The 72,089-nt window shown below is 43.0% G+C and overlaps 2 protein-coding genes across 2 annotated transcripts; one reads left to right on the plus strand and one right to left on the minus strand.

Annotated features, from left to right (window-relative positions):
- Nucleotides 1–15,230: 15,230 nt before the first annotated feature.
- Nucleotides 15,231–18,055, minus strand: LOC306903213 (uncharacterized protein). The gene is made up of 2 exons (XM_079472217.1): nt 16,084–18,055; nt 15,231–16,001 (listed from the first exon to the last, which is right to left on the minus strand). The coding sequence occupies exons 1-2, from the start codon at nt 16,373–16,375 to the stop codon at nt 15,832–15,834; spliced, it is 462 nt and encodes a 153-aa protein (XP_079328343.1). The 5' UTR covers nt 16,376–18,055; the 3' UTR covers nt 15,231–15,831.
- A 5,888-nt stretch (nt 18,056–23,943) lies between these two features.
- Nucleotides 23,944–25,359, plus strand: LOC306902451 (general transcription factor II-I repeat domain-containing protein 2A-like; the record flags this gene model as incomplete). The annotated part of the gene is made up of 1 exon (XM_079471014.1): nt 23,944–25,359. One exon carries the CDS (start codon nt 23,944–23,946, stop codon nt 25,357–25,359), a length of 1,416 nt encoding a protein of 471 aa, XP_079327140.1.
- Nucleotides 25,360–72,089: the final 46,730 nt, after the last annotated feature.

Genomic DNA, 72,089 nt, shown 5'->3' on the forward strand with positions numbered 1-72,089 from the left:
TGTGGCTTCTTGAATCTAAATATATTTAGTGTACAATATTTTAATTGTAATAGTTGTGCTCAAAAGTTTGAACACCCTAGATAATCAAATCACTTAAAGTTCTGACAAAGCTTAACATACCTTTTTGACCTTTTCATATAAATCCGAGTCTGCAAGGTCACTCAGTGTGGGTTTTGCCGACTCTGGGCCATCAACTAAACAGGAGAATAGCGTGCGTGACAGAAATCCTGGACCTGGACCGCCATGGACTAAACTTACAGCAATTGCCCGTCCCGCAATAAAATATCGGTTCTCTCTTAAAGCTGAATAAAAAACAAGCCAACAAAGAAATTCATCGATTTTAGAAAAAATTCATAGAAATTCATCCCATTCAAAGTAAATCCAGAAAAACTCCTGTTAAGCAGGTGGCAGAGATCACAGTATATCTGAGAGACAAATATTACACAACACTACATTTTGAAATATTTATTCTATAAATATTTAAAGAAAATAAGAACTATCGAGAGCAAGATTCTGCGATTCGTTTTGGCCTTCAAACATTGAACTCTCTTTTAAGGCTTCCATAAGGAGCCTTAAAAACTCCCTGCGCGGTCCCCCTAAGTCAACTGCTTCTTCATGCTTCCCTGTGTCATCTGAGAACTTGACTGATATTGTGTAGGAAGGGTTGTAGTTGATCCTGGTAAAACCTCGAACAGCTCCGTCAAGAACAGTTGAGCGATTAATGTTAAACCTACATTGGGAATGGTGGTTCATTTTTGAGGCCAGGTCCAAAATAATATTCTTAATAGGAACTTCCACGCTTCTATCAGCACTATTAAAAAGAAGAAAAACAAAACAAATGGTAACAATAAATGTTTAACCCCAACACAAAAATACACTTTAAATTGACCAGGTATAGAAAACTGCAATGAAATGCCTTGAATACACGGTGTTGAATATATTAACATGATGTGTAAGATATCTTGTGGCATGAATTTATAAATACTGTTGTGAAACGATCGTAACTGTGAAATTCTCAGTGCATTATATCAAATGTTTACATCACTACAACCCCATAATATCACAGTCAACTATTTGATACTTTCATATACATACTGATGTGTTTTGATGCTGGCAAGTATTGCCTGGTTAAGCTCTTCATCATCAGATGAAAAGTCTGACAAGGAGGTCATGACTGACAGGTAAGTGCTGTAATTATCATTCCTGGTGGTTCCAGTGGATCTTGTAGTTGCAAATGAAGTGGAAAGCATTGATGAACTTGAAAAGGAAGTAGAAGGTGACTCTGATTGTGCAAAAACAGGTTCGGTAGCAGGCTCAGTGAAAGATGGGGAAGCCAATTCAGTGGTCATTTGGTGTGTTACTGGAGGTGTTATGTCAATAACGGACTCAGCACTGTCATCCTTCTCATCTTCATCACAAGATTCAAACTGTCAAACACAAAGTAGATTAAGCATACCTAAACAGTACTGCATTTACAGTAACTAGAAACATTTTGAAAACTTTTCATACCTCGATTTCTTTTGATGGCCTAAGGTACAAAGTCTTCGATTTGAACACTTTGTGGATGAGTTCTCCATTTAGCTTCTGGCCGTCACAAACCTTTGGGGCAACTAATCTGTTACCGCACGCCATCAAGAAATCTAACCTACAAATAATCATACAAATCTGAATTTAAAAAAATCTGCAATCTAAAACGAAACTGTAATAAACAGTATATGATTTCAGAAGATATTCAGCTGATAAAAAAATTATAGTGGCAAATCACTTGATTCATGTTAAATCATAATCGATTCTTGGAAATTATTTAGGCACTACACAGGCTAACCAAAATGTTTTACAGAAACATCACAGAGTTACACCGTGTCTACACCAGACGTCACGTGACACAACACAAGGCATGTTCTAATGGGTTTTTCATGTTGCATCGCATCCAGTGTCAAGAAAATTTTTAATTATAATGGGTTCTAAAGTTCTATTGTCATGTCACATTGCATCGCGCCGCATCTGGTGTAGACACGGTGTCAATACCCATTGTAACAGTATATCTTATTGTCATATAGATTTTTTTGTAAATTATTGTCAATGTTGTATGTTTTCATTTAAGATAGAAGTGTGTAAGAGCTCTGAAAATACTACAATCATAATACCTCACATCTGATGGCAAGCGATCCTTGAAAACCTCCTGTAATTTTGACATAGTGGTGTTGTAGTCCCAATCCTTTTGAAATTCAAAAGCATTCAGGACATGTCCTTTCTGGTACAACATCCTCTTTGTGGACTGTTTGCAGGTGTTGTTCCATGTTGGTGAGGGCAACAAAATTACATCCTTGTTAAAAGACTGATAAACATGGTTTCTGGGCCTGTAAAAAATAAGCAGCAATGCATTATTCCTAAATCTATTAGCACTGTCACTCAATGGAGACGAGACACAACGCAGCGCTGCGTTTCTCGTCCGGTGTGCCACCCTCTGGGCCCTACCAAAGATATTAATACTAATTAGATGCGCCACTGCCATTTCAATGAATGGGGAGTAAAGCAACGCTCAATATTGCCGCGGTGTCCCATTATTGACTGACTATTTACAGGGGCGGAACTCTCGTGAGGCGCTTGCCAGCCTGCAGCCAGGTGTACTTGCAGTAACTTAGATGAAGCGAAAGAAATTGTTATGTTTAGCGCAATTAAAGCTTAGCAAACACAAAGTACAGTTCATGTCAGGTTTAAACATTAATGAGACACATGCGGTTTAATTGTGATTTTTGCCAGCGATTTAAAAAGATCTGCTTTTCCCCATTCAAGTAACGTGAGATAGGACTGTGGACTTGCTATAACTGCAGTGCCCATTGGCGTTTCAAACATGGCGGCCGTGCAGTCGCCGAATCTAACCGATTGATACAATCCCTTTTGAATTAAATTCAGCGATTCTAAAGGAACTAATCCTTAGGATAATTTTTTTCCTTTTTTGAAATTGTTACCCGCGCGTTTTATTCGCCAAATGTCTGACGGTGATTACAACGGAGCAATTGATCTAACTTAACTCGTCAACGTTAACCAACCAGCTCCAAAAAGGTTACACATATCAGAAGAAATCTGATTTTGATACGTTAAAACTGTTAAATTACAACATTACCAACATCATTACATTTGGTATAGGCTACATTAGAAATTTCTTAAATACAAATCACATTTACTGATTATGCCAGAAGCACCTACCTCTTTTTCATTTTTGTTGTTCGCCAGGCTCCAAAACGGTGGCGTGTTTCATAGCGCGGTCCTTGGGCTGGACGAAAGACACTATGTAGTTCCCCTTCCACGGTGTTGTTTGAGGGCACACTGACGTTAGAAGTTTGTTGTGAATTTAAAGTCGAAGCTAGAGAAGGTAGCGCGGGCGATTGTAAAATATTGCTCAGTAAATTAATTGCTTCTGACAGGTTCCTGTTCGCTGACATATCTGCACATCATCAACGCGTGCCAAACTAAACGGAAGTGCGGATGCAGCTTCCTTTTCCAGTGAAATATGCTCTCATCAACTACACTGAAATCTTTCATCAACTACACTGAAATCTTTCATAAACTATACCTGAAATCTTTCATCAACTACACTGAAATCTTTCATCAACTACACTGAAATCTTTCATCAACTACAATGAAATCTTTCATCAACTATACCTGAAATCTTTCATCAACTACACTGAAATCTTTCATCAACTACACTGAAATCTTTCATCAACTACACTGAAATCTTTCATCAACTATACCTGAAATCTTTCATCAACTACACTGAAATCTTTCATCAACTACACTGAAATCTTTCATCAACTACACTGAAATCTTTCATCAACTACACTGAAATCTTTCATCAACTACACCTGAAATATGTTGCCTCATTAGTGCACCAGTGTTTATAAGAGGCTTTTTAGCATGCATATGCATACATTTCACTAGTGTTTGTAAAAGATTACAGTAATACATATGTATGGTTTCACTAGTGTTTGTAAGAGTCATTTCAGTAACACATATGAATGAATTTCACTAAGTTCGATCGATGTTTTTATTTCATTAGTGTTTGTAAGAGTCATTTCATTAATATGTATGAATGAATTTCACTGAGTTCGATCGATGTTTTTATTTCACTAGTGTTTGTAAGAGTCATTTCATTAATATGTATGAATGAATTTCACTGAGTTCGATCGATGTTTTTATTTCACTAGTGTTTGTAAGAGTCATTTCATTAATATGTATGAATGAATTTCACTGAGTTTGATCGATGTTTTTATTTCACTAGTGTTTGTAAGAGTCATTTCATTAATATGTATGAATGAATTTCACTGAGTTCGATCGATGTTTTTATTTCACTAGTGTTTGTAAGAGTCATTTCATTAATATGTATGAATGAATTTCACTGAGTTCGATCGATGTTTTTATTTCACTAGTGTTTGTAAGAGTCATTTCATTAATATGTATGAATGAATTTCACTGAGTTCGATCGATGTTTTTATTTCACTAGTGTTTGTAAGAGTCATTTCATTAATATGTATGAATGAATTTCACTGAGTTCGATCGATGTTTTTATTTCACTAGTGTTTGTAAGAGTCATTTCATTAATATGTATGAATGAATTTCACTGAGTTCGATCGATGTTTTTATTTCACTAGTGTTTGTAAGAGTCATTTCATTAATATGTATGAATGAATTTCACTGAGTTCGATCGATGTTTTTATTTCACTAGTGTTTGTAAGAGTCATTTCATTAATATGTATGAATGAATTTCACTTAGTTCGATCGATGTTTTTATTTCACTAGTGTTTGTAAGAGTCATTTCATTAATATGTATGAATGAATTTCACTTAGTTCGATCGATGTTTTTATTTCACTAGTGTTTGTAAGAGTCATTTCATTAATATGTATGAATGAATTTCACTAAGTTCGATCGATGTTTTTATTTCACTAGTGTTTGTAAGAGTCATTTCATTAATATGTATGAATGAATTTCACTGAGTTCGATCGATGTTTTTATTTCACTAGTGTTTGTAAGAGTCATTTCATTAATATGTATGAATGAATTTCACTGAGTTCGATCGATGTTTTTATTTCACTAGTGTTTGTAAGAGTCATTTCATTAATATGTATGAATGAATTTCACTGAGTTCGATCGATGTTTTTATTTCACTAGTGTTTGTAAGAGTCATTTCATTAATATGTATGAATGAATTTCACTGAGTTCGATCGATGTTTTTATTTCACTAGTGTTTGTAAGAGTCATTTCATTAATATGTATGAATGAATTTCACTGAGTTCGATCGATGTTTTTATTTCACTAGTGTTTGTAAGAGTCATTTCATTAATATGTATGAATGAATTTCACTGAGTTCGATCGATGTTTTTATTTCACTAGTGTTTGTAAGAGTCATTTCATTAATATGTATGAATGAATTTCACTTAGTTCGATCGATGTTTTTATTTCACTAGTGTTTGTAAGAGTCATTTCATTAATATGTATGAATGAATTTCACTAAGTTCGATCGATGTTTTTATTTCACTAGTGTTTGTAAGAGTCATTTCATTAATATGTATGAATGAATTTCACTTAGTTCGATCGATGTTTTTATTTCACTAGTGTTTGTAAGAGTCATTTCATTAATATGTATGAATGAATTTCACTAAGTTCGATCGATGTTTTTATTTCACTAGTGTTTGTAAGAGTCATTTCATTAATATGTATGAATGAATTTCACTGAGTTCGATCGATGTTTTTATTTCACTAGTGTTTGTAAGAGTCATTTCATTAATATGTATGAATGAATTTCACTGAGTTCGATCGATGTTTTTATTTCACTAGTGTTTGTAAGAGTCATTTCAATAATTATGGCCTAAACGGCCCCTCATAGTGAACCGCCCCGAGCAAACCGTTCCAACCCGAACCGTTCACGTGAGCTGTTCCCAGCGAGCGGTGACTCTGTCCAGTGATATGCCTTGAGTTTTCACTGTTTACTTTTTCTTGTTTATTTCTTCAATTAATTTCTTTATTTCTTTAATTTTCTTGTTTATTCCTTTACTTCATTTCCTTTAATTTCCATGAAGAGTGTTTTTGAATTTGTATTTTTATTTTGAATTTACTTATCGTATTGTTGAATTTGTTTATTTACAATGGTCTGCTCTGTGTGATTTGTGTCCTTGGGACCAAGGAGTTTGTTCCCTCCCAGAGCTGTACCACAATTCCTTTTATATTATTTTTGTTTTGCATAAAACGGCTCTTTAACGTTTGTTTTCTTCTGTTTGCTGGCAGGGCCTGGGCACCCGGGGGCAGACGAGTGACCAATTAGGTGGTAGCATCTTCACTGTTTGTCGTGGTCTTTTCTGACCTGAGTGGTTGAGTGTGTGTGCGGTGCTAGCGTGAGTGTGCACTGGATAGAGTAATTCCCCTAAAGGTGAATTCTTGAGACTGCCCCTTGGGTACGCCCGGGCTTCTGCTGCAGCCACATTGATATCCAGCAAACTGAACCGAGTGATTGCTGGTCAACACTTTTTATATTATAAATGATTGTTTAATTATTAATAAAATATATATTTTCCCATTTCCTATGTCTCTGACTCCAACTGTGATTAGGATCTGTGTGTGCCTTAAGTTTAGAGGTTGTTAAATTCTTGGGGCGAAATTCCCCAAGTGGCGTAGGAAATAATAAAACTGACTTGAGCGGGTGTATGAATTGTTGCCCGTTCAATTCCACATAAAATAGAGCTCACCGGCGCTTCGCTACACATACATATGTTAGCAGCAACTCACATAATGCTTATTTATGCTTAAAAACGAGTTTCCACCAACTCGCTACACGTGGTGCATTCAAATAGACTGCAGGTGGTCACTTCCTGTATGACTTAGTGAAAAACTGGACAAAAGACCACCTGCAGTTTATTTTAATGGGCGACACGTATGAAGTTCGTGGACACACTTTATAGTAATCTATATGCATTAACGACCCTGTTAGTCTGTTGGTACACTTAAATAGACATACATATGTTAGCAGCAACTCACATAATGCTTATTTATGCTTAAAAACGAGTTTCCACCAACTCGCTACACGTGGTGCATTCACATAGACTGCAGGTGGTCACTTCCTGTATGACTTAGTGAAAAACTGGACAAAAGACCACCTGCAGTTTATTTTAATGGGCGACACGTATGAAGTTCGTGGACACACTTTATAGTAATCTATATGCATTAACGACCCTGTTAGTCTGTTGGAACACTTAAATAGACATACATATGTAAGCAGCAACTCACATAATGCTTATGTGACAGTACGGGCAAGTGAAGGTGTGGTGATTGACATTTTGGATAGCCAATCAGCGACCAGTGCTGGCTATTTAGTTGCTGGTTGGTACCAGCCTGGTATACGTCATATCCGGAAGTTTCCCTGTGGGTGTGTGTGCGCGGTAGTTACAGCCTGTCCTTTTCGTCGGGAGTCCTCGTACGTTGATATAGTGGATTTATTGACTGCTTTAAATTCAGTTTAGCAACGGGTCGAGTGAAGACTGTGTGTCCTGGCTTGAACTGGGTATAGTTAAATCACCGAGGTTTGGATCCTCCCTTTTTCGCCTCTCGTTTGTCTCCTGCTCTCGTTGCTGGTTATTGCTACTGCCTGGTCGCAACGCAGCCGCTAAAGCTACGTTAACGCTATTGCTATTGAACACTGTGATTTCTGCTGTTAAAGCTACTACTCCTGCACATTGTGTGTTGCGGTTTCTGCCGCTAAAGCTACGTTAACGCTATTGCTATTGAACACTCCGTGATTTCTGCTGTTAAAGCTACTACTCCTGCACATTGTGTGTTGCGGTTTCTGCCGCTAAAGCTACGTTAACGCTATTGCTATTGAACACTCCGTGATTTCTGCTGTTAAAGCTACTACTCCTGCACATTGTGTGCTGCGGTTTCTGCCGCTAAAGCTACGTTAACGCTATTGCTATTGAACACTCCGTGATTTCTGCTGTTAAAGCTACTACTCCTGCACATTGTGTGTTGCGGTTTCTGCCGCTAAAGCTACGTTAACGCTATTGCTATTGAACACTGTGATTTCTGCTGTTAAAGCTACTACTCCTGCACATTGTGTGCTGCGGTTTCTGCCGCTAAAGCTACGTTAACGCTATTGCTATTGAACACTCCGTGATTTCTGCTGTTAAAGCTACTACTCCTGCACATTGTGTGCTGCGGTTTCTGCCGCTAAAGCTACGTTAACGCTATTGCTATTGAACACTCCGTGATTTCTGCTGTTAAAGCTACTACTCCTGCACATTGTGTGTTGCGGTTTCTGCCGCTAAAGCTACGTTAACGCTATTGCTATTGAACACTCCGTGAATTCTGCTGTTAAAGCTACTACTCCTGCACATTGTGTGTTGCGGTTTCTGCCGCTAAAGCTACGTTAACGCTATTGCTATTGAACACTCCGTGATTTCTGCTGTTAAAGCTACTACTCCTGCACATTGTGTGTTGCGGTTTCTGCCGCTAAAGCTACGTTAACGCTATTGCTATTGAACACTGTGATTTCTGCTGTTAAAGCTACTACTCCTGCACATTGTGTGTTGCGGTTTCTGCCGCTAAAGCTACGTTAACGCTATTGCTATTGAACACTGTGATTTCTGCTGTTAAAGCTACTACTCCTGCACATTGTGTGCTGCGGTTTCTGCCGCTAAAGCTACGTTAACGCTATTGCTATTGAACACTCCGTGATTTCTGCTGTTAAAGCTACTACTCCTGCACATTGTGTGCTGCGGTTTCTGCCGCTAAAGCTACGTTAACGCTATTGCTATTGAACACTCCGTGATTTCTGCTGTTAAAGCTACTACTCCTGCACATTGTGTGTTGCGGTTTCTGCCGCTAAAGCTACGTTAACGCTATTGCTATTGAACACTCCGTGATTTCTGCTGTTAAAGCTACTACTCCTGCACATTGTGTGCTGCGGTTTCTGCCGCTAAAGCTACGTTAACGCTATTGCTATTGAACACTCCGTGATTTCTGCTGTTAAAGCTACTACTCCTGCACATTGTGTGCTGCGGTTTCTGCCGCTAAAGCTACGTTAACGCTATTGCTATTGAACACTCCGTGATTTCTGCTGTTAAAGCTACTACTCCTGCACATTGTGTGTTGCGGTTTCTGCCGCTAAAGCTACGTTAACGCTATTGCTATTGAACACTCCGTGATTTCTGCTGTTAAAGCTACTACTCCTGCACATTGTGTGTTGCGGTTTCTGCCGCTAAAGCTACGTTAACGCTATTGCTATTGAACACTCCGTGATTTCTGCTGTTAAAGCTACTACTCCTGCACATTGTGTGCTGCGGTTTCTGCCGCTAAAGCTACGTTAACGCTATTGCTATTGAACACTCCGTGATTTCTGCTGTTAAAGCTACTACTCCTGCACATTGTGTGTTGCGGTTTCTGCCGCTAAAGCTACGTTAACGCTATTGCTATTGAACACTGTGATTTCTGCTGTTAAAGCTACTACTCCTGCACATTGTGTGTTGCGGTTTCTGCCGCTAAAGCTACGTTAACGCTATTGCTATTGAACACTGTGATTTCTGCTGTTAAAGCTACTACTCCTGCACATTGTGTGCTGCGGTTTCTGCCGCTAAAGCTACGTTAACGCTATTGCTATTGAACACTCCGTGATTTCTGCTGTTAAAGCTACTACTCCTGCACATTGTGTGCTGCGGTTTCTGCCGCTAAAGCTACGTTAACGCTATTGCTATTGAACACTCCGTGATTTCTGCTGTTAAAGCTACTACTCCTGCACATTGTGTGTTGCGGTTTCTGCCGCTAAAGCTACGTTAACGCTATTGCTATTGAACACTCCGTGATTTCTGCTGTTAAAGCTACTACTCCTGCACATTGTGTGCTGCGGTTTCTGCCGCTAAAGCTACGTTAACGCTATTGCTATTGAACACTCCGTGATTTCTGCTGTTAAAGCTACTACTCCTGCACATTGTGTGTTGCGGTTTCTGCCGCTAAAGCTACGTTAACGCTATTGCTATTGAACACTCCGTGATTTCTGCTGTTAAAGCTACTACTCCTGCACATTGTGTGCTGCGGTTTCTGCCGCTAAAGCTACGTTAACGCTATTGCTATTGAACACTCCGTGATTTCTGCTGTTAAAGCTACTACTCCTGCACATTGTGTGTTGCGGTTTCTGCCGCTAAAGCTACGTTAACGCTATTGCTATTGAACACTGTGATTTCTGCTGTTAAAGCTACTACTCCTGCACATTGTGTGCTGCGGTTTCTGCCGCTAAAGCTACGTTAACGCTATTGCTATTGAACACTCCGTGATTTCTGCTGTTAAAGCTACTACTCCTGCACATTGTGTGTTGCGGTTTCTGCCGCTAAAGCTACGTTAACGCTATTGCTATTGAACACTCCGTGATTTCTGCTGTTAAAGCTACTACTCCTGCACATTGTGTGTTGCGGTTTCTGCCGCTAAAGCTACGTTAACGCTATTGCTATTGAACACTCCGTGATTTCTGCTGTTAAAGCTACTACTCCTGCACATTGTGTGTTGCGGTTTCTGCCGCTAAAGCTACGTTAACGCTATTGCTATTGAACACTGTGATTTCTGCTGTTAAAGCTACTACTCCTGCACATTGTGTGCTGCGGTTTCTGCCGCTAAAGCTACGTTAACGCTATTGCTATTGAACACTCCGTGATTTCTGCTGTTAAAGCTACTACTCCTGCACATTGTGTGTTGCGGTTTCTGCCGCTAAAGCTACGTTAACGCTATTGCTATTGAACACTCCGTGATTTCTGCTGTTAAAGCTACTACTCCTGCACATTGTGTGTTGCGGTTTCTGCCGCTAAAGCTACGTTAACGCTATTGCTATTGAACACTGTGATTTCTGCTGTTAAAGCTACTACTCCTGCACATTGTGTGCTGCGGTTTCTGCCGCTAAAGCTACGTTAACGCTATTGCTATTGAACACTCCGTGATTTCTGCTGTTAAAGCTACTACTCCTGCACATTGTGTGCTGCGGTTTCTGCCGCTAAAGCTACGTTAACGCTATTGCTATTGAACACTCCGTGATTTCTGCTGTTAAAGCTACTACTCCTGCACATTGTGTGTTGCGGTTTCTGCCGCTAAAGCTACGTTAACGCTATTGCTATTGAACACTGTGATTTCTGCTGTTAAAGCTACTACTCCTGCACATTGTGTGCTGCGGTTTCTGCCGCTAAAGCTACGTTAACGCTATTGCTATTGAACACTCCGTGATTTCTGCTGTTAAAGCTACTACTCCTGCACATTGTGTGTTGCGGTTTCTGCCGCTAAAGCTACGTTAACGCTATTGCTATTGAACACTCCGTGATTTCTGCTGTTAAAGCTACTACTCCTGCACATTGTGTGTTGCGGTTTCTGCCGCTAAAGCTACGTTAACGCTATTGCTATTGAACACTCCGTGATTTCTGCTGTTAAAGCTACTACTCCTGCACATTGTGTGCTGCGGTTTCTGCCGCTAAAGCTACGTTAACGCTATTGCTATTGAACACTCCGTGATTTCTGCTGTTAAAGCTACTACTCCTGCACATTGTGTGTTGCGGTTTCTGCCGCTAAAGCTACGTTAACGCTATTGCTATTGAACACTCCGTGATTTCTGCTGTTAAAGCTACTACTCCTGCACATTGTGTGCTGCGGTTTCTGCCGCTAAAGCTACGTTAACCCTATTGCTATTGAACACTCCGTGATTTCTGCTGTTAAAGCTACTACTCCTGCACATTGTGTGCTGCGGTTTCTGCCGCTAAAGCTACGTTAACGCTATTGCTATTGAACACTCCGTGATTTCTGCTGTTAAAGCTACTACTCCTGCACATTGTGTGCTGCGGTTTCTGCCGCTAAAGCTACGTTAACGCTATTGCTATTGAACACTGTGATTTCTGCTGTTAAAGCTACTACTCCTGCACATTGTGTGCTGCGGTTTCTGCCGCTAAAGCTACGTTAACGCTATTGCTATTGAACACTCCGTGATTTCTGCTGTTAAAGCTACTACTCCTGCACATTGTGTGTTGCGGTTTCTGCCGCTAAAGCTACGTTAACGCTATTGCTATTGAACACTCCGTGATTTCTGCTGTTAAAGCTACTACTCCTGCACATTGTGTGCTGCGGTTTCTGCCGCTAAAGCTACGTTAACCCTATTGCTATTGAACACTCCGTGATTTCTGCTGTTAAAGCTACTACTCCTGCACATTGTGTGCTGCGGTTTCTGCCGCTAAAGCTACGTTAACGCTATTGCTATTGAACACTCCGTGATTTCTGCTGTTAAAGCTACTACTCCTGCACATTGTGTGCTGCGGTTTCTGCCGCTAAAGCTACGTTAACGCTATTGCTATTGAACACTCCGTGATTTCTGCTGTTAAAGCTACTACTCCTGCACATTGTGTGCTGCGGTTTCTGCCGCTAAAGCTACGTTAACGCTATTGCTATTGAACACTGTGATTTCTGCTGTTAAAGCTACTACTCCTGCACATTGTGTGCTGCGGTTTCTGCCGCTAAAGCTACGTTAACGCTATTGCTATTGAACACTCCGTGATTTCTGCTGTTAAAGCTACTACTCCTGCACATTGTGTGCTGCGGTTTCTGCCGCTAAAGCTACGTTAACGCTATTGCTATTGAACACTGTGATTTCTGCTGTTAAAGCTACTACTCCTGCACATTGTGTGCTGCGGTTTCTGCCGCTAAAGCTACGTTAACGCTATTGCTATTGAACACTCCGTGATTTCTGCTGTTAAAGCTACTACTCCTGCACATTGTGTGTTGCGGTTTCTGCCGCTAAAGCTACGTTAACGCTATTGCTATTGAACACTCCGTGATTTCTGCTGTTAAAGCTACTACTCCTGCACATTGTGTGTTGCGGTTTCTGCCGCTAAAGCTACGTTAACGCTATTGCTATTGAACACTCCGTGATTTCTGCTGTTAAAGCTACTACTCCTGCACATTGTGTGTTGCGGTTTCTGCCGCTAAAGCTACGTTAACGCTATTGCTATTGAACACTCCGTGATTTCTGCTGTTAAAGCTACTACTCCTGCACATTGTGTGCTGCGGTTTCTGCCGCTAAAGCTACGTTAACGCTATTACTATTGAACACTCCGTGATTTCTGCTGTTAAAGCTACTACTCCTGCACATTGCGTGCTGCGGTTTCTGCCGCTAGAGCTACATTTACGCTATTGCTATTGAGCACTCCGTGATTTCTGCTGTTAAAGCTACTACTCCTGCACATTGTGTGTTGCGGTTTCTGCCGCTAGAGCTACATTTACGCTATTGCTATTGAGCACTCCGTGATTTCTGCTGTTAAAGCTACTACTCCTGCACATTGCGTGCTGCGGTTTCTGCCGCTAGAGCTACATTTACGCTATTGCTATTGAGCACTCTGTGCCCTCGGTCGCTTAAGCTATCGCTGTTGGGTATTCTGGGTGTGGAAGGCTGTCGGTGCCCACCTTGTTTGGTTGAGCGGCAAGGGAGGCTTTGAATAGTCGTTTCCTTTAGGAGCCAGGCCGTCTTGGTCTACGTATGTTTGTGTTAGTTTATTTTTTTGATTATTTCTTCTCTTTCTTTTGTGTTATACCATTTCTGATCATCTTTTTCTTATTTAAATTGAGTATTGGTTTGTTTCGTGATTTTGATTTCGTTATATATTTATGGAATGTGTCGTGTTTGTTTTATTTATCTTTTTCTTTCAGGAGCTGGGGTCCCACGGGTGAAAGGTCTCTAGTGGTGGTGGTGCTACTTTAAGTTTGCTGTGTCGTGTGACACTTGACGTGTGTGTGATCCGAGGTCACAGTGGTGTGTGCTGTGCTACAACCAGTACGGACGACCTTCACTGTAGTGGGTAACCCCAGCCCTATGCGTGTGCATTTACTTTCATCCTATGATTTTTCTTGTTTATGGTTATTTAATCATTTGAGTTTAATTTTTCTTTTTGTATGCTATGACGTGCTTGGACCGTCAAATTGAGCCGCTCCAAGATATTTTTATATTTGTCTTTTATGCAATTGTTATTTAATAAATACTATTTTTATACTAGATACCCATGTTCTCGGCTGCCTTAATTTATGAAGAGAACGAATCTGTGTGATCTTAAACTTGTGGGGTTTACTTCTAGTTCCTGGGTTTAACCCGCCCAGGTGGCGTAGTCGGATATTTAAGTAATAAATTAACTGGTTCATTCGTGAACTTTTCTCATCAGCGCCCCGCCACACTTATTTATGCTTAAAAACGAGTTTCCACCAACTCACTACGGGTGGTGCATTCACATAGACTGCAGGTGGACACTTCCTGTATGACTTAGTGAAAAACTGGACAAAAGTCCACCTGCAGTTTATTTTAATGGGCGACACGTATGAAGTTCGTGGACACACTTTATAGTAATCTATATGCATTGACGACCCTGTTAGTCTGTTGATACACTTTAATAGACATACATATGTAAGCAGCAACTCACAGATGACGGAATTATGCCCTTAAAGTGGTTGTCCACAAACATAATACGCGTGTGCCGTTCATATAAGCGTAAGGTGGTCGATTACCAAAAAAACTACAACGGACTACAAATATGGCACACGACCGGAACCAGCTTCCGGTTTTCTGCCATGTTTGTAGTCCTTTGTAGTTCTTTTCTTTATTCGATTCCCCAGGCGTTTATAATCAATTAAATGAATAAACAACGACGCGATTCACATATTCAACTTTATTAGACACACATATGTTAGCAGCAACTCACAAAAGACACGATAATGGCCTTAAAAATGAATTTCCACCAACTCACTACACGTGGTGCATTCATATAAACTGCAGGTGGACACTTGCTGTATGACTTAGTGAAAAACGGGGCTAAAGTCCACCTGCAGTTTATGAGAATAAACTTAGAAAGGCAAAATGGAGCATTTTATGAGTTGTTGATGCCACGTGTAATTCTAATAAAGTGTACTAAATGAATAATGTGCTATTTAAAGCATTGAGTGGTCACTTCCTGTATGACTTTGTGGAAAAACTTGTAAAATGACCCCTGTAGTTTATAGTAATGGGCAACACATATGAAGTTCATGGACACGTTGCTCATTCCTAAATTGTAACTTTATTATTATAAAACATTATTATAAAACACTTAAAATGTTGTTCCCATGTCGTGTGTGTTCTTCTGAGTATAACAATAATTAAACAAGTAAAGAACGTTATGAACAACTAAAGAACAACAAAGAACAACAACACAATGAAACAATAAACTATAAATTTGTCTTTATGGGGCTGGGTGACATTTTTGGGCTAGTCAGCCTCAGTTTTGCCCGGTCCACCAGCTTCTGTGCCACGGTTTTCCTGGGGGACCAGATTTTTTTCCTGGTCATCAGACGTGTGTGCATTCTTAGCCTGGAAGAAGACAGAAAGAAATAAGTTAGGAGGAGACAAATCTGATCCCGAAAGGCCTAGTGTTTATATGAATGTATACTCACGTATGTCGCTATCGACGTCCTGACGTCTGTGAAATTTGGCGTTCCTGGCAACCCCATCTCCACCCACGCCTCCTGAAAATGCGCGTTTACATTTTTACAGGGGTTGGGCTTTGAGGTGAAAAAATACGGGGAGTCCGATCCTCCGACCAGCGTCTCCCTCATGTCGAGGAAGGTCTCCATCCATCCATACTCCTTGTCTGTAAGGGAGAGCTGGGCCGCCCCGAAGGCCTGGTTCGTCTTGTGGGTTGCGATCTGTAGAAGATTGAAGCAAAGATTGAGCGCGTGAGCGAGCGAGTGACTGAGTGAGGTGAGCGAGCGAGGTGCGTGAGAATGAGAAAGCGAGCTACTCACGTTGATTAAAAAGTTCCCGACCGGGTCCCCTTTACGGGCACGGCACCGGTCACCTCTTCCACCAGCATGTTTTGGTAAACACCCCCGCGGTGCCCGTAGATGGTGGCGAGGTAGGCGGTCAGGTGCCCGTAGAACCTCCACTGGTCCTTTGTGGTGGGCGATGTCTTTAACTTCTCTGCAAAGAAAGAAAAGACAGAGTCATTAGAGGATGAAATGCAATAAGTCTGAAGCTTGAAAAAAGTGAAAGTTTAACTCACCCAAAATGGCCGGGATGAACTTTCTTGCCTTTTCGCGGCACTGCAGAAGGTGGGCTTTTGACAGCAGCTTCCCCTCCTTGGCCGTCTTCACTGCGTATTTGTGCGTCACCACCTTTCTCCTCATTCCCTTTATCAGGGTGCGCACCTCTCTCCTGATTGCCACCAGCATGGCCTTCGATAGGCGGCAGGTGGTTGGGGGGGTCTCGGACACGTAGTCAAGGAACTGAGCCACGTTCTTGAAATAGTGGTGTATGGTCGTCTCGGTGATCCTTGACACCCGCAGTTTGTCCATCCACTGGACGCTATTACTCAGTGGCACATTACCGCAGAGCAATCAGGGGTGAGGTGACCACAACGAACACACTATAAGTCTAAATTTGATCTAAAATCCAAACTTGTTATGTTCTTACAAATGTAAAATAAATGAAATAAATGTTCCACACTTACTTACTGGCATCTCTCCTCAGCACACGTCTGGCCTTCCTCCTCCCGGTCGATATACTCTACCTGTTGGTCGTCTGAGAAATTCGGGATCTCATCCACGTCCAAAAAGGTGGCCATCGGGATCGCTGGGCAGGTGGCGCGGAGGGCGGCGAGCTGTTCTATCACCTTATCCCTCTTGAACTTACCAATCGCCTGACGTTGTGCCCTCTTGGACAACTCTGTGTGACCGAGGATGTGGCGGTCTAGGCGAGAACTTGATTTTCCGCATCCCGGGATCCCACAGGTTCCCTGCCTGTACGAAACACGGCCCGATTCCAACGAAAGGATAAGCTTCCTCTTCAAACCCGGCGAGTTATGGCTTCTTCTCTTATTATTGTCACTTGCACCTCATGTCAAATGTTTAGCTTAGCCTTCTCTCAGAAGAGAGAGAGGATCTCAGAATTAGAGTCTTGCATCCAATCTTTATCTGAGGATAGTAAGAATGTAAGGAGCTTAGAAAACACTTTGGATGCGAGCAATATTAGTGCGGTTCCGGTTGAACAACCCCCGCAGCTGGGAAGCTTTGTGACTGTGAGACGGTGTAGTCGCAGGTCAAAACATCACTCAACCGTTCCGACTACAGTCTCGAACAGGTTTGCCCCGCTCAGCGACGCACCGACTGAGAAACCTGCTGAAAGTGCCCTAGTTATCGGTGATTCTATTGTTCGGAACGTTAACATAGAGGCACCAGCCACCATAGTCAAATGTTTACCGGGAGCCAGAGCGCCTGACATCAAGTCAAATTTAAATGTGCTGGCTAAGGCTAATCGTAAATTCAGTAAGATTGTTATTCACATCGGCACAAATGATGTTCGACTCCGTCAATCGGAGATCACAAAAGATAATATTAAAGAGGTGTGTGAGCTCGCAAGCACGATGTCAGACACTGAAATATTCTCTGGCCCCCTCCCCACTTATCGTGGTGATGAGATACATAGCAGAGTATCATCACTAAACGGCTGGTTGTCTGAGTGGTGCCTGCAGAATGATATTGTTTTTATAAATAACTGGAAAAGTTTTGAGGGCAGACCTTACCTGTTGAAAAGAGATGGTCTCCACCCCTCCTGGGCTGGAGCTTCTCTACTCTCTAGAAATATGGCACATAGTCTTAATGCTAAAACTTGACTCACTGGGCCCAGGTCAGGGAGCAGACAGAATGGCTTAACCAACGGTCTGCTTGCCGTCTCACGTTGCAGAACACACTAAATACACAACATGCGATAATCCTTTCTCCCAAACATCATAAAATAGAGACTGTGTCTGTCCCCCGGATTAGTAAACATAAAATAAAGCGTAAACCTCTCAAAGGTAATTTAATTAACGTTAAACTAACTAAACATGAACATAATACAGATAATCAACTGTTATGACTCGGATTGCTAAATATTAGATCTCTCTCTAATAAAGCACTTTTTATTAACAATATGATAACAGATCATAAAATAGACATGCTCTGTCTCACAGAAACATGGCTAAAGCCAGATGATTATATTGCTTTAAATGAGTCTGTCCCCCAAGATTATTATTAAAAACACGAGCCTCGCCTAAAAGGCAGAGGGGGAGGTGTTGCTGCACTTTACCGTAACTCTTTTAGCATTTCCCAGAAGTCTAATCCTAAATACAATTCTTTTGAAGTCATGGTACTTGATGCATCAATACCTAATACTAAGGACAAAACATCTTTAAAATTTATTCTGGCTATTGTATATTGGCCACCAAGGCACCACACAGATTTTATTAAAGAATTTGGTGGGTTCTTATCAGAACTAGTACTGGCTGCAGACAGAGTCCTTGTTGTTGGTGACTTTAACATTCATGTAGATAATGATACAGACGCTTTAGGAATGGCTTTTAAAGACACTCTTAACTCCATGGGCGTTAGTCAACATGTGTCAGGACCTACTCACCTTCGTAATCATACTTTAGATTTAATATTGTCTTACGGTATAAACGTGGTCGATGTTAAAATCCTTCAGCAGAGCGAAGACATCTCAGATCATTATCTGGTATCATGCTTACTTCAATACCCAATGGTGGCAAATCAAACTCCAAGTTACAAATATTGTAGAACATTAACTTCGACTACAAAAGATGCGTTTCTTGATAATTTGCCTGAATTGTCTCAAATCTCTAGCATGAGTAATAACGTTGAAGATCTTGACTTTACCATTGAAAATATTAATGCCACCTTCTCGGAAACGCTAGACATAGTTGCTCCCTTGCGCTTAAAGAAGATTAAAAATGACAGACCAACACCGTGGAATAATGAACACACTCAGGCTCTAAAGAAAGCGGCACGAAAAATGGAGCGCAACTTTAAGAAAACTAAATTAGAGGTATTTCGTACTGCAAGGAAGGATAGTACAAAAAAATACAGGAAAGCCCTAAAAACGTCTCGATCCGCCTACATTTCATCATTAATAGAAGAAAACCAAAATAACCCTAGGTGTTTATTTGATACAGTGGCTAAATTAACCAAAAATAAATCGTCAGCGACTTCTGATTCTGTATTCTGCCTCTAAGGAGAAATTACGTTTATTTTCTACTATAGATCACGATGAACTATCTAAAATCATTAGATCATCTAAATCAACTTCATGCATGTTAGACCTTATACCTACAAATCTACTGAAAGAGATGCTCCCAGAAATTATAGATCCTCTACTTAGCATTATTAACTCATCTCTGACATTGGGACATATGCCTAAAGCATATAAGGTGGCTGTTATAAGGCCCCTTGTCAAAAAACCCCATCTGGACCCTGGAGAACTAGTTAACTACAGACCTATTTTGAATCTACCTTTCTTATCTAAAGTTCTGGAAAAAGTAGTCTCAACTCAAATATGCTCCTTCCTCCCAAGGAATGAGATTAATGAAGATTTCCAGTCTGGATTTAGAGCACATCACAGTACAGAGACTGCTCTGATTAGAGTTACAAATGATCTGCTTATGGCGTCTGACCGAGGTTGTATCTCCTTATTGGTGCTGCTAGATCTTAGTGCAGCATTCGACACCATTGACCACAGCATGCTCCTACATAGACTCGAAAATGATGTCGGTATTAAGGAAATTGCTTTGAAATGGCTTAGATGTTATTTATGCGACCTCTAGGAGATATAATAAAGCGACACGGAGTAAGCTTTCACTGTTATGCTGATGATACGCAACTTTATATTTCCTCGAAGCCTCACGAAACACAGCAATTCCATCGAATAGTGGAATGCATAGTCGATATAAAAAAGTGGATGAGTAGCAATTTTATATCACTGAACTCGGACAAAACTGAAGTGTTACTTATCGGACCGAAAACCGCCCTACGTAACAACCAAGAATACTGCTTAACTATTGATGGATGTTCCATAAAACCCTCATCTTTAGCTAAGAATCTTGGCATTTTATCCGATAGTACTCTGTCATTTGAGAACCAGGTCGCCAACACCTGTAAAATTGCGTTTTTCCATCTTAAAAATAAATCTAAATTACGTCATATGCTGTCACCATCAGATGCAGAGAAGCTTATACATGCCTTTATGACATCAAGACTAGATTACTGTAATGCACTATTAGGTGGTTGCCCTGCAGGCCTATTACAAAAACTCCAACTGGTCCAAAATGCGGCAGCTCGAGTTCTTACACGTACAAAAAAGTATGAGCATATTAGCCCGGTTCTGTCAACCTTGCACTGCTTACCTGTAAAGCATCGCATAAACTTTAAAATCTTGCTTATTACCTATAAAGCCTTGCATGGTTTAGCTCCTCACTACTTGAGAGAACTTCTAACGTATTATAGTCCATCACGTGCACTACGCTCTCAGGCGTCAGGTCAGTTGGTAATACCTAGTTTCAAAATCAAGTGCAGGTGGCAGATCATCTAGCGCCTAAACTTTGGAACAGTCTTCCCTGCACTGTCCGGGAGGCAGACACACTCTGTCAGTTTAAATCTAGACTAAAGACGCATCTTTTTAATCTTGCATACACTACACTATCATCATATATATATTTCAAAGATCTAGGCTGCACTAGTTAGATCAACCGGAACCAGGGACACTTCCAATAACAACTGATGTATTTGTTGCATCAAAGAGTGCAGAACAGTACTCTACTCTCAGCCAGTCTTGTCTCATTGTTCCAAGGTTACCAGAGCGGGCAGGACGCAGTCCAAGGCTACCGGAGCGGGCAGGGCGCAATCCATTCCCAGACCTGACAAATGCTGGACGAAGGACGTGGCCACTCTACAAAACTTCAGTCGCTATTAGATTATTAATGATAATTTTAAATCTAAATTTGTTTTTTATTTTGCCTTGTTGTGCAAGCACTGTCGAGCTTGTGCAGAGGCAGCAGCTTTTGCCAGAGGGGAACTGGAATCCCCTGGTTAGGCCTGGTCTCCCTCTGAGGATTTTTTTCTCCTCCAATGGAGTTTTGGGTTCCTCGCCACCGTTTGCATACTGTTTTACACTGTTTGCCTGGCCGGGGGGGCTGCTAGAATTTGGTAGTCTTATTTAATTAACTCTGCATATAGGAATTTATTGTGTGTCTGATATTTGAACTGTGTTTTGACTTCCATAACCTTTTATGTTTTACTTATAGTCAATGTTTTCTTGTACAGCTGCTTTGTAACAATGAAAATTGTAAAAAGCGCTATATAAATAAAGCTGACTTGTTAGGACTCTGTCCTTCCTGTCTCGAGCTTTCAAGCTCCCTGGGCAGAGTCATGACATTGCCACGTCTTTCGGGTTTCTGTTGTGTTATGTGTGGAGACATGTGGCTTTATGTGGTTACTTGATGCCACGTGTCTTCCTGTTATGTCTCTCAGCCCAACCCTCCTATCTCCTGTAATTTCTTAAGGGTTTCATTCCCATCGTCTGTTTTGTGTTTCACCTTCGTTAGGATTTTATTCCCATCACCTGGTTAGTTGTTTCACTCCCGTTATGGTTTCATTCCAATCACCTGTCACCACTCTGTCACGGGACGGTTAGTGAAGAGAACCCAAATGCAGGCAGTAGTACGGGGTAACACAGATTTTAATAAAAAGGGAACAAAAACACAAAACAAAGACCCACAATGGGGTAAAATACAGAGGACAACTAAGACAGCAAAAACAGGAAGGAAACACTCACGGCGGGTAACAAGCTGTAACAAAAAAGGACACTAGCGCTGGGACACAGCGTAGGGATCGAGCAGAACAGAGCAAACAGTTACCACAATGAACAAGATTTACAAGACAAACGAGCACAGGACAGAGAATACAAGGGATTTAAATAGGGAGACGAACAAAGGATATAACGATGGGCAGGTGTGGTAATGAGACACAGGAGGAAAGCTATACTAGAAACGAGAGGGGCGGGGCCAAATGACGAGACAGGAGAGAACGCATATTATGTCCTGATTGACAATAATATGTTTCTCTCCACATAAAACACGTGGGTCCGTCATGATTCTGCCTCTAGACCAGAAAACCAAGACAAGAGAAGGCAGAATCATGACACACTCTCCCCATGTAATCGCTTCTCGTTAGTGTCTCCCTTTATATAGTCTCAGTTTCTCTCTGTTCAGTGTCGGTGCATTATCGATTGTCTAATGTTCATGCTCAACACGGATGTCTTGTCTTTGGATAACATGTTGTTCCTGTTCCAGTTTGTAGACTTATTATTTCTCTTTTATATAGACCTTGTTTTTTCCCCTCGTGGAAGATGTTTGTTTTGTTAGTGTTTTTTGGTCAGTGAGTTTTTGTGCTTGTTTTTCCCCATTGTGGGTCTTTGATTTAATAAACGTTTTACATTTACCCTTTGTCTGCCTGCATCTGGGTTCTGTCCAAAGCCATTTCGTGACATGACTTAAAAAAATACTGTGAAGTTATTTATGTTGTTACAGCAGTAACATACAATGATACTATAATATTAACATATGTAACATGAACCATATTTATGAACTCCCATCTGTTAAGAAAGGGTTGGAAAAAGATTCTTGCTGACTTTAGTTTAGAAAAGACATGGGCAAACTACGGCCCGCGGGCCACATACGGCCCGTTAGGCTTTTTAATCCGGCCCGCCGAACTTGTCCAAATTATAGTAAAAACCTCCTTTTTTTCCCCTTTCCCTGCAATGCCCACGTTTCCCCAATAGATGGCGCACTCAAAACACATTGACCGTTGTTGGAGTGGCGCGTATTTCTCTTTATTTCACTTTAATTTTCACTTTGTTTCCCGTCACCATTAAGCCCTTCTGTGAAAATGAGCGGACCAAAGAGAAGGAAAGTGGACAGTGAATGCCGAGTGTTTAATAAGGAGTGGACAACAAAATACTTCTTCACTGAAGTCCGATCAACGACTGTATGTCTGATATGCCAAGAAGCTGTTGCGGTTTTCAAAGAGTACTGTAATAAAGATCCATCGAAGGGAAGGAAGGAGGCGGGAACCGGCGAACATTTGAACAATAAAACTTTAATTAAATAAACAATACACACGGAAGTAACTGACCGACAGCCACCTCACGGTCGACTGCCGGCCATAAAACATACACACAAACTAAACATATGTCCGGGCCCGGTCCTCTCTCGTCAACAGTCCTGCCGAACATCCTTTTAAGCTCCCAATCTCCTCCGTGATAAGATGCGGGACCGGTGCGCGCACAGCTGCTTGCACTGATCACTCACGCCACCGGCCCCGCGTCACGGCTCTCGTCCCGCCTTCCTCACTACATACCCCCATCACCCCTTACAGGCCGGGGGGCACCACCGAGACTGTACCTACTCCCCCCCCCGGGGAGCCAGTCTCGGAGTCCGCGGCGCCTGGGTGTATGCACCGGCGAGACGAAAGAACGGAGACAGGGACGAGAGAGGGGAGCGACAGGGACGAGAGAGGGGAGAGAGGAAAAGAAAAAAAATTGTCCGGGTCCCTGACAAGCTGTCGCTCAGTCCTCAGCCAGCCGAGAAACTCTTCCTCGCGGTGCCATGCGATGGTACTAGACGCTCGGTGGACGGCTCGATCCTCCTCCGCCCCCTGGCGGCCGGCGATGGCCCTCCAGCTGAGGGCAGCTGGTCCTCCGTTCCCTGCTCCTCCCCATCATGGCGGCTGGCAGCAGGCTCGGCCCACGGCGAACGGGCCTTGGCTCCCTCCTGGACGGCAGCCACCCCACCTCGACCCAGGAGCACGGCAGCGCGAAGCTTGCCACGAAGCATGCAAACTATGCTAGCAAGCAGTCAACACAAGAACGGGCGGCTACTGCTCAGAGGTTGGCAGCTAATTTACAGAGTCAACAGAACTTTTTTCACCGACAAACTGCAATTCAAGAGTCAAGTACCAAGGCAAGTTATTTGCTGGCATTCAAATTAGCAAAGGCTAGCAAGCCTTTCTCCGAAGGCGAGTTTTTGAAAGAGTGCATGGTAGAGACAGCAGGTCTCTTGTGTCCGGAGAGCAAAGCCAAGTTTGAAAAAATCAGTTTAGCACGCAGGACAGTGACTCGCCGCGTGGAACTGATTGACGAAGATATAGTCAGCGAGTTAAACAAAAAGGCGGAGTCCTTTAAGTTATATTCACTAGCACTGGATGAAATTAACGACATAAAAGTCACTGCTCAGCTCCTAATTTTTATCCGAGGGATTAACGACAGTTTTGAGATAACGGAGGAGCTTTTGAGCATGGAATCACTGAAAGGGAAAACGCAAGGAGAGGACTTATATGAACTGGTGTCTGCTGTCATCGAGAGAATGAAGCTACCTTGGAGTAAACTTGCTAATGTCACCACGGATGGATCGCCAAATTTAACTGGAAAAAACATCAGGCTGCTGAAAAGAATCCAGGATAAAGTGAAAGAAGAAAACCCTGACCAGGATGTTATTTTACTTCACTGCATCATTCATCAGGAGTCTCTGTGTAAGTCTGTATTGCAGCTTAATCACGTCGTGGATCCAGTTGTAAAACTTGTTAACTTCATACGAGCAAGGGGACTTAATCATCGTCAGTTCATTACGTTCCTGGAAGAAACTAATGCGGATCACCAGGACCTACTTTACCACTCTCGCGTCCGCTGGTTAAGTTTGGGGAAAGTGTTTCAACGAGTCTGGGAGCTCAAAGACGAGATTCGCTCATTTTTTAATTTAATGGGGAAATCCGAAGAATTCCCTGAGCTGAGCGACACAAACTGGCTTTGTGACTTTGCGTTTGCTGTGGACATATTTTCACACATGAACGAGCTGAACGTGAAGCTACAGGGGAAAGATCAGTTTGCGCACGACATGTACACAAATGTGAGAGCCTTCAAATCCAAGCTGGTTTTATTCTCCAGGCAAATGTCAAACAAATCTTTCGCACATTTCCCCACACTAGCCGTGCAGAAAGAGGCCGCCCGAAATGCGAAGAAATACTGCAAATCACTGGACGATCTGCACAGAGAATTTTGCTGTCGGTTCTGTGATTTTGAAAAAATTGACAAGTCACTTCAACTAGTGTCCTGTGAATCAGCACCGCAGGAGCTGCAATTGGAACTGATCGATCTTCAGTCTGACTCCATCTCAAAGGAGAAGTTCAAGTCTCTTAAACTGAATGACTTTTACGCTTCACTTAACGAGACCGCGTTTCCAAACCTCCTGAGGACTGCGCAGAAGATGCTGGTGTTGTTTGGCTCGACCTACGTGTGTGAGCAGACGTTTAGCGTCATGAAAATCAACAAAGCCCATCACAGATCCAAGTTAACTGACCAACACCTCAGATCTGTCCTGAGAATTGCCACAACAAAACTAACTCCAGACTTTGATGCACTGGCAAAAAAGGGAGACCAACAACACTGTTCCCACTGAAATGGTGAGTTTTTCTGCTGTGTGATGAAAAAATGCATATGGAAAGTTTGGAAGTGCGTCTTTTAATTAAGAGCAATGCGCATTTACGCACAGCAGCGGTACAGTAGCTTAATTAACACGCCGCACATCGCTCTTAATTTAAATTTTCAGCTGCAGGTAGGATATTTAATACAGCCTATGTCTGTGTGCTTGGCAACGATACACGTGTACTGTTTGCGCGTGAAGGCGAGGGCGTCCGTGGCGAGTTTGTAGAGCGCGCGGTCAGGACAATCCATCCATGATTTTGCGGAGTTTAACACAAGTAGATATTATTGAGCTTGAGTATTTCGTTGTGTAATAATATGTTTTGAATGTTGAAAGTGATTCCATTTTTCAATAAATGTGGATTTCTTTAACTTTGCACCTTCGATTGAAACTTATTAAAAACAGACGCAATCTTGATAAATCACAGTGCGTATGTTATTTTAATCTATTTACATTTCCTCCTCCCAGTATCTGCGAAATAGTATGTAAATGCCATATCTTGCATATTCCTTGAGACAAATTTATTAACTGATAAGGGCTATTTTTCACATTTGAAAGACAGTTAATAAATTGGGTTGTAGTGTTCTTACTGTGCTATGAGGTTTGCACACACTACATTTAATGCTTTAGTATATCCGGCCCAAACACTCCCTCCAAATGCTCCTGGCCCGGCTTTTTAGAACCCATTGTGGCCCGCGAGTCAAAAAGTTTGCCCACCCCTGGTTTAGAACCATGGTGGATTAGTACATTGCACCCTGTAAAAGCCAAATATTTCACTTAAATAAGCATTTGATAAAAACGTATGTTAGCCAGAAAGGAATAACAACAGAAAAGGAAGACTTACTCCAAAGAAATGTTTGACTGTAATGCCATTTCTGCCTGGTACCTGTGAAAGCCCTCAGTCTTGTGGAGATTAATGAGGGTTTTTAGAAAAACATTGTGCAGCTTTAAATTGTGCAAAGTGCATTAAATGCCACTTTCCTATTTATTGTGTAGAAGTGTTAAAAGTATCATTATGTTTACCTCAGGGGTCATAACATCCAGTATGTAGGATGTTTTCTCCATGGAATCTCTAGCCAGTTGTGTGACTTCATAGATTCTTTCTATTATTGCCTCTGTCTGTTAAACAGCAATCATTTCCATAATTATACATATATTAGTCTGCTAACATGTACTCTATATTTGAAGTCTGCCAACATGTAAAACATTATTAATATAGAAAATGCACAAAAATGTCATTGTAGAAAGGGTATCAAAAGGCAAATAATAAAAACAGAAGTGTTACCTGATTTTCTTCATCTTTAGCTTGGGGGCAAATGTCGGATGTAAAAATAAAAACATTCTGTTGGACATTATAGTTTCATTCCTCAAGCCGTCGTGTAATTCCTGGAATGTGAGTGTTGCAAGTTACAGGTGAAAGATTTTAATAGTTAAGAAACAGTATGTGGTATTACTTTAACTTAAGAAGTGTTGTTTTTATTATGTTATTTATGACTAATAACAAGTCCATGAAAAACACAGTAAATATCCTACATTCTTACATTTAGTCATTCAGCAGATGCTTTTATCCAAAGAATCAGGGAGCAATAAGCGATATGTTATAAAAGAGCAACAGTACGATAGATGCTAATACAAAGAACCATGTACATCCTACATACTTACAAATAATGTTTGTAACGATTTGTTGCAGAAAGTCTGCGCCAGTCGGCTTATTTTATTACATATTGTTTTCTGTGCAAAACTTCTAAAAGTCTGCTAGTGTGATGTCTAGTTTTTTTTATCTGTTCAGATTTGACAAGTTGTGTAATGTATTCCAGCCTTAAGATATTGTTATTCAAATTGTGTCCTACGTATTTATAAATATTTACCAAGATCTTATCATCTATTACAAGATGGGACCATTAAGCCGTCCTTCAAGAGTGCCAGTGTCCTGTAGAAATAAAACATTAAAAACAAGTCCTTTACATTCTTCTCCAAGGTATACACATGACTGGTTTCACAGCCACAGCTGAATGCTGTTTCTTCTGTGTGATGCCAGCAATGGTCGCACTGAATCCAGTTCAGTGTGTTGACACGTGGATGCATTTCTCTAAAGACAGTTTAACAATAATAAAAATGAGTGTAACTATTATACAACATATCAAAATAGCATCGTCATCACTTACTTTGAATGAATTGTTTGGTAAAGGCAAACTTCTGCTTCCTGGGCCATACAACTGTTTTGTGCTGCACTCTTTGATTCAACACTGTTTTTCTCTTTTGTTCCATCAACCTCGCGAAGAAAATCTTAAAAAGAAATGTATATTTTTGGCATGGAAACAAAAGCATCTTAAATAAACCCTTACACACTTAATACTAACTTCTTCATCCTCTTATTACCTGAGGTTGCAGTCTTCTCACCATACATGAGGCATGGTAAAGCCTGTTGCTGTGCGGGCTTTCATTATTCATTTGAATATGTTCTGCTTCCATCTATAACAATGTTTTAATAAACATAAAGCTAAATTATAAGTAAATATATATTTACTTAATATTTACGAACAAAAATATAAAACTTACTGTGCATAACAAAAGCCCAGAGTTCCTTCCATCATCTCTCCTCCATCGGTTCAGACTGGACACAGTCCAGCCATCCAATTTGTCAACGTTTCTAAATGCATTTCTAAAAAAGCACATCATTAAGAGCAAAAAACATATTAAAAACGTATTAAATAAATTAATTTTATTGTTTGACCACAATTTACACAAACTAATTAAACTAAAGTCAGAAAATTCAATAATACTTTAAAATGTCCATGTCCTCTGCTGAAATGGTCTTATACCGGCTGGTGCTGTCGTACACTCGAATTTCAACAATAACAAAAACCTGTATAATAAATAACATTAATAGAAACAATAATAATGAGTAATTTTTGTACAAAGTACAAAGATTGAATATAAACAGTGTTCTATTATCACATTGTGTGTTACTAACCCATAGAATGAAGTGACGTCCCAACTCTGGGTTATCTTTTAATCCCATCACCCTCGGTAAAAGGGTTTTCTGTAGATTTGAATCATTCTAAGGAAACAACAATCATTCAGTAATGCTATTGTGACTATTAGTCTTAATGTATATAATACCTGAAGTCGTTTCTCCTTTTACCCCACAGTCCCTGTACCACAATATAAACGTGTCGTGTCCAAAGCCAAAACCTGAAAATACAAGAAATGTAAAACTCCACAATACTTATAAATAGTTTTGTCTTTAAATACCAAACACAAAAGATTACAGATAACTTACACCATTGGCCTGTAGTGCAATTTGTTCAATGCGGCAATTTACAACCTTTAAAGGAAAATAATGTAAAATCTGTATACAGCAACTTCTATGTGAGGTGATACATTTAACTTTAAAGATATAACTTTTATAGATAACAATATTACATAAAAGCTTTAGAACATATAATGCTCACATTGTCGGTTAGCCAGGGCATTGCTGCTTTCAGTCAGGAGATGTGGGGGAAGAATAGTTTTCAGATCCCGGAGAGACAAAATGGCAAAGGGAGAAATTCTGGCAACAGTGTCGTCTTCTCTCCTCTGTACAGCGTAAAGTTTGGAGATTTGTATTAAAACTATGTTAGCATTACACTTCTACTTGATCTCGTTGGAATGGTTGGAATGGTGTGATACACATTACCTTGTTGGATGGATCAACTGGGAACATTCCCCCCCGTCTCTGATGTACTGTTCACTTTTGCATCCATTTGGCCTTGTGGTGTGCCCGGTGTTTCCATCGGTCTTTTGTGTGTCTCTGTAACCATTTATACATATTTATGTTTTAGTCTATGAACAGCTTACTTCAAATTACTCCACTGTTGAAAAAAGAATGAAACCATTCACATTCTTACCTTTTTGACCATAAAACAGTTTGCCATCTATTCCTAAGTGCATGTTTTCTGCTGAATGCATTTTCCTCTCATTGTGTAGATGAAAGTACAGGCGTAGTGAAAACATATAGTGTGTGTCTTTCATTTGGCACAGTGAATACTGACTAGAGAACAGTTCTCCATTAACTTGTTCACTAGGGAAGCCAGTTTCAGACTTCGCAGTCTCTCCTCGGGTCGTTTCTGGTTCTTCTGATGAAACCCATCATAGAATGCGAAGCTAGAAAGTCTGTCCTCTGCAGATTGATAATGGGCGAGTCTTCTCTTCATCTTGATATGTTTGACACGTCCTGCGATGTCAGATATGTACACTGTGGGAGGGGTTTAAAACTCAACAGAGCATCTCCGTGATCCCGAGCCGACTCTTGCCACCATAAAGGTGACGTGTAATACACAACGCCATGAGTGCACCCCATGTGGAGCACTCCACCTATATTAACAGAATATCACTAATTACTTTATGAAACAAGATAAGTGCAAAACACAAATAATATTGATTAAGATTTAACAAATAATATTTTTGTGTTATTTTTCTTTGAAGGTTCTTTAACAGTTATAAAGGCTCAATTCGTTTAGAGGTTATATGTTACTTGGGAATATGCTTTATTTGAAGCATATACATGTATACTGTATACCCCACATAACGTCATATTACTTCATCATGAAAACCGAGCTAAAGTCATATTTTAGTAAATTACATTTCACTACAAGTCTTACTACAAGATGTTTGTCACATTCCTGTCTGTTCGTTGTCTCATGTTTCTCTCTTATTCTTCATATCTCAGGACAAGATTCTTTAGTGGTAAAAAGGTCATATTTAGCCCTAAAAGGGCCGCTCTGCTTCAAATCATTTGCATGCCATGAAATAAAAGGTCCTCTTACCTCCAGCCTTTTTAAGCTTCACAAACAGATCCTTATATAAGCCGGTTTATTATGTCAGCATTTGATCCGGAACTGTACATTCAGAATGTGATGCAATTGTGCGCAGAGCAATGTGGTTCTGAAAGTAAAATAAAGAAAGAATGAGTTCTTGTAATGTTCTTACACTTTAAAAAGGATTATTTCATGAATAACACATTTTTGTGTTATGCTATTTTAACACAATGGCCCGGTTTCACAGACAGGGCTTAATTTAAATCCGGACTAGCCTTAGTTAAATTATGATATTTAGGATACTTTTATAAAAATGTCGTAAAAAACATTATTGGTGTGCGTTTAAAACAATGGCGCTGACATACTTTAAGATGTTTTAAGGTGAGTTATTTTCAGTTATATCTGGGATTAGCCTTAAACCTTGTCTGTGGAACCGGGCAAATATGTTTAGTTTCATGTTGAATGTGTGTTAAATAAATCTAGTAACAAGTAACACAAATGATGTTGTGCTTAACTACACACAGTGTTGACAGAAACACACAACAGTTTTTGAAAGTGTACTTTTGTAAAGCATATTATCCATTTGAATGTACTTACTGAAAGACCAGTTGTCAAAAGTGAACACAAGGGTATGGTCAGAATGATTCTGTTGTTATAATTGTGAAAGCCAGAACTGGAGTGTTGAAAACGAACCACATTTCTGCAAACTGGACAGAAACACATCAAGTAAATAATTGTATTTTAATCAGTAAAAAAGTGACTTCTGTAAACACTGAAAAGTTCTGTGAAAATATCCCATATACTGTTGCTTTTGTTGTTATGACAAATGTTGTAAGTTCAGGTGGACAAGGCCCAGGACAGTAAGGACAACACAGTTCTGCCGGCTCAAATGTCACTGGAATGGGCATCTCCGTTTGACTTCATTCCAGAGGAAGTTCCCACAAGTAGTTTGTTGCAGTGATGACATTGCTTTGGGTATATTCTTGGTGAGGATGAATTTCCACTGCTTCACTGTCATTGCCCTCTATATCCTCTATATCCTCTTCCGCTGCATGTTCTTGGAACAACCACCACATAGATATGTATCTATGGACACAACTGTTCCTGTTTTTGCATCCGAAGCACTGGCAGTGCCATTTACCCAACTTTGAATCATAGGTTGATACTGTCCTTCCAAACTTACACCAATTGTCCTTCTGTCCGCTGAACACTGAGAAGAATTTGTTTCTGTCAGAAGAAATCTGTTCTCCCCAGAATATAGGGAACACACAGTCTACTTCCTCCGACTGAGCACGTTTAAATAGTGCCATACAGTCTTCTTGTCTGGAATTACAAACAAGTCCTTTTTCTACCATCTCGTTTATGGCATTACTGTGTGATTCTGCTGGTGGTGAAATATAGGGAAGTGCATTCCTGGTCCTCTCAAGGTGGTGTCATTCCTTACCAGGGTTTCCACTCTGGGCTGCTATGCCCATAAAATCCCTACACTCATCCATTTCACAATCATAGTGCTGTGCTAGTAAACACTTCTGTACGTGTACGGGAAGTCTAAGACCATGGGCATGTTTGCTTGTAACATAAAGTCCATTCTTTGGGTCAATGCACATCATTGGTTCCTGTCCAGAGTTCTGCTCTCTTTCATGTCATCTTAAGTTTGACATGCTGCTGAAATGAATGCCACAGTTCTGGCACATTCTTTATCCTTGTTGCTCCTGATGTAAATGATCAGTCTGTTCACAGGGTTCTTTCTCATCTGAGAAAAAGATGACAGATTCCACTGTGGTTATTATCATTTTAGGTAAAAGGAACTATTTTCAATCTGTTGATTGGTTGAGTTACATTTGTTAGTGAACTCACCAGAAGGTTTTGCTGTCACTGTCAGTCCTGTTGTGGCAACAATTTGAAATGTGCGGGTTACTTACAAATTTGTCAGCACCAAAATAAATCATTTAAATGGTTTTCAATAATTTACCATGATTTTGTAAGTGGGATTTAAAATCTGGAGCTCTATTAACTATTTTGGCACATTTAGGACAATGCCAATGGCTCCTTTTTCCACATTTCCGCTCTGGGCAATTGCAAGGTATGGTAAACTTGCCTACAATGCCAAAAACATGTTTTTAATTTTGTAATAAGATTACATATTTTGTATTTGTTCTTGGAAATTAAATGAATTTTCAGAGATTACTTACTGATGCCTCCATCCTCCAAGTATACAGCAAATCGAATATGCCGAATAGACAAATGATATTCTGATGCTGTAACTGATGTACAGCAGTAACAACAGTCTTGATCGCCTGCGAAACTCAAAAAACTTCTTCCTGTGAATCAAATATACAAGAGATGCAAAGCAACATTTCCGTTGATCATTACTACAGTCTTTTGTGTCACATAATCTTACTGAAATTGGTTTTATGTGCTTATTTGATGTTCAAAAACATTTGTTGCATTACACATTTAATTGAACTCTTTTTGGTTGGGGGCAAGAACTTAACGTAACTCTAATTACTTACAAAATCCTTAATAGTGAAAAATTAAACAAATGATGAAATAATGAATTATTAAAAATGACTTCATAAGTCGTGGGAAGAGCGGTCGGCTCTGGAAATGAGACTAATAACCGCAATATGGATTCTATCACGGAGAAGCTCACGACTTTGCAAAGGAAAATTGATATTGTTGGAGACCAAAATGGACAAAGAGAGTAGCCGTGGAAATGGAATGCAGTTGCTCGCCCCAAGACTAAACAATCAATCTTATCTTTTTCGACTCCCCCGTATCAGCCTTGGCCAAGGCTGGTGCTGGAATTCAACCCTGAGTGGAGCAGTACGGAGAGATGCTCTTGCGTCCCTCCCCCATTCTACTGAAACACCTGCACAGACTATCACACAGACGCTCACACACAAACACAAACATCGGCGGCACTCGAGGGTGGTCACCCATTCCCAGATCCATCGCCTCCGTCACTTTGACCCGCCAGCCTGACAAGCGGGTCTCTATACGGCGCCACCATGGCAGCAGGATCAGATGGCTGCTTGTCGGAACTGGATTACTTATCCCTGTTGCAAGTCTTGTCTATGGTGTACTGTGTACATGTTTTTCTCCTCACCTCCCCCATGTTATGCTTTATCTTCTTCTAAAAATACATTTCGTTGCACTGTACTTGTATGTGTGTAATGACAATAAATTGAATCAAATCCAATCAATATATCAAACATTTCCCAGTCAGGCATCCTACTAGCAAGAGCATTTAAACTCACCGGACTGAATGATGTTTATATATTAAATTTTTAGCTGCTGCCATGTTCTGTTTATTGCAGAAGGATTGCACCTACATGACAAAAATCGTAGGTATATATGCGTGTATATGTTTATATATATATACAGTGCCTCCTATTCTATTGGCGAGAAATAAACGGAGCGCTTTTTGTCACGTGCCGTTGCCATGGTGAATCGTGTTATCTTCGCTCAATTGATGATGTCTTTTTAAAGCCGCGATGATCACATGTAACCTAGAGTGAACTTACTCAGAGTGGATTGAACTGATTGAAACCAGCTGTTCTGAAACAGAAAACTCAGAGTAGAGATTATCTGAGTAAATCAACTCAGAGTTCATATTTTATTTGAACCTCCTTATTGAAACGGGTCCCAGGTATTAAGATGCGTTTGTTTGTGCAACAAAGCATGAATGTATCACTAATGAAACTATCCTTACCGTTTGTGTAATTCATTATTTATTCTTTAAAAAAATATACATTGATATTTAGGGAACATTTTACGTTTAGTTTTCTAATTTGTTAAACATGAAATACATAAAGTTTTGATGTATAGAATCTTAAACTGTTTCTCTACACATTTTTTAATAAGGTAATGATCAGATGTACAAAGCAATATATATAATATGTGTTCAGTGCAAACTTTCTGAGTGTAAGACAACTTGAGTTTCTTAGTTCTTTATTGACAGAAGAAATATTTTACAGTTCACAAAGCCATAGCATTTAGAGCATTAATTTGTACTATTAAATACTACAAATCAATCCAACATAAGTAATGTAATGAGAGGAAGCAGTTAAGCAGAGTATAAAATAAAGGCCTGTTTTAACAGATCAGATAACAAGCAGAATCTAAATGTATCTCACCCCAGAAAATTCACATCAATCAGCCCCCAAACCCCCCACTGAGAGACAAACACCCCTCCTCATGATGACATTGAATTATAGAGGTCTGTGAAGTTAACACAATAATCGATGAGAGACATTTTCACTCACCAAGGACAGTTAAACATTAAGGTGTAATAGATCCAACTAGGGGTGTGCGATATGACGATATTTAATCGTGAACGATTCAAATGTCTCCACGATTCACTTTTTTGGAAATATCGTAGAATCGCGCTCCAGTGCACATTCTATTAGATGCAGATCTATGGCTTTTCTTTCAGCTACGTAACAACATGTGATGCGCGGCGCGCTAGATGTCAGCGTGTTAACAGGATCATAAACTACTTGCTCGTGAGATTTAACAACAAAGGGACGATGGATGAAAACACAGAGGAGTTGATCCCTAAAAGAAATTCAACATCGGTAATATGGAAATGGTTTGGATTTTCCAAAACTGACACGGCGCAAACAAGTTATTTGCAAATGTTGCAATGATAAGATTCGCACGTCCGACGGCAACACAACTAATCTTTTTAACCACCTCAAGAGAAAACACCCTAAAGAATATGCTGACAGTCAAATTGTTAAGAGACCCCACGCGAGTCCATCAGGAACATCCACGCAGCAGCCAGAGGCTAGTGCTAACGTTACACGGCTTAAACAGACAACTCTAACGGAGGAGGTATTCGAGAAGGGAACTCCGTATGACAGGACAAGTAAGCGCTGGAAAGATGTAACTGATGCGGTGACATTTTACCTGGCCAAGGATACGATCCCCATAAAATCTGTTGAAAATGAGGACTTCAAAAGACTGCTCAAAGTCGTAGATCCGCGTTACGAGATTCCCAGCCGCAAATATTTTTCTGCCACGGCCATTCCACGGCTGTATTCCGGATGCCGCGACAAGATGGAACACAAAGTTCAAAATTTACATTGCCAATGTTTGATTTTGTTTTTTCAAATAATGTTCATTTTGTGATGAGAAGTCTGATTGGAATACAAGTCCTGTTGAGTGTTCTTACTTTGCACAATTGCACTTCCATTAAATATACACTTGATTAAAATATGCTACTTAAATGTTTTTCCCTTTTATGTTTTGTTACCTTGTATGGCTATATTTTTTAAATGGAGATATAAGTTGCTTGTATTGCGGCTCAGTAATTTGCAAAATAGTCTTAAAACGCAACACGAAAAAGAATCGTGATAAAATCGTGAATCGTGTATTATCCTGAAAAAAACGTGATATTATTATTTTTACCATACCGCCCACCCCTAGATCCAACTTTAACACCCTCTGTTCTGCCTTCCATAAGAATGCATCCTATTTTGTAAGTGATTACCTTATTTCTCATTCCTTTGTGTATGCTGCCACCTTCTGGTCTTTTGAGGTAACTGTTTAGTAATTAAGTACTACTTCCTGTTAACTTCCTGATTCACGTTTCAGTCGACCACGAGTTTACACAGATGAACACGGTGCCAGCTATTTTCCATTTTACGTTTGAGCTTTGGACATTATTTGTCTGTAAGTAGATGATTTGTGTTAGAGTAATATTCCTCGTCATATCTCTTTAGTTTTCTTACTTCTGTAACTTAGATATATGTTTGTGCATACTTTAGTTAGCTAAGTTATGCTAGCTCTCGTTGGTCATGTTGTAAACGCTATTCCTAGCGATCTGTATGTGCTGAAGCTATGTGGTTAGCAACATAGCTGACTTGTATTTCATTTGTATCGTAATGTAAAACTTATATGTATTTTCTGAATTCTTTTACAGTTTTACACAAAAAAGACAAAAAAGACAAAGAATAAACAAATTCAATCAGTCCTTGGATTTATTTGGAGCTTTGTCAAAGTGTTATCTAGCTGTCTAGTTCTGCCTGCTGGTGACGCAGTACGAGGGCAGCATAGTAAAAAGACAACAGCGCAGCGAGTTCAAACTCAAGAAGATAGCCCAGGAAGATGTCGCTACACATGGACAGACTGGAGGTGGATGCCGCCGAACAGGCACATGGCGCAGCACCCCTAGAGCTACCCAAAGACGGTCATGAGGCAACCGAGAGGTTAGAGCCTTTCCGAACACCTGACTCCCGGTCTCAGATATCCAGAAGGTCCGGTGGATCAGCAATATCGTCAGCGGCTGCCAGAGCACATGCCAAGTCAAAAGCAGCACAAGCCCAGGTGACTTTCGCTGAAAAAAAAGCAAGCGTGATGAGGCAGAAAGCTGAACTCGAAGCCAGTCTCCACGTTCTCATGAGCCAGAAGATGGCCGCTGCCGCCGAAGCAGCAGCTGCAGCATATGAGGATGAGGAGATTGAAAGCGGGGAGAAGCGCTACGAGCCATACGTCCCAAGTAAGCCTTTCAGTGCCTATGAACGTACAGGCAACTACGTCCAGCAGCACTCAGCGATGTTCGGCAGAGAACCACCGCCGCCAACGCATGCGCCACTGGATGCCTACAGACAACACCATCGACACACTGGAGCAGCTGCTCGCACGAACCCAATGCCGAGAGTCAACAACATAAAGAAAGAACAGCTAAGTGAACCATCTCCATTCAAGTCTTGCCCGCAGCCGCCTCATCCAACTCCCAGTCCGAACAACAGATACTCCCCCGAGGCACAGCCAGCACAAGACCTCGCCAGGTACCTCATGCGGCGAGACCTGGTGAGCTCCGGTCTCCTACAGTTCGATGACCGTCCTGAACACTACTGGTCATGGAAAGCATCCTTCCTCAGTGCCACCCAGGACTTGAATCTGACACCTAGGGAAGAACTGGACCTGCTGGTAAAGTGGCTAGGTGCAGACTCAGCAGAGCAAGCGCAGAGAATCCGCTCAGTGCATGTCCTTAATCCTGCTGCAGGCCTCCGCATGGTGTGGCAACGTGTGGAGGAATGCTATGGGACACCAGAAGCCGTAGAACACGCACTCTTTAAAAAGATAGAAGAGTTTCCCAAGCTAACCAACAAGGACAATGCCAAACTCAGAGAACTCGGTGATATCCTCCTTGAACTGGAGTGTGCCAAAGAAGAAGGATACCTACCAGGCCTCGCCTGTCTAGATACAGCTCGCGGCGTGAATCCGATCGCAGAAAAGCTACCCTATAGCCTGCAAGAGAGGTGGATAACCATGGGATCCAAGTTCAAAGAAGAGCATGGAGTAGCCTTCCCTCCATTCTCTCTCTTCTCTCAATTCGTCCGGCGACAGGCCAAAGTGAGGAATGACCCAAGCTTCGCCATCGCCACCTCCAACAGCAACGTGCCACAGAAAGCAGAAAAAGCCACGAGGCACAGCCACAAAGCCCCAGTAAGTGTGCACAAGACCGATGTCACACCCAAGTACACTGAAGGTGACGGCTCTGTGGAGAAGAGAACGAGTGGACCAGACCGCGAGTGCCCGATACACAGGAAGCCTCACCCACTCAAAAAGTGTAGGAACTTTAGATCCAAACCTATTGAAGAACGTAAGGCTTACCTGAAAGACAACCGCATCTGCTTTAAGTGCTGTGGGTCAACTCAGCATATAGCGAAAGACTGCAAAGCATCAATCAAATGTGATGAGTGCAACAGTGAGAGGCACATCACGGCTCTACACCCAGGCCCTCCTACATCCAGCGAGAGAGCTCACACGGAGAAGGAGGAAAGCGGGAAGCCAGATGAAGACGCACCCACAGTTACATCCAAGTGCACAGAGATATGCGGCAATGCAGACAGCCCACGCTCATGTGCTAAGATCTGCCTGATTAATGTCTATCCTGCTGGGAGAAAAGACAAAGCTGTCAAGATGTATGCAGTGCTGGATGAACAGAGTAACAAGTCACTCGCAAAGTCAGAGTTCTTCAGCCTCTTCGGCATCAAAGCCAGTAAGGTTCCTTCATGCTTGAATCTATGGATGGGAAACTGCAACTCCCTCTCCCCACACTAATCGAGTGTGACATGGTGCCGGATGATAGATCTGAAATCCCGTCTCCTGATGTCGTAAGCGCCACCCTCACCTACAGCCTGTGGCGAACAAGATTCCAGCTGTGGACCCAGACACCCCCATCCTCATGCTCCTGGGAAGAGACATCCTCAGAGTTCACAAGGTGCGTGAGCAAATCAACGGGCCACACAACGCTCCTTATGCGCAACGGCTGGACCTGGGCTGGGTCATCGTGGGTGTCGTCTGTCTGGGGCAGCCCACAAACCAGCCGAAGTCAACGTGTACAAAGCCAATGTGCTGCATAACGGAAGAACATCCTTCCTCCATCCCTGTCCAAACAACATCCAGGTAAAGGAAGGCCACAGCAGCACATCGCAGCGACACAACCCTCTCTCACACACCCGTGAAGAAGACACAGGCTGGGCAACGAGCACAGACAGCCTCAGCCTTTCTGTGTTTGAGAGCTCCAGAGACGACAACAAGACAGCGTTGTCAGTGGATGACAAAGCGTTCCTGACCATCATGGACAGAGAGGTCTTCCAGGACGACGACCACAGCTGGGTAGCACCCCTGCCGTTCCGGTCGCCACGACGACCCCTTCCAAGCAACAGGGAACAAGCAGTCAAACGCTTTGGATCGCTCATAAAGACCCTGGAGAAAAAGCCAGAAATGAAAAGCCACTACACAGAGTTCATACAGAAAATGATGAACAACGACCAAGCCGAGCAGGCGCCAGCTCTGGAGGCAGGTAAAGAACACTGGTACCTCCCCTCCTTTGGTGTTTACCACCCAAAGAAGCCGGGTCAAATAAGAGTAGTATTTGACTCTAGCGCTGAATGTGAAGGCGTATCCCTGAATGATGTACTCCTCAGCGGCCCAGACTTGAACAACAAGCTGTTGGGAGTGCTTCTGAGGTTCCGCAAAGAGCCAGTAGCTGTTACAGCAGATGTGCAGCAAATGTTTTACTGCTTTGTGGTCAGAAGCGATCATAGAGACTACCTCCGCTACCTCTGGTATGAGGACAATGACTTTGACAAGAACGTGGTGGAGTACAGGATGAAAGTCCACGTATTTGGAAACACCCCATCACCCGCCATCGCCATATACTGCATGAGACGTGCTGCCGAGAAAGGTGAAGCAGAATACGGCTCTGATGCAAGACAGTTCGTGGAGCGTCAGTTTTATGTAGATGATGGGCTGACTTCTGTTGCCTCACCTGAGCTGGCAATCGACCTCCTCACGAGAACCAGAAAGATGCTGGCAGAGTCTAACCTGAGGCTACATAAAGTGGCATCAAACAGTGAACAGGTAATGGAAGCCCTACCTGAGGAAGACCGTGCCAAAGACTTGAAAGATGTGGAACTCGGCGTAGATCCTCTTCCCCTCCAGCGAAGCCTGGGCCTCTCCTGGAACCTGGAAACAGACAGCTTCACATTCCTGGTGTCCCGGGAGACGAAGCCATACACACGGAGAGGTATCCTGTCCACCGTGAACAGTCTATACGACCCCCTGGGTTTCGTTGCTCCCATAATTATGCAGGGAAAAGCATTAGTACGGGAACTCTCAACAGAGCAGGGGTGGGACACTCCACTCGACCCCGGGAAAGAGACAGAGTGGAACACGTGGAGAGATTCACTCAAAGCTCTGGAAGACCTGCAAATAAAGAGGTGTTATATACCCGTCCTACTGTCTTCAACACAGAGGAGAGAACTCTGCATTTTCTCTGACGCGTCGACAGTGGCGATAGGGGCTGTGGCTTACCTGAGAGCAATCGACGCTGATGGCAAAGCACACATGGGTTTCATCATGGGGAAGTCCAAGCTGGCTCCCCGGCCTGCACACACCATTCCCCGCCTCGAACTTTGTGCAGCCGTGCTCGCTGTTCAAATGTATGAGCTGATCCGAGATGAGATGGACATCCATGTGGACGATGTCAGATTCTTCACAGACAGTAAAATCGTACTTGGGTATGTCCATAACTCGTCCAGAAGATTTTATGTGTATGTGTCCAACAGGGTGAACCGCATAAGACGATCCACTCATCCAGACCAGTGGTCCTACGTCCCCACGGACCGGAATCCTGCGGACCATGCGACAAGGTACATGCCTGCAGCACAGCTACAGCAAAGCAGTTGGCTCTCTGGCCCCAGTTTCCTGACACGCAGCAACACAGAGGAATCCTGGGAGCCCCACATCTTCACCCTGGTGGAGCCAGATGCAGACTCTGACATTCGACCTGAGGTCACCGCTCTGTCCACCAGGGCCTCGGACGCTCAGCTAGGCTCAGAGCGTTTTGAAAGGTTTTCAAGCTGGAGAAACCTCTGCAATGCTACAGCCAGACTCATCCACGTTGCTGCGTCTTTCAAGGGAAATCCAGTCAGCGCAAAATGCAGAGGCTGGAGGCATTTCAAAGACACACTCACCACAAGCGAACTGTCACAGGCAAAGTGTGTGATAATTCGCGCTGTTCAGCATGAGGTCTTTGAAAACGAACTGAAATGCCTAAAAGAGGGTAAGACAATTCCTAACCAAAGCCCACTCAAAAAGCTTAATCCAGTGACTGATGGAGACGGCCTGCTTCGGGTTGGCGGTCGCATAACATCCGCCCCAGACCTGTCCCGTGAAGAAAAGCACCCACTGCTTATTCCACGCACCCACTACATCGCCACACTCCTGGTGAGATTTTACCATGAGCAGGTGGTACATCAGGGGCGACACATAACAGAGGGAGCTGTCAGAGCAGCAGGCTACTGGATCCTTGGCGGTAAGCGTCTGGTGTCGTCCGTCATCCACAGGTGCGTGACCTGCCGCAAGCTGCGTGGGTGGCTACAGGATCAGAAGATGGCAGACTTACCTGCTGACAGACTCACACCCGAGCCTCCGTTCACCAACGTAGGCCTTGATGTCTTCGGGCCTTGGGCCATCATGACACGGAGAACAAGAGGAGGAAGTGCAGACAGTAAGCGCTGGGCAGTGATATTCACTTGCATGGCAACCAGAGCTGTCCACTTCGAGCTCATTGAATCCATGACAACTGACAGCTTCATCAATGCGCTCAGAAGATTTTTTGCAATCCGTGGCCCTGCCAGACTTCTCCGTTCTGACAGAGGGACTAACTTTGTGGGAGCCTGCAAAGAACTGGGCATTAACACGGAAGACACAACCATAACAGCCTACCTTCAAAGCAAGGAGTGCTCTTGGGTTTTCAACCCGCCACACTCCTCACATATGGGGGGCTCATGGGAAAGGCTTATCGGCGTCGCCAGACGCATCCTGGATGCCATGCTGCTTCAGACTGGGCACACCCGCCTCACACACGAGGTCCTGAGCACCCTCATGGCCGAAGTGATGGCAATCATGAACGCCAGGCCCCTGGTGCCTGTGTCCTCTGATCCCGATATGCCTACAGTGCTCACTCCTGCGATGCTGCTTACCCAAAAGATGAGTAATGTCGCAGCCCCCTCCGGAAACTTCCAAATGGCTGATCTACACGAGAAGCAATGGAAACATGTCCAGTGCCTTGCAAACACCTTTTGGAAGAGATGGAGGAGGGACTACTTGTCAACACTGCAAGGCCGCCGAAAGTGGACTGATGAAAGGCCTAATGTCAAGACCGGCGACGTTGTCCTGCTGAAGGACAGCCAAGCCCACAGAAACGAATGGCCTGTGGGAGTGGTTGTCAACACTCTGCCAAGCGGTGTCAAGAGGATCCGGAAAGTGGAGGTCAAAATAGTTAAAGGAGGGACTGCTAAAGTGCTTTTGAGGCCTATCTCAGAAATAGTCGTTCTTCTCTCTGAGTGAAATAGAAAATTTAGTTTGTCACTCATGTTTAAGTTGAGTTTTAATGTTATATAGTGGCATAATAATATTATACCAAGCGGGGAGTGTTCTGCCTTCCATAAGAATGCATCCTATTTTGTATGTGATTACCTTATTTCTCATTCCTTTGTGTATGCTGCCACCTTCTGGTCTTTTGAGGTAACTGTTTAGTAATTAAGTACTACTTCCTGTTAACTTCCTGATTCACGTTTCAGTCGACCACGAGTTTACACAGATGAACACGGTGCCAGCTATTTTCCATTTTACGTTTGAGCTTTGGACATTATTTGTCTGTAAGTAGATGATTTGTGTTAGAGTAATATTCCTCGTCATATCTCTTTAGTTTTCTTACTTCTGTAACTTAGATATATGTTTGTGCATACTTTAGTTAGCTAAGTTATGCTAGCTCTCGTTGGTCATGTTGTAAACGCTATTCCTAGCGATCTGTATGTGCTGAAGCTATGTGGTTAGCAACATAGCTGACTTGTATTTCATTTGTATCGTAATGTAAAACTTATATGTATTTTCTGAATTCTTTTACAGTTTTACACAAAAAAGACAAAAAAGACAAAAAGACAAAGAATAAACAAATTCAATCAGTCCTTGGATTTATTTGGAGCTTTGTCAAAGTGTTATCTAGCTGTCTAATTCTGCCTGCTGGTGACGCAGTACGAGGGCAGCATACCCTCATTAACAATGACATGTAGCCTACAGTATATGAAAGATGCTACAAGTTACATAACATTTTGCTATAACAGTTTTTAATAGTATTTACAATTGGGTAAGGATTTTGCAAACTTTTTTTGTAAATAAAATATTAACCTGTAGATTATAGAAGTTCAGAATCTTTCAAACTTTTACAGGCAGAATGACAGGTGAATGAAACAGTGACAGGTAGTGAGGCAGGTGAATAAAACAGTGACAGACGGTGAGGCAGGTGAATAAAACAGTGACAGGCAGTGAGGCAGGTGAATAAAACAGTGACAGTCGGTGAGGCAGGTGAATAAAACAGTGACAGGCAGTGAGGCAGGTGAATAAAACAGTGACAGGCAGTGAGGCAGGTGAATAAAACAGTGACAGGCAGTGAGGCAGGTGAATAAAACAGTGACAGGCAGTGAGGCAGGTGAATAAAACAGTGACAGGTAGTGAGGCAGGTGAATAAAACAGTGACAGGCAGTGAGGCAGGTGAATAAAACAGTGACAGGCAGTGAGGCAGATGAATAAAACAGTGACAGTCGGTGAGGCAGGTGAATAAAACAGTGACAGGCAGTGAGGCAGGTGAATAAAACAGTGACAGGCAGTGAGGCAGGTGAATGAAACAGTGACAGGTAGTGAGGCAGGTGAATAAAACAGTGACAGGCAGTGAGGCAGATGAATAAAACAGTGACAGGTGAATAAAATAGTGACAGGCAGTGAGGCAGGTGAATAAAACAGTGACAGGCAGTGAGGCAGGTGAATAGAACAGTGACAGTCAGTGAGGCAGGTGAATAAAACAGTGACAGGTAGTGAGGCAGGTGAATAAAACAGTGACAGGTGAATAAAACAGTGACAGGTAGCGAGGCAGGTGAATAAAACAGTGACAGGCAGTGAGGCAGGTGAATAAAACAGTGACAGGTAGCGAGGCAGGTGAATAAAACAGTGACAGGCAGTGAGGCAGGTGAATAAAACAGTGACAGGCAGTGAGGCAGGTGAATGAAACAGTGACAGGCAGTGAGGCAGGTGAATAAAACAGTGACAGGCAGTGAGGCAGGTGAATAAAACAGTGACAGGCAGTGAGGCAGGTGAATAAAACAGTGACAGGTAGTGAGGCAGGTGAATAAAACTGTGACAGGTAGTGAGGCAGGTGAATAAAACAGTGACAGGTAGTGAGGCAGGTGAATAAAACAGTGACAGGTAGTGAGGCAGGTGAATAAAACAGTGACAGGCAGTGAGGCAGGTGAATAAAACAGTGACAGGCGGTGAGGCAGATGAATAAAACAGTGACAGTCGGTGAGGCAGGTGAATAAAACAGTGACAGGCAGTGAGGCAGGTGAATAAAACAGTGACAGGCAGTGAGGCAGGTGAATGAAACAGTGACAGGCAGTGAGGCAGGTGAATAAAACAGTGACAGGCAGTGAGGCAGATGAATAAAACAGTGACAGGCAGTGAGGCAGGTGAATAAAACAGTGACAGTCGGTGAGGCAGGTGAATAAAACAGTGACAGGCAGTGAGGCAGGTGAATAAAACAGTGACAGGCAGTGAGGCAGATGAATAAAACAGTGACAGGTGAATAAAATAGTGACAGGCAGTGAGGCAGGTGAATAAAACAGTGACAGGCGGTGAGGCAGGTGAATAAAACAGTGACAGGCAGTGAGGCAGGTGAATAAAACAGTGACAGGCAGTGAGGCAGGTGAATAAAACAGTGACAGGCAGTGAGAAAGGTGAATAAAACAGTGACAGGCAGTGAAGCAGGTGAATAAAACAGTGACAGGCAGTGAGGCAGGTGAATAAAACAGTGACAGGCAGTGAGGCAAGTGAATAAAACAGTGACAGTCAGTGAGGCAGGTGAATAAAACAGTGACAGGCAGTGAGGCAGGTGAATAAAACAGTGACAGGTGAATAAAACAGTGACAGGCAGTGATGCAGGTGAATAAAACAGTGACAGGCAGTGAGGCAGGTGAATAAAACAGTGACAGGTAGAGAGGCAGGTGAATAAAACAGTGACAGGCAGTGAGGCAAGTGAATAAAACAGTGACAGGTAGCGAGGCAGGTGAATAAAACAGTGACAGGTAGTGAGGCAGGTGAATAAAACAGTGACAGGTAGCGAGGCAGGTGAATAAAACAGTGACAGGTGAATAAAACAGTGACAGGTAGCGAGGCAGGTGAATAAAACAGTGACAGGTAGTGAGGCAGGTGAATAAAACAGTGACAGGTAGTGAGTCAGGTGAATAAAACAGTGACAGGTGAATAAAACAGTGACAGGTAGCGAGGCAGGTGAATAAAACAGTGACAGGTGAATAAAACAGTGACAGGTAGTGAGGCAGGTGAATAAAACAGTGACAGGTAGTGAGGCAGGTGAATGAAACAGTGACAGTCAGTGAGGCAGGTGAATAAAACAGTGACAGGTAGTGAGGCAGGTGAATAAAACAGTGACAGGCAGTGAGGCAGGTGAATAAAACAGTGACAGGTGAATAAAACAGTGACAGGTAGCGAGGCAGGTGAATAAAACAGTGACAGGTGAATAAAACAGTGACAGGTAGCGAGGCAGGTGAATAAAACAGTGACAGTCAGTGAGGCAGGTGAATAAAACAGTGACAGGTAGTGAGGCAGGTGAATAAAACAGTGACAGGCAGTGAGGCAGGTGAATAAAACAGTGACAGGCAGTGAGGCAGGTGAATAAAACAGTGACAGGCAGTGAGGCAGGTGAATAAAACAGTGACAGGCAGTGAGGCAGGTGAATGAAACAGTGACAGGCAGTGAGGCAGGTGAATAAAACAGTGACAGGCAGTGAGGCAGGTGAATAAAACAGTGACAGGCAGTGAGGCAGGTGAATAAAACAGTGACAGGCAGTGAGGCAGGTGAATAAAACAGTGACAGGTAGTGAGGCAGGTGAATAAAACTGTGACAGGTAGTGAGGCAGGTGAATAAAACAGTGAATAAAACAGTGACAGTCGGTGAGGCAGGTGAATAAAACAGTGACAGGCAGTGAGGCAGGTGAATAAAACAGTGACAGCCAGTGAGGCAGGTGAATAAAACAGTGACAGGTGAATAAAATAGTGACAGGCAGTGAGGCAGGTGAATAAAACAGTGACAGGCAGTGAGGCAGGTGAATAAAACAGTGACAGGTGAATAAAACAGTGACAGGCAGTGATGCAGGTGAATAAAACAGTGACAGGCAGTGAGGCAGGTGAATAAAACAGTGACAGGTAGAGAGGCAGGTGAATAAAACAGTGACAGGCAGTGAGGCAAGTGAATAAAACAGTGACAGGTAGCGAGGCAGGTGAATAAAACAGTGACAGGTAGTGAGGCAGGTGAATAAAACAGTGACAGGTAGCGAGGCAGGTGAATAAAACAGTGACAGGTGAATAAAACAGTGACAGGTAGCGAGGCAGGTGAATAAAACAGTGACAGGTAGTGAGGCAGGTGAATAAAACAGTGACAGGTAGTGAGTCAGGTGAATAAAACAGTGACAGGTGAATAAAACAGTGACAGGTAGCGAGGCAGGTGAATAAAACAGTGACAGGTGAATAAAACAGTGACAGGTAGTGAGGCAGGTGAATAAAACAGTGACAGGTAGTGAGGCAGGTGAATGAAACAGTGACAGTCAGTGAGGCAGGTGAATAAAACAGTGACAGGTAGTGAGGCAGGTGAATAAAACAGTGACAGGCAGTGAGGCAGGTGAATAAAACAGTGACAGGTGAATAAAACAGTGACAGGTAGCGAGGCAGGTGAATAAAACAGTGACAGGTGAATAAAACAGTGACAGGTAGCGAGGCAGGTGAATAAAACAGTGACAGTCAGTGAGGCAGGTGAATAAAACAGTGACAGGTAGTGAGGCAGGTGAATAAAACAGTGACAGGCAGTGAGGCAGGTGAATAAAACAGTGACAGGCAGTGAGGCAGGTGAATAAAACAGTGACAGGCAGTGAGGCAGGTGAATAAAACAGTGACAGGCAGTGAGGCAGGTGAATGAAACAGTGACAGGCAGTGAGGCAGGTGAATAAAACAGTGACAGGCAGTGAGGCAGGTGAATAAAACAGTGACAGGCAGTGAGGCAGGTGAATAAAACAGTGACAGGCAGTGAGGCAGGTGAATAAAACAGTGACAGGTAGTGAGGCAGGTGAATAAAACTGTGACAGGTAGTGAGGCAGGTGAATAAAACAGTGAATAAAACAGTGACAGTCGGTGAGGCAGGTGAATAAAACAGTGACAGGCAGTGAGGCAGGTGAATAAAACAGTGACAGCCAGTGAGGCAGGTGAATAAAACAGTGACAGGTGAATAAAATAGTGACAGGCAGTGAGGCAGGTGAATAAAACAGTGACAGTCAGTGAGGCAGGTGAATAAAACAGTGACAGGCAGTGAGGCAGGTGAATAAAACAGTGACAGGCAGTGAGGCAGGTGAATAAAACAGTGACAGGCAGTGAGGCAGGTGAATAAACCAGTGACAGGCAGTGAGGCAGGTGAATAAAACAGTGACAGGCAGTGAGGCAGGTGAATAAAACAGTGACAGGCAGTGAGGCAGGTGAATAAAACAGTGACAGGCAGTGAGGCAAGTGAATAAAACAGTGACAGTCAGTGAGGCAGGTGAATAAAACAGTGACAGGCAGTGAGGCAGGTGAATAAAACAGTGACAGGTGAATAAAACAGTGACAGGCAGTGATGCAGGTGAATAAAACAGTGACAGGCAGTGAGGCAGGTGAATAAAACAGTGACAGGTAGAGAGGCAGGTGAATAAAACAGTGACAGGCAGTGAGGCAAGTGAATAAAACAGTGACAGGTAGCGAGGCAGGTGAATAAAACAGTGACAGGTAGTGAGGCAGGTGAATAAAACAGTGACAGGTGAATAAAACAGTGACAGGTAGCGAGGCAGGTGAATAAAACAGTGACAGGTGAATAAAACAGTGACAGGTAGCGAGGCAGGTGAATAAAACAGTGACAGGTGAATAAAACAGTGACAGGTAGTGAGGCAGGTGAATAAAACAGTGACAGGTAGTGAGGCAGGTGAATGAAACAGTGACAGTCAGTGAGGCAGGTGAATAAAACAGTGACAGGTAGTGAGGCAGGTGAATAAAACAGTGACAGGCAGTGAGGCAGGTGAATAAAACAGTGACAGGTGAATAAAACAGTGACAGGTGAATAAAACAGTGACAGGTAGTGAGGCAGGTGAATAAAACAGTGACAGGTAGCGAGGCAGGTGAATAAAACAGTGACAGTCAGTGAGGCAGGTGAATAAAACAGTGACAGGTAGTGAGGCAGGTGAATAAAACAGTGACAGGCAGTGAGGCAGGTGAATAAAACAGTGACAGTCAGTGAGGCAGGTGAATAAAACAGTGACAGGTAGTGAGGCAGGTGAATAAAACAGTGACAGGCAGTGAGGCAGGTGAATAAAACAGTGACAGGCAGTGAGGCAGGTGAATAAAACAGTGACAGTCAGTGAGGCAGGTGAATAAAACAGTGACAGGTAGTGAAGCAGGTGAATAAAGCAGTGACAGGTGAATAAAACAGTGACATGTAGCGAGGCAGGTGAATAAAACAGTGACAGGTAGTGAGGCAGGTGAATAAAACAGTGACAGGCAGTGAGGCAGGTGAATAAAACAGTGACAGGTAGTGAGGCAGGTGAATAAAACAGTGACAGGTAGCGAGGCAGGTGAATAAAACAGTGACAGGTGAATAAAACAGTGACATGTAGCGAGGCAGGTGAATAAAACAGTGACAGGTAGTGAGGCAGGTGAATAAAACAGTGACAGGCAGTGAGGCAGGTGAATAAAACAGTGACAGGTAGTGAGGCAGGTGAATAAAACAGTGACAGGTAGCGAGGCAGGTGAATAAAACAGTGACAGGTGAATAAAACAGTGACAATTTCGCGAGGCAGGTGAATAAAACAGTGACAGGTAGCGAGGCAGGTGAATAAAACAGTGACAGGTGAATAAAACAGTGACAGGTAGCGAGGCAGGTGAATAAAACAGTGACAGGTAGCGAGGCAGGTGAATAAAACAGTGACAGGCAGTGAGGCAGGTGAATGAAACAGTGACAGGCAGTGAGGCAGGTGAATAAAACAGTGACAGGCAGTGAGGCAGGTGAATAAAACAGTGACAGGCAGTGAGGCAGGTGAATGAAACTGTGACAGTCAGTGAGGCAGGTGAATAAAACAGTGACAGTCAGTGAGGCAGGTGAATAAAACAGTGACAGGCAGTGAGGCAGGTGAATAAAACAGTGACAGGCAGTGAGGAAGGTGAATAAAACAGTGACAGTCAGTGAGGCAGGTGAATAAAACAGTGACAGGTAGTGAGGCAGGTGAATAAAACAGTGAGGCAGGTGAATAAAACAGTGACAGGCAGTGAGGCAGGTGAATAAAACAGTGACAGGTAGTGAAGCAGGTGAATAAAACAGTGACAGTCAGTGAGGCAGGTGAATAAAACAGTGAGGCAGGTGAATAAAACAGTGACAGGCAGTGAGGCAGGTGAATAAAACAGTGACAGGTAGTGAAGCAGGTGAATAAAACAGTGACAGGTAGTGAGGCAGGTGAATAAAACAGTGACAGGTAGTGAGGCAGGTGAATAAAACAGTGACAGGTAGCGAGGCAGGTGAATAAAACAGTGACAGGTGAATAAAACAGTGACATGTAGCGAGGCAGGTGAATAAAACAGTGACAGGTAGCGAGGCAGGTGAATAAAACAGTGACAGGTGAATAAAACAGTGACATGTAGCGAGGCAGGTGAATAAAACAGTGACAGGTAGCGAGGCAGGTGAATAAAACAGTGACAGGTGAATAAAACAGTGACAGGTAGCGAGGCAGGTGAATAAAACAGTGACAGGTAGCGAGGCAGGTGAATAAAACAGTGACAGGCAGTGAGGCAGGTGAATGAAACAGTGACAGGCAGTGAGGCAGGTGAATAAAACAGTGACAGGCAGTGAGGCAGGTGAATAAAACAGTGACAGGCAGTGAGGCAGGTGAATGAAGACAGGCAGTGAGGCAGGTGAATAAAACAGTGACAGGCAGTGAGGCAGGTGAATAAAACAGTGACAGGTAGAGAGGCAGGTGAATAAAACAGTGACAGGCAGTGAGGCAAGTGAATAAAACAGTGACAGGTAGCGAGGCAGGTGAATAAAACAGTGACAGGTAGTGAGGCAGGTGAATAAAACAGTGACAGGTAGCGAGGCAGGTGAATAAAACAGTGACAGGTAGTGAGGCAGGTGAATAAAACAGTGACAGGTAGCGAGGCAGGTGAATAAAACAGTGACAGGTGAATAAAACAGTGACAGGTAGCGAGGCAGGTGAATAAAACAGTGACAGGTGAATAAAACAGTGACAGGTAGTGAGGCAGGTGAATAAAACAGTGACAGTCAGTGAGGCAGGTGAATAAAACAGTGACAGGTAGTGAGGCAGGTGAATAAAACAGTGACAGGTGAATAAAACAGTGACAGGTAGCGAGGCAGGTGAATAAAACAGTGACAGGTAGTGAGGCAGGTGAATAAAACAGTGACAGGTAGCGAGGCAGGTGAATAAAACAGTGACAGGTGAATAAAACAGTGACAGGTAGCGAGGCAGGTGAATAAAACAGTGACAGGTAGCGAGGCAGGTGAATAAAACAGTGACAGGCAGTGAGTCAGGTGAATAAAACAGTGACAGGTAGCGAGGCAGGTGAATAAAACAGTGACAGGTAGTGAGGCAGGTGAATAAAACTGTGACAGGTAGTGAGGCAGGTGAATAAAACAGTGACAGGTAGTGAGGCAGGTGAATAAAACAGTGACAGGTAGTGAGGCAGGTGAATAAAACAGTGACAGGCAGTGAGGCAGGTGAATAAAACAGTGACAGGCGGTGAGGCAGATGAATAAAACAGTGACAGTCGGTGAGGCAGGTGAATAAAACAGTGACAGGCAGTGAGGCAGGTGAATAAAACAGTGACAGGCAGTGAGGCAGGTGAATGAAACAGTGACAGGCAGTGAGGCAGGTGAATAAAACAGTGACAGGCAGTGAGGCAGATGAATAAAACAGTGACAGGCAGTGAGGCAGGTGAATAAAACAGTGACAGTCGGTGAGGCAGGTGAATAAAACAGTGACAGGCAGTGAGGCAGGTGAATAAAACAGTGACAGGCAGTGAGGCAGATGAATAAAACAGTGACAGGTGAATAAAATAGTGACAGGCAGTGAGGCAGGTGAATAAAACAGTGACAGGCGGTGAGGCAGGTGAATAAAACAGTGACAGGCAGTGAGGCAGGTGAATAAAACAGTGACAGGCAGTGAGGCAGGTGAATAAAACAGTGACAGGCAGTGAGAAAGGTGAATAAAACAGTGACAGGCAGTGAAGCAGGTGAATAAAACAGTGACAGGCAGTGAGGCAGGTGAATAAAACAGTGACAGGCAGTGAGGCAAGTGAATAAAACAGTGACAGTCAGTGAGGCAGGTGAATAAAACAGTGACAGGCAGTGAGGCAGGTGAATAAAACAGTGACAGGTGAATAAAACAGTGACAGGCAGTGATGCAGGTGAATAAAACAGTGACAGGCAGTGAGGCAGGTGAATAAAACAGTGACAGGTAGAGAGGCAGGTGAATAAAACAGTGACAGGCAGTGAGGCAAGTGAATAAAACAGTGACAGGTAGCGAGGCAGGTGAATAAAACAGTGACAGGTAGTGAGGCAGGTGAATAAAACAGTGACAGGTAGCGAGGCAGGTGAATAAAACAGTGACAGGTGAATAAAACAGTGACAGGTAGCGAGGCAGGTGAATAAAACAGTGACAGGTAGTGAGGCAGGTGAATAAAACAGTGACAGGTAGTGAGTCAGGTGAATAAAACAGTGACAGGTGAATAAAACAGTGACAGGTAGCGAGGCAGGTGAATAAAACAGTGACAGGTGAATAAAACAGTGACAGGTAGTGAGGCAGGTGAATAAAACAGTGACAGGTAGTGAGGCAGGTGAATGAAACAGTGACAGTCAGTGAGGCAGGTGAATAAAACAGTGACAGGTAGTGAGGCAGGTGAATAAAACAGTGACAGGCAGTGAGGCAGGTGAATAAAACAGTGACAGGTGAATAAAACAGTGACAGGTAGCGAGGCAGGTGAATAAAACAGTGACAGGTGAATAAAACAGTGACAGGTAGCGAGGCAGGTGAATAAAACAGTGACAGTCAGTGAGGCAGGTGAATAAAACAGTGACAGGTAGTGAGGCAGGTGAATAAAACAGTGACAGGCAGTGAGGCAGGTGAATAAAACAGTGACAGGCAGTGAGGCAGGTGAATAAAACAGTGACAGGCAGTGAGGCAGGTGAATAAAACAGTGACAGGCAGTGAGGCAGGTGAATGAAACAGTGACAGGCAGTGAGGCAGGTGAATAAAACAGTGACAGGCAGTGAGGCAGGTGAATAAAACAGTGACAGGCAGTGAGGCAGGTGAATAAAACAGTGACAGGCAGTGAGGCAGGTGAATAAAACAGTGACAGGTAGTGAGGCAGGTGAATAAAACTGTGACAGGTAGTGAGGCAGGTGAATAAAACAGTGACAGTCGGTGAGGCAGGTGAATAAAACAGTGACAGGCAGTGAGGCAGGTGAATAAAACAGTGACAGCCAGTGAGGCAGGTGAATAAAACAGTGACAGGTGAATAAAATAGTGACAGGCAGTGAGGCAGGTGAATAAAACAGTGACAGTCAGTGAGGCAGGTGAATAAAACAGTGACAGGCAGTGAGGCAGGTGAATAAAACAGTGACAGGCAGTGAGGCAGGTGAATAAAACAGTGACAGGCAGTGAGGCAGGTGAATAAACCAGTGACAGGCAGTGAGGCAGGTGAATAAAACAGTGACAGGCAGTGAGGCAGGTGAATAAAACAGTGACAGGCAGTGAGGCAGGTGAATAAAACAGTGACAGGCAGTGAGGCAAGTGAATAAAACAGTGACAGTCAGTGAGGCAGGTGAATAAAACAGTGACAGGCAGTGAGGCAGGTGAATAAAACAGTGACAGGTGAATAAAACAGTGACAGGCAGTGATGCAGGTGAATAAAACAGTGACAGGCAGTGAGGCAGGTGAATAAAACAGTGACAGGTAGAGAGGCAGGTGAATAAAACAGTGACAGGCAGTGAGGCAAGTGAATAAAACAGTGACAGGTAGCGAGGCAGGTGAATAAAACAGTGACAGGTAGTGAGGCAGGTGAATAAAACAGTGACAGGTGAATAAAACAGTGACAGGTAGCGAGGCAGGTGAATAAAACAGTGACAGGTGAATAAAACAGTGACAGGTAGCGAGGCAGGTGAATAAAACAGTGACAGGTGAATAAAACAGTGACAGGTAGTGAGGCAGGTGAATAAAACAGTGACAGGTAGTGAGGCAGGTGAATGAAACAGTGACAGTCAGTGAGGCAGGTGAATAAAACAGTGACAGGTAGTGAGGCAGGTGAATAAAACAGTGACAGGCAGTGAGGCAGGTGAATAAAACAGTGACAGGTGAATAAAACAGTGACAGGTGAATAAAACAGTGACAGGTAGTGAGGCAGGTGAATAAAACAGTGACAGGTAGCGAGGCAGGTGAATAAAACAGTGACAGTCAGTGAGGCAGGTGAATAAAACAGTGACAGGTAGTGAGGCAGGTGAATAAAACAGTGACAGGCAGTGAGGCAGGTGAATAAAACAGTGACAGTCAGTGAGGCAGGTGAATAAAACAGTGACAGGTAGTGAGGCAGGTGAATAAAACAGTGACAGGCAGTGAGGCAGGTGAATAAAACAGTGACAGGCAGTGAGGCAGGTGAATAAAACAGTGACAGTCAGTGAGGCAGGTGAATAAAACAGTGACAGGTAGTGAGGCAGGTGAATAAAACAGTGACAGGTAGCGAGGCAGGTGAATAAAACAGTGACAGGTGAATAAAACAGTGACATGTAGCGAGGCAGGTGAATAAAACAGTGACAGGTAGTGAGGCAGGTGAATAAAACAGTGACAGGCAGTGAGGCAGGTGAATAAAACAGTGACAGGTAGTGAGGCAGGTGAATAAAACAGTGACAGGTAGCGAGGCAGGTGAATAAAACAGTGACAGGTGAATAAAACAGTGACAATTTCGCGAGGCAGGTGAATAAAACAGTGACAGGTAGCGAGGCAGGTGAATAAAACAGTGACAGGTGAATAAAACAGTGACAGGTAGCGAGGCAGGTGAATAAAACAGTGACAGGTAGCGAGGCAGGTGAATAAAACAGTGACAGGCAGTGAGGCAGGTGAATGAAACAGTGACAGGCAGTGAGGCAGGTGAATAAAACAGTGACAGGCAGTGAGGCAGGTGAATAAAACAGTGACAGGCAGTGAGGCAGGTGAATGAAACTGTGACAGTCAGTGAGGCAGGTGAATAAAACAGTGACAGTCAGTGAGGCAGGTGAATAAAACAGTGACAGGCAGTGAGGCAGGTGAATAAAACAGTGACAGGCAGTGAGGAAGGTGAATAAAACAGTGACAGTCAGTGAGGCAGGTGAATAAAACAGTGACAGGTAGTGAGGCAGGTGAATAAAACAGTGAGGCAGGTGAATAAAACAGTGACAGGCAGTGAGGCAGGTGAATAAAACAGTGACAGGTAGTGAAGCAGGTGAATAAAACAGTGACAGTCAGTGAGGCAGGTGAATAAAACAGTGAGGCAGGTGAATAAAACAGTGACAGGCAGTGAGGCAGGTGAATAAAACAGTGACAGGTAGTGAAGCAGGTGAATAAAACAGTGACAGGTAGTGAGGCAGGTGAATAAAACAGTGACAGGTAGTGAGGCAGGTGAATAAAACAGTGACAGGTAGCGAGGCAGGTGAATAAAACAGTGACAGGTGAATAAAACAGTGACATGTAGCGAGGCAGGTGAATAAAACAGTGACAGGTAGCGAGGCAGGTGAATAAAACAGTGACAGGTGAATAAAACAGTGACATGTAGCGAGGCAGGTGAATAAAACAGTGACAGGTAGCGAGGCAGGTGAATAAAACAGTGACAGGTGAATAAAACAGTGACAGGTAGCGAGGCAGGTGAATAAAACAGTGACAGGTAGCGAGGCAGGTGAATAAAACAGTGACAGGCAGTGAGGCAGGTGAATGAAACAGTGACAGGCAGTGAGGCAGGTGAATAAAACAGTGACAGGCAGTGAGGCAGGTGAATAAAACAGTGACAGGCAGTGAGGCAGGTGAATGAAGACAGGCAGTGAGGCAGGTGAATAAAACAGTGACAGGCAGTGAGGCAGGTGAATAAAACAGTGACAGGTAGAGAGGCAGGTGAATAAAACAGTGACAGGCAGTGAGGCAAGTGAATAAAACAGTGACAGGTAGCGAGGCAGGTGAATAAAACAGTGACAGGTAGTGAGGCAGGTGAATAAAACAGTGACAGGTAGCGAGGCAGGTGAATAAAACAGTGACAGGTAGTGAGGCAGGTGAATAAAACAGTGACAGGTAGCGAGGCAGGTGAATAAAACAGTGACAGGTGAATAAAACAGTGACAGGTAGCGAGGCAGGTGAATAAAACAGTGACAGGTGAATAAAACAGTGACAGGTAGTGAGGCAGGTGAATAAAACAGTGACAGTCAGTGAGGCAGGTGAATAAAACAGTGACAGGTAGTGAGGCAGGTGAATAAAACAGTGACAGGTGAATAAAACAGTGACAGGTAGCGAGGCAGGTGAATAAAACAGTGACAGGTAGTGAGGCAGGTGAATAAAACAGTGACAGGTAGCGAGGCAGGTGAATAAAACAGTGACAGGTGAATAAAACAGTGACAGGTAGCGAGGCAGGTGAATAAAACAGTGACAGGTAGCGAGGCAGGTGAATAAAACAGTGACAGGCAGTGAGTCAGGTGAATAAAACAGTGACAGGTAGCGAGGCAGGTGAATAAAACAGTGACAGGTAGCGAGACAGGTGAATAAAACAGTGACAGGCAGTGAGGCAGGTGAATAAAACAGTGACAGGTGAATAAAACAGTGACAGGCAGTGAGGCAGGTGAATAAAACAGTGACAGGCAGTGAGGCAGGTGAATAAAACAGTGACAGGTGAATAAAACAGTGACAGGCAGTGAGGCAGGTGAATAAAACAGTGACAGGTAGCGAGGCAGGTGAATAAAACAGTGACAGGTAGCGAGGCAGGTGAATAAAACAGTGACAGGCAGTGAGTCAGGTGAATAAAACAGTGACAGGTAGCGAGGCAGGTGAATAAAACAGTGACAGGTAGCGAGGCAGGTGAATAAAACAGTGACAGGCAGTGAGGCAGGTGAATAAAACAGTGACAGGCAGTGAGGCAGGTGAATAAAACAGTGACAGGTGAATAAAACAGTGACAGGCAGTGAGGCAGGTGAATAAAACAGTGACAGGCAGTGAGGCAGGTGAATAAAACAGTGACAGGCAGTGAGGCAGGTGAATAAAACAGTGACAGGTGAATAAAACAGTGACAGGCAGTGAGGCAGGTGAATAAAACAGTGACAGGCAGTGAGGCAGGTGAATAAAACAGTGACAGGCAGTGAGGCAGGTGAATAAAACAGTGACAGGTAGCGAGGCAGGTGAATAAAACAGTGACAGGCAGTGAGGCAGGTGAATAAAACAGTGACAGGTGAATAAAACAGTGACAGGCAGTGAGGCAGGTGAATAAAACAGTGACAGGCAGTGAGGCAGGTGAATAAAACAGTGACAGTCAGTGAGGCAGGTGAATAAAACAGTGAGGCAGGTGAATAAAACAGTGACAGGTAGTGAGGCAGGTGAATGAAACAGTGACAGGTAGTGAGGCAGGTGAATGAAACAGTGACAGTCAGTGAGGCAGGTGAATAAAACAGTGACAGGTAGCGAGGCAGGTGAATAAAACAGTGACAGGCAGTGAGGCAGGTGAATGAAACAGGGACAGTCAGTGAGGCAGGTGAATAAAACAGTGAGGCAGGTGAATAAAACAGTGACAGGTAGTGAGGCAGGTGAATGAAACAGTGACAGGTAGTGAGGCAGGTGAATGAAACAGTGACAGTCAGTGAGGCAGGTGAATAAAACAGTGACAGGTAGCGAGGCAGGTGAATAAAACAGTGACAGGTAGCGAGGCAGGTGAATAAAACAGTGACAGGTAGCGAGGCAGGTGAATAAAACAGTGACAGGTAGCGAGGCAGGTGAATAAAACAGTGACAGGTAGCGAGGCAGGTGAATGAAACAGTGACAGGTAGCGAGGCAGGTGAATGAAACAGTGACAGGTAGCGAGGCAGGTGAATAAAACAGTGACAGGCAGCGAGGCAGGTGAATGAAACAGTGACAGGCAGTGAGGCAGGTGAATGAAACAGTGACAGGTAGTGAGGCAGGTGAATGAAACAGTGACAGCCAGTGAGGCAGGTGAATGAAACAGTGACAGGCAGTGAGGCAGGTGAATAAAACAGTGACAGGCAGTGAGGCAGGTGAATAAAACAGTGACAGGCAGCGAGGCAGGTGAATGAAACAGTGACAGCCAGTGAGGCAGGTGAATAAAACAGTGACAGGCAGTGAGGCAGGTGAATAAAACAGTGACAGGCAGTGAGGCAGGTGAATAAAACAGTGACAGGCAGCGAGGCAGGTGAATGAAACAGTGACAGGCAGCGAGGCAGGTGAATGAAACAGTGACAGGCAGTGAGGCAGGTGAATGAAACAGTGACAGGTAGTGAGGCAGGTGAATGAAACAGTGACAGGTAGTGAGGCAGGTGAATAAAACAGTGACAGGTAGCGAGGCAGGTGAATGAAACAGTGACAGGCAGTGAGGCAGGTGAATGAAACAGTGACAGGTAGTGAGGCAGGTGAATAAAACAGTGACAGGTAGTGAGGCAGGTGAATAAAACAGTGACAGGCAGTGAGGCAGGTGAATAAAACAATGACAGGTAGTGAGGCAGGTGAATAAAACAGTGACAGGCAGTGAGGCAGGTGAATAAAACAGTGACAGGCAGTGAGGCAGGTGAATGAAACAGGGACAGTCAGTGAGGGAGGTGAATGAAACAGGGACAGTCAGTGAGGCAGGTGAATGAAACAGTGACAGGTAGTGAGGCAGGTGAATAAAACAGTGACAGGCAGTGAGGCAGGTGAATGAAACAGGGACAGTCAGTGAGGCAGGTGAATAAAACAGGGACAGTCAGTGAGGCAGGTGAATGAAACAGGGACAGTCAGTGAGGCAGGTGAATGAAACAGTGACAGGTAGTGAGGCAGGTGAATAAAACAGTGACAGGCAGTGAAGCAGGTGAATGAAACAGTGACAGGTAGTGAAGCAGGTGAATGAAACAGTGACAGGTAGAGAGGCAGGTGAATAAAACAGTGACAGGCAGTGAGGCAAGTGAATAAAACAGTGACAGGTAGCGAGGCAGGTGAATAAAACAGTGACAGGTAGTGAGGCAGGTGAATAAAACAGTGACAGGTAGCGAGGCAGGTGAATAAAACAGTGACAGGTAGTGAGGCAGGTGAATAAAACAGTGACAGGTAGCGAGGCAGGTGAATAAAACAGTGACAGGTGAATAAAACAGTGACAGGTAGCGAGGCAGGTGAATAAAACAGTGACAGGTGAATAAAACAGTGACAGGTAGTGAGGCAGGTGAATAAAACAGTGACAGTCAGTGAGGCAGGTGAATAAAACAGTGACAGGTAGTGAGGCAGGTGAATAAAACAGTGACAGGTGAATAAAACAGTGACAGGTAGCGAGGCAGGTGAATAAAACAGTGACAGGTAGTGAGGCAGGTGAATAAAACAGTGACAGGTAGCGAGGCAGGTGAATAAAACAGTGACAGGTGAATAAAACAGTGAGAGGTAGCGAGGCAGGTGAATAAAACAGTGACAGGTAGCGAGGCAGGTGAATAAAACAGTGACAGGCAGTGAGTCAGGTGAATAAAACAGTGACAGGTAGCGAGGCAGGTGAATAAAACAGTGACAGGTAGCGAGGCAGGTGAATAAAACAGTGACAGGCAGTGAGGCAGGTGAATAAAACAGTGACAGGCAGTGAGGCAGGTGAATAAAACAGTGACAGGTGAATAAAACAGTGACAGGCAGTGAGGCAGGTGAATAAAACAGTGACAGGCAGTGAGGCAGGTGAATAAAACAGTGACAGGTGAATAAAACAGTGACAGGCAGTGAGGCAGGTGAATAAAACAGTGACAGGTAGCGAGGCAGGTGAATAAAACAGTGACAGGCAGTGAGTCAGGTGAATAAAACAGTGACAGGTAGCGAGGCAGGTGAATAAAACAGTGACAGGTAGCGAGGCAGGTGAATAAAACAGTGACAGGCAGTGAGGCAGGTGAATAAAACAGTGACAGGCAGTGAGGCAGGTGAATAAAACAGTGACAGGTGAATAAAACAGTGACAGGCAGTGAGGCAGGTGAATAAAACAGTGACAGGCAGTGAGGCAGGTGAATAAAACAGTGACAGGCAGTGAGGCAGGTGAATAAAACAGTGACAGGTGAATAAAACAGTGACAGGCAGTGAGGCAGGTGAATAAAACAGTGACAGGCAGTGAGGCAGGTGAATAAAACAGTGACAGGCAGTGAGGCAGGTGAATAAAACAGTGACAGGTAGCGAGGCAGGTGAATAAAACAGTGACAGGCAGTGAGGCAGGTGAATAAAACAGTGACAGGTGAATAAAACAGTGACAGGCAGTGAGGCAGGTGAATAAAACAGTGACAGGCAGTGAGGCAGGTGAATGAAACAGTGACAGTCAGTGAGGCAGGTGAATAAAACAGTGAGGCAGGTGAATAAAACAGTGACAGGTAGTGAGGCAGGTGAATGAAACAGTGACAGGTAGTGAGGCAGGTGAATGAAACAGTGACAGTCAGTGAGGCAGGTGAATAAAACAGTGACAGGTAGCGAGGCAGGTGAATAAAACAGTGACAGGTAGCGAGGCAGGTGAATAAAACAGTGACAGGTAGCGAGGCAGGTGAATAAAACAGTGACAGGTAGCGAGGCAGGTGAATAAAACAGTGACAGGTAAAACAGTGACAGGTAGCGAGGCAGGTGAATGAAACAGTGACAGGTAGCGAGGCAGGTGAATAAAACAGTGACAGGCAGCGAGGCAGGTGAATGAAACAGTGACAGGCAGTGAGGCAGGTGAATGAAACAGTGACAGGTAGTGAGGCAGGTGAATGAAACAGTGACAGCCAGTGAGGCAGGTGAATGAAACAGTGACAGGCAGTGAGGCAGGTGAATAAAACAGTGACAGGCAGTGAGGCAGGTGAATAAAACAGTGACAGGCAGCGAGGCAGGTGAATGAAACAGTGACAGCCAGTGAGGCAGGTGAATAAAACAGTGACAGGCAGTGAGGCAGGTGAATAAAACAGTGACAGGCAGTGAGGCAGGTGAATAAAACAGTGACAGGCAGCGAGGCAGGTGAATGAAACAGTGACAGGCAGCTAGGCAGGTGAATGAAACAGTGACAGGCAGTGAGGCAGGTGAATGAAACAGTGACAGTCAGTGAGGCAGGTGAATAAAACAGTGACAGGCAGTGAGGCAGGTGAATAAAACAGTGACAGGTAGTGAGGCAGGTGAATGAAACAGTGACAGGTAGCGAGGCAGGTGAATAAAACAGTGACAGGCAGTGAGGCAGGTGAATAAAACAGTGACAGGTAGTGAGGCAGGTGAATAAAACAGTGACAGGCAGTGAGGCAGGTGAATAAAACAATGACAGGTAGTGAGGCAGGTGAATGAAACAGTGACAGGTAGTGAGGCAGGTGAATAAAACAGGGACAGGCAGTGAGGCAGGTGAATGAAACAGGGACAGGTAGTGAGGCAGGTGAATAAAACAGGGACAGGCAGTGAGGCAGGTGAATGAAACAGGGACAGGTAGTGAGGCAGGTGAATAAAACAGGGACAGTCAGTGAGGCAGGTGAATAAAACAGTGACAGTCAGTGAGGGAGGTGAATGAAACAGGGACAGTCAGTGAGGCAGGTGAATGAAACAGTGACAGGTAGTGAGGCAGGTGAATGAAACAGGGACAGTCAGTGAGGCAGGTGAATGAAACAGTGACAGGTAGTGAGGCAGGTGAATAAAACAGGGACAGTCAGTGAGGCAGGTGAATGAAACAGGGACAGTCAGTGAGGCAGGTGAATGAAACAGTGACAGGTAGTGAGGCAGGTGAATAAAACAGGGACAGGCAGTGAGGCAGGTGAATGAAACAGGGACAGGTAGTGAGGCAGGTGAATAAAACAGGGACAGGCAGTGAGGCAGGTGAATGAAACAGGGACAGGTAGTGAGGCAGGTGAATAAAACAGGGACAGTCAGTGAGGCAGGTGAATAAAACAGTGACAGTCAGTGAGGGAGGTGAATGAAACAGGGACAGTCAGTGAGGCAGGTGAATGAAACAGTGACAGGTAGTGAGGCAGGTGAATAAAACAGTGACAGGCAGTGAGGCAGGTGAATGAAACAGGGACAGTCAGTGAGGCAGGTGAATGAAACAGGGACAGTCAGTGAGGCAGGTGAATGAAACAGTGACAGGTAGTGAGGCAGGTGAATAAAACAGGGACAGGCAGTGAGGCAGGTGAATGAAACAGGGACAGGTAGTGAGGCAGGTGAATAAAACAGGGACAGTCAGTGAGGCAGGTGAATAAAACAGGGACAGTCAGTGAGGCAGGTGAATGAAACAGGGACAGTCAGTGAGGCAGGTGAATGAAACAGTGACAGGTAGTGAGGCAGGTGAATAAAACAGGGACAGGCAGTGAGGCAGGTGAATGAAACAGGGACAGGTAGTGAGGCAGGTGAATAAAACAGGGACAGGCAGTGAGGCAGGTGAATGAAACAGGGACAGGTAGTGAGGCAGGTGAATAAAACAGGGACAGTCAGTGAGGCAGGTGAATAAAACAGTGACAGTCAGTGAGGGAGGTGAATGAAACAGGGACAGTCAGTGAGGCAGGTGAATGAAACAGTGACAGGTAGTGAGGCAGGTGAATAAAACAGGGACAGTCAGTGAGGCAGGTGAATGAAACAGGGACAGTCAGTGAGGCAGGTGAATGAAACAGTGACAGGTAGTGAGGCAGGTGAATAAAACAGGGACAGTCAGTGAGGCAGGTGAATGAAACAGGGACAGTCAGTGAGGCAGGTGAATGAAACAGTGACAGGTAGTGAGGCAGGTGAATGAAACAGGGACAGGTAGTGAGGCAGGTGAATAAAACAGGGACAGGCAGTGAGGCAGGTGAATGAAACAGGGACAGGTTGTGAGGCAGGTGAATAAAACAGGGACAGTCAGTGAGGCAGGTGAATAAAACAGTGACAGTCAGTGAGGGAGGTGAATGAAACAGGGACAGTCAGTGAGGCAGGTGAATGAAACAGGGACAGTCAGTGAGGCAGGTGAATGAAACAGGGACAGTCAGTGAGGCAGGTGAATGAAACAGTGACAGTCAGTGAGGCAGGTGAATAAAACAGTGACAGGCAGTGAAGCAGGTGAATGAAACAGTGACAGTCAGTGAGGCAGGTGAATGAAACAGTGACAGGCAGTGAGGCAGGTGAATAAAATAGTGACAGGTAGTGAGGCAGGTGAATAAAACAGTGACAGGCAGTGAGGCAGGTGAATGAAACAGGGACAGTCAGTGAGGCAGGTGAATAAAATAGTGACAGGTAGTGAGGCAGGTGAATGAAACAGTGACAGGTAGTGAAGCAGGTGAATGAAACAGTGACAGTCAGTGAGGCAGGTGAATGAAACAGTGACAGGCAGTGAGGCAGGTGAATAAAATAGTGACAGGTAGTGAGGCAGGTGAATAAAACAGTGACAGGCAGTGAGGCAGGTGAATGAAACAGGGACAGTCAGTGAGGCAGGTGAATAAAATAGTGACAGGTAGTGAGGCAGGTGAATGAAACAGTGACAGGCAGTGAGGCAGGTGAATAAAATAGTGACAGGTAGTGAGGCAGGTGAATGAAACAGTGACAGGTAGTGAAGCAGGTGAATGAAACAGTGACAGTCAGTGAGGCAGGTGAATGAAACAGTGACAGGCAGTGAGGCAGGTGAATAAAATAGTGACAGGTAGTGAGGCAGGTGAATAAAACAGTGACAGGCAGTGAGGCAGGTGAATGAAACAGGGACAGTCAGTGAGGCAGGTGAATGAAACAGGGACAGTCAGTGAGGCAGGTGAATGAAACAGTGACAGGTAGTGAGGCAGGTGAATAAAACAGTGACAGCCAGTGAGGCAGATGAATAAAACAGTGACAGGCAGTGAAGCAGGTGAATAAAACAGTGACAGGCAGTGAGGCAGGTGAATGAAACAGTGACAGGTAGTGAGGCAGGTGAATAAAACAGTGACAGCCAGTGAGGCAGATGAATAAAACAGTGACAGGCAGTGAAGCAGGTGAATAAAACAGTGACAGGCAGTGAGGCAGGTGAATAAAACAGTGACAGGCAGTGAGGCAGATGAATAAAACAGTGACAGGTAGTGAGGGAGGTGAATGAAACAGGGACAGTCAGTGAGGCAGGTGAATGAAACAGTGACAGGTAGTGAGGCAGGTGAATGAAACAGTGACAGGCAGTGAGGCAGGTGAATAAAACAGTGACAGGCAGTGAGGCAGGTGAATGAAACAGGGACAGTCAGTGAGGGAGGTGAATGAAACAGGGACAGTCAGTGAAGCAGGTGAATAAAACAGTGACAGGCAGTGAGGCAGGTGAATAAAACAGTGACAGGCAGTGAGGCAGGTGAATAAAACAGTGACAGGCAGTGAGGCAGGTGAATAAAACAGTGACAGGCAGTGAGGCAGGTGAATAAAACAGTGACAGGCAGTGAGGCAGGTGAATGAAACAGGGACAGTCAGTGAGGGAGGTGAATGAAACAGGGACAGTCAGTGAGGCAGGTGAATGAAACAGTGACAGGTAGTGAGGCAGGTGAATAAAACAGTGACAGGCAGTGAGGCAGGTGAATGAAACAGGGACAGTCGGTGAGACAGGTGAATAAAACAGTGACAGTCAGTGAGGCAGGTGAATGAAACAGGGACAGTCAGTGAGGCAGGTGAATGAAACAGGGACAGTCAGTGAGGCAGGTGTATGAAACAGTGACAGGTAGTGAGGCAGGTGAATAAAACAGTGACAGGTAGTGAGGCAGGTGAATAAAACAGTGACAGGCAGTGAGGCAGGTGAATAAAACAGTGACAGTCAGTGAGGCAGGTGAATAAAACAGTGACAGGCAGTGAGGCAGGTGAATGAAACAGTGACAGGCAGTGAGGCAGGTGAATAAAACAGTGACAGGTGAATAAAACAGTGACAGGCAGTGAGGCAGGTGAATAAAACAGTGACAGGTAGTGAGGGAGGTGAATGAAACAGTGACAGGTAGTGAGGCAGGTGAATAAAACAGTGACAGTCAGTGAGGCAGGTGAATAAAACAGTGACAGGCAGTGAGGCAGGTGAATAAAACAGTGACAGGTAGTGAGGCAGGTGAATAAAACAGTGACAGGCAGTGAGGCAGGTGAATAAAACAGTGACAGTCAGTGAGGCAGGTGAATGAAACAGTGACAGGTAGTGAGGCAGGTGAATAAAACAGTGACAGTCAGTGAGGCAGGTGAATGAAACAGTGACAGGTAGTGAGGCAGGTGAATGAAACAGTGACAGGCAGTGAGGCAGGTGAATGAAACAGTGACAGGTAGTGAGGCAGGTGAATAAAACAGTGACAGGCAGTGAGGCAGGTGAATGAAACAGGGACAGTCAGTGAGACAGGTGAATAAAACAGTGACAGTCAGTGAGGCAGGTGAATAAAACAGGGACAGTCAGTGAGGCAGGTGTATGAAACAGTGACAGGTAGTGAGGCAGGTGAATAAAACAGTGACAGTCAGTGAGGCAGGTGAATAAAACAGGGACAGTCAGTGAGGCAGGTGAATAAAACAGTGACAGGTAGTGAGGCAGGTGAATAAAACAGTGACAGGCAGTGAGGCAGGTGAATAAAACAGTGACAGTCAGTGAGGCAGGTGAATAAAACAGTGACAGGCAGTGAGGCAGGTGAATAAAACAGTGACAGGTAGTGAGGCAGGTGAATAAAACAGTGACAGGCAGTGAGGCAGGTGAATAAAACAGTGACAGTCAGTGAGGCAGGTGAATAAAACAGGGACAGTCAGTGAGGCAGGTGAATAAAACAGTGACAGGTAGTGAGGCAGGTGAATAAAACAGTGACAGGCAGTGAGGCAGGTGAATAAAACAGTGACAGTCAGTGAGGCAGGTGAATAAAACAGTGACAGGCAGTGAGGCAGGTGAATAAAACAGTGACAGGTAGTGAGGCAGGTGAATAAAACAGTGACAGGCAGTGAGGCAGGTGAATAAAACAGTGACAGTCAGTGAGGCAGGTGAATAAAACAGTGACAGGTAGTGAGGCAGGAGTGACGGGTCGCGAGGCAGCTGCCACCTGTATGGCGTTCCATTCGAAATTCGAGACACACACGTCTCACTGAACGTCTCACTCCGCGTCTTAACTTTTTTAAATTCTGCTATTTATTGCATTGAATTCAAGACGCAGATGAGACGTAAACGTCACGTAAATCACGTGTAGCAGTGAAGCGTCCAGTTAGGTGTCACGTGTCATTGACGTGTAGCAGTGAAGTCATTTGTTTTCATTTTTGCTAACATGTATTGTAACACGCTACTATACACGGCTTAATGCAGTGTGTCAAGCGTCACTTTGTTAACTTTCACTTCACTCATTCCTCTCAATGAACGTGACGTCTGCGTCTGTCCTAGAAACTAACGATAATCTGTTGTTTTCTTGACATTCTGTTAATTGTGTTACACACTGGTAAGGACCAGCTGTCAATCTTAGTTTATGCAGTTTGTAATGCTTTGTGTTAAGTGTTCGTGAAATACATTTAAGTCCAAAACGTGTGATATCATTATATGTTGGGCATGTGTTTATATTGTTCTGATGCGATCGATTATTGCTGCGTTTCCGATATAATTTACTATAACAAATACACACCACGTTAAAATGTGGTGACCACTGCTGTGTACAGTTTATTAGTGCTTTATAAATAAATAAACGCTTGCATTTATTTGATCTGTGTTTCACTTTATTTCCAGTAGGTTGCATAAATGCAACATTAAATGGTTTGCCAAGCCATATTTTTTTTATGTTAAATAATAATAATAATGTGTGTGTGTATTTGCAAGGTTTTACTAATTTACTGGACAATGTCATATTATTGTTTTTGTGTTTTATTTTTTACTTATTTGTGATGCCAAGAAAATTCTGGCAGGATAAATGTAAAACTGAAGCAGCAGATTTCCCCCAAATCTGCTAAAACAGAAATAAATATAACACAATATTCTTATTCAGGGATTTTAAAGTCCAGAACATCTTCAAATCTACTGTGTTCTACATTGTTTTCAACCATAATTGAATGCAAAGGCTGCTTTTGCCATCTGATAAAATGACAAAACTGGTGGTGCAAGTCATTGAACAATTCAAAGCTCTCATTTCACGCTTACTTTCAGTTAATAACTGTTTAAAGGTATTGTCAATATAAAAACATAAATTGCTTGTAGCCTATGTTCAGTGAGACGCAAAGTCATGTTAGGCAGACCAAACGAGTCAAGCAACAGACGCAGACGTCACGCTCAGTGAGACGTGTGTATGCTGGTTAGTCATAATTTTGGACCGAATGGAACGCCATACCACCTGACACGCAAAGATTGTACCTCTACTGAAAGTCTCTGCTAAATGCCTGGATTGTCTTTAGATATTCACATTACGTCTAACACACACACGTGCTGGTAAACTTCAACACGATCTCTTTAACAGTTTAACTCAATGAGAAACATGTACATTTACTTCCCACTGAGCAAAGGTACGTCGAAACGACGTCATTTCAACGTCTTTGTCGGACGTTGAAAAGACGTCCCCTGAGGAGCCAGAATGAAAGTTTTTCTGACGTCTTTTTCTGTCGTCTTCTGGACGTACAATATTGACGTCGTTAGGACGTCTATACAAAGTTCAAATTTAGTTCAAATGTGGTCATTGCGGACTTATTTTCAACGTCTTATAACGTCAATTTCAGACTAATTTTTCAGTCTGAAGATATTTCAGATAGACATTTTGACAAAAATAAGAGACACACTTTGCATTCAATTAAAACTTATTTATTTAATGGGAAGTCTCTATGTGGTTGTAAATGAAAAAAAATAACAAACAATCATATGCTTTGGAACTGGTTGTGTGTGTGTGTGTGTGTGTGTGTGTGTGTGTGTGTGTGTGTGTGTGTGTAAAAACCTATAGCATTTAAGAACAACAAATAATAAACTATATTTACATTTATATTATATACTATTTATTTGCATTTTCATTGTGTGTCCCCCCCTCCTCCCTTTCTTGATGGTGCGTGTTTCAGATGCTCCGAAGTATGTTTTTTAATAATCTCCTCCGTCGCATCCTTGCTCCACTTCATTACTGCAGCTGTAAAAGTAGAAAGACAAAAAAAATAAATATGCAAAAGCAGCCTGTAGTCATTTACAAAGTACACATTTACATTATAAGAAAATGTTACTTTTTGTTCTGCAATTGTACATTTTGCACTGAGCAAATCCATTATGGATTGAAACATCTGACCTTTTGCACATTTTGTCATGTTCTGTGCTTACCTTGAATTGCTCTGTAAATGAATGTCGTCTCCAGAGCCATCTTGTCCTTTTTTCCTTTTCCCTTCATATTAAAATGGGCCATGAGACAGTTACTGAAGAGCCTGGAGGAATTTCAATTACAAGTTTAGGGCAAAACATTTATTGATCATTGAATATGAATATTGTTTACCCAAAAAATTTAAGTGTCCCATAATTGACTCATCCTCAAGCAATCCTTGGTGTACATGCCTTTCAATCTTTCAATAGATCCTCTTTTCTTTGCTTTGTAATGGCAGTAAATGGTGCCCAAGTTTTTGAAAGTGGAAGTGCAGAAGACTGAGCTAAACAAAACGGATATCCTAAATTAGAAGTCTTTAAAAAAACCTTTTAAAAAACAAATGTCCTAAGAAAAGAGGATATTAATTTTTTTATTTTAGCCAAATTAGTTTGAACTTGACTAGATCAACCAGTAATTCCAGGAGATGGAGGAGGACGCACGTCTGAAAGAAGAAAGGCATGACTTTTGGGTGAGTAAAATATGGGATCATTATAATTTTAGGGTGAACTATCCCTTTTAGTATGCAGTCAGGTAGTCCTCAAGCAAATCAATTTGTTAATTGTATACATAACATAAGGGTTTATCCAAAAATTGTGGATTGATCAACCCGACACCAATCCTAATCATACAAAATTAATCTCAACCTGTGATCAGCAATTGATAAATCTTTTATAAATTCAGAACCGATCCTGACTTAACTGCAGCATTAAATCATACATGCTGTATAGCGCTACTCTTTTAGGTAAATACTTTGTCAGCATTCCAAGCATATCACACCAATAAAGCAAGCCCTTTAAATTGTGAAAATGACTAACATATGTGAGTCCCTTAAAATTGACAAACACAATGGTAATCCATACACCCCAAATGAAACAATTCAGAAGTGATACTTAAAATAGAAATATTTTACACTATAAATCAGTGCTTCCAGCCAGCTGTCAGCATATAATTCAGAAGCATGATTTGTGCTGGGAAACTCATATGAGAAGTGATACAGAAGACCATTACTTCTCACACAAGTTTAAAAAATACTGACGTTTACATACATCAGGTGGCTGGAAAAGACGGTTTATAATCTATTCATTTAAAACATTAGAATGCTTGAAAAATGTAAATATATTCCTATTGTTTCACTTCTTGAAAAAGTGTTCATAAGTTGTATGGAGTCATATGGATCACCATTGTGTTTAGTGTTTTTAAGAATAAACCTTTAGGGAGCCATCCACATGCATTACCTCAAATTTGTTTTATTATTCTTTGTGTTCCAACTAGGGCTGGGCGATGTGACAATGTTATCGTATATTGCAGATGTCTCGCAAATATCCCGATGTCGATTACAACAGAAAGATACCAGACTTTAATTGATAATAATGGAAAATACACGTAATAACATTAACATCCGATGTAGGTTTTACCGTGAACGTTCATGTTCATATGACCAGGCAGTTAGTAACAATGACAGAATTTTGGAAACGCTGTTTTGTTCGAGCAGTTAAATGTGCTGCTGTTTTCTGCTGGTCGCTGCACAGAAAGACCAAGAGAAAGACGAGCTGTAAAACCTCACGTTGCGGGGCTGTAAAATGTTGCGGTAAAATGTTCCTACTGTATAAAATCTATGGTTTTTAACATCCTTTTACTGATGAAAGAAGTCACCGCAACACTGGTTTGTGCGCGTGGTCCGCCTGTGTGTGCGTGTGAATGTTTGTTTGGCACTTGGCGGGTCCGGAACGAACTGCCTCCCAGTCCGTATCTGCAGATTGATCGGTTTATAACATCAGTACGCCGATTGTCTGCACAATGTTGCATGAAGTCAAACACACCTGATATTATCGGACATCGTGATGATTTTAAAGTCGATTATGGATAAAAAATGGTAACACATTGCCCAGCCCTAGTTCCAACAGAAGAAAGTTACATAATTGGGTAGCACGAGGGAAATTTTGTTTTAATCCCTTTAATTTTTAAAAGGGCCAAGCTGGAAAACAAAACTATCATGATTAATGATCATATCAGCCTCAAATTTCCTGATCAGTGTACTACTAATACATTGAAACATACCGATCAAGGACTTTGTGGACGCAGTCTTTTACATCCTTTCCTCCAATTCGCGAAAGTTGCAGCACCTGTTGAAAGTCCATGAGAAAACATTTTTTTGCTGAAATACCCCGGAGGAAAAGTAAATAGAGTACTTTATTGCTATAGTACTAATAATATTATACAGGGCATTTGTTCTGCATGAGCACAATTATCAAACAATGCATTTAAGTAATTTATTAAATAATGTTTCACAAAACAAAATAATGTTAGCTTGACTGGATGTTTCACTTCAACTTTATTGGATTCTGATTAGCTGGAAGGTATGCATTATTGTAACAGAACATGGTATAACTAGTAACCAAAAATCTCTTGTGAATCCTACCAGGGCCTAAAAGCGTTACTGTTATTGAGGCGTTGTTCCTCTTTCTGGAAATCCTCTGTGGACTCCAATCTCCTAATATGAGTGGCCGAAAAGGCAGGCTCACTTTTGCCAAGCTGTTTGACCTCCATGTGAATCTCAATTAATTTGGGCAGAACTTTTTTCTGAAATTCTGAAATAAAAAAATATTTATTAGGACAGCATGATTTGTGTCATGATTCTGCCTCTCTTGTTATGCTTTTCTGAGACTTTTCTGGAAGAATCATGACAGACCCATGTTTTAAGTGTGAGAAAGACAAGGCATTGTTTTGTATTGTCATGCGCTTTCTCGGGGCACCTCTTTGTCCCGCCCTCTCGTTTCCTCATTAATGATTGTTAATTAATTCATGACCTGCCAATTTACCAATTTAATTCTGTTTACCTACGAGTTCCTAATCTGTTTTCTTAGTAGTTAATCAGCTCCACACCTGTTTACCCTGTGTTTTCCTCAGTTCCTGATCCGTTATTGTTTGTATTTAGATTGTCTCGTGCTGACACACGTCTGCATTTTATAAATGCTAAGTTTTGCATGGAAACGACCGTACCCCCAGTTTCGGTCATACAGTATTTTCATAAATGAGGCCCAATGTGTTCTGTTCAATTCAGTTTTGGTGCTTTCGACACTAACTGGAATACTGCAACACTTACTTGCTGTGGACATTGGGAACATATCTGTTGACTTTAGAGGCACTGCATTTCTGGTACCTGTATTAGAAAACACATCTGATTAGAAAAAAAATCAGAGCCACATAATTGTATTCTAATTATAACCGTATTGTCACTTAGGGTTTTCTCATCTTAAGGTTTATTGCAACCGGGCCCTTAACTCGTCGGTTATGTAACCAACAGAACAAAATTTCATAGGTCTAGATTTGTTAGCCTTGCGGAAATTTTTATACAGCAGAAAAAGGTATATGATTTAAAATAATTATTGCTAACTTAACAAACTTGTTGTTTAGACATACACACTCATCTTACTGATATCACTTTGAATTGCAAAGCATTTTGTCGATCCTTGGGGCCTTTGTACTACTCACTATGCCTTGGGCTGATGTTGTGTCTGGTACCCCTGACATCCCTGTATCTATTGTCTTTGGAGCCAATACTGTGCCTGGACCTTACACTTTCATCCCTGGAGCCAAGGCTATGCCTGGACCTGACACCGTCATCCATGGAGCCAAGGCTATGCCTGGACCTGACACTGTCATCCCTGGAGCGACTGCTGTGCCTGGACCTGACACAGTCATCCCTGGAGCGACTGCTGTGCCTGGACCTGACACAGTCATCCCTGGAGCGACTGCTGTGCCTGGACCTGACACAGTCATCCCTGGAGCGACTGCTGTGCCTGGACCTGACACTGTCATCCCTGGAGCGACTGCTGTGCCTGGACCTGACACAGTCATCCCTGGAGCGACTGCTGTGCCTGGACCTGACACTGTCATCCCTGGAGCGACTGCTGTGCCTGGACCTGACACAGTCATCCCTGGGCCTGACACTGTTGGGCCTGGACCTCCCCATGGAGCCATGATTGGACCTGTTTGATTTATACACATTTTTGTCACTTAAACGTTTGTTTATTACTATATTTATTTACTTTATTTATCTTATGTTATCTTATCTTGAGCCAACAATGTGCCTAGATCCGATTGTGTGTCCTAACCTGTTGCTGTGCCTGGAACCATTGCTTTGCCTTGAACCATTACTGTGCCCTGATGTGACGCTGTGTCTGGAGCCATCACTGGTTTTAGGTCTTCTAGCCTTGTTATGTTTTGTATTTTGAGAGTCTGAAAAAAAAACCAAAGAGTTTTCTGAAAAGTGTTCTTTATTTATTAATCTGATTAAATCAGCCACTTTTTACTCACCGGATGTGGAAGTTTCTCTCTCCTGAGATCCACTAGCAAACTCTGGAACGGACAAGGCTGTAATTTCACAGTTTGAAACATGAGAATAAACCTGTAACTGCTTTTCATGCTGTATGTATATATAAGAAATCATTTTTTAATTTAATAAATTGTGATAAATTTGTAATAATAGATGTGGTCAATACTCACAAGTTACATTTTCAGCTGCCTTATTCAGAATTGGATTTAACTTTTTTGGTGCAACAGGAAAGGGGGGTAGATTGTTACCTACAAAGATACATTTATAAAGCAAATGTATCCATCTCCAAAATTATTAATGATATAATGCAATCATAAGAACTTGTTACCCATCATGCTCTCCTCCTCCAACTCATCAGAGTCTATTAATAGTGTAAATAAAATTTTGTTTTAAAACAAAGGGTAAAAAATAGCTAAATTAATTCCATTTCATTTCCATGTTTGATATTCCTTTGTTCA

This window comes from Barbatula barbatula (genome assembly GCF_947034865.1).
Source record: "Barbatula barbatula genome assembly, chromosome: 13".
In the NCBI taxonomy this organism is placed as follows: domain Eukaryota; kingdom Metazoa; phylum Chordata; class Actinopteri; order Cypriniformes; family Nemacheilidae; genus Barbatula; species Barbatula barbatula.

Coding starts and splice junctions, on each gene's coding strand:
- LOC306903213 (XM_079472217.1), bottom strand. CDS start 16,375: ATGGACAAACTGCGGGTGTCAAGGATCACCGAGACGACCATACACCAC. Junction 16,002..16,083: donor GTTCATCCCGGCCATTTTGG/GTGAGTTAAACT, acceptor CTTTCTTTGCAG/AGAAGTTAAAGACATCGCCC.